Genomic DNA, 72089 nt, shown 5'->3' on the forward strand with positions numbered 1-72089 from the left:
GAATAAAGCATGCGAATTTGGGTCAATCTGTTAATCACAACCCAAATCGCATTACAACTCCAGGAGGATCTCAGAAATTTCATTACAATTCTATGGAAATGTGATCTCATTTCCTTTCAGGAATAGACAAACTCTATACTAGTCCTCCGGGTTTCTTCCTCTCAGCCTTCACCTGTTGGCAATTCAGACATTCGGCTACAAATTCAGCAATATCAGCTTTCATTTGTTTCCACCAACACTGTCTTCTATCTGATTCAACCCCGAATTCAGAATAATAGCGATATTCAGTCGGATTCCCAAAACATCACTCATCGATACTGATCTGTTAACCTCATACAACCGTAAATATCTGACACTGATATTCACCTTGGCCACTAATTACGGTTTATTTCTGCTAAAATCAGCAGAAACATCATCCTTGGATATAACAAATCCTGAATGCCATCTGTCTCAATCAGGATTCACCATTTCAACTGTTTTTTATATCCAATCAAGACTAAAATCAATCTCCCTGCTTGAAATCAAATCTGAAATCTTATCTGGGGAAAACAATCAATAACTTTCATATCATTGGTAAATCAGCCAATGATAGACTCAACTTCAGTAAATCAACTGAATACATAAGGAGTCCATCTGCTCCTTTCTGTACTAATCGAGTCATAGCTAGTACGAATATCAAAGGAATTCTCAGTCTAGAATTCTTATCGTACAATATTCATCTCTTGATCATCTCAGGTCTGATCCTTACCATCTTCTGGAACTAATCTAGGGTAGCTCTGTACTTGATCAGCATATCAATATCAGTCATACAGTCCCAAAATCAGACAACACTGGTACAATACCAGCTACCACATGCTCTAACTCAGTTTCCTTCTCATTCTACTGTAGTATACGTCATGTTACAGAATTCACTGTTATACAAACTCTCCCCAACGGAGCAAGTGTAGTAAATAAAGACTCAACAGGCAATGCATAACTTAATGCAAATCATTCAACAATAAATATAGATGAAGCACCCGTATCTATCAGTACAAAAGCAGGATAACTATATCAAGAATCGTTACCTGCAACATCACTCATCTGGTGCTTCCTCAGCCTGCTCCTCGGTCAAAGAAAATAATCTGGCCTGTTGTCTAGGAGGCTGGCCGACTGTCTGGCTTCCTCCGGGCCTCTGCTGTGACTGAGATGGTGCTGGCTGAAATGAAGGAACAGTAGCTGATTGTTTACTCCACTGTGCTACTGATCCAGATGATTCGGTTCCCTGAAATCTTTGAGAACCTTTCTGTGGACACACTCTGGAAAAATGTCCCTGTTGTTTGCAGAAGTGGCAGCTACCAAGTACTCCTTGGCACTGTTCAGTGGAATGTCTCCCTCCACAATTTCCACAGTAAGCCCCGGTATAACTCTGTTGGGGACCACTGGAACTAGAAGAACTGCCGCCAGGTTTCTTAAACTGCTTTCCTCTAGCCTTCAGAAAATCTTTCCTTCCACCATTACTACTGCCGCTCTCGAATCGGGGAGGTGGTTGCTGTGGTCTCAACACTGGAGGAACAAATGCAGCTCCTCTCTGCCTTATCAGGCCCGCCTCAGCGCCCTTTGCTCTATTCATGGCATCAGCAAAGTTATTGGGTCGCCCGGTGTTCACCAATGTAAATATGTCGGGATTCAGGCCATTGATGAACTGATAGGCAACGGCTTCGTCATTTTCAGACACATGTGGAGCAAACTTCAACAAGGTAGAGAACTTGGTCACGTATTCTTCAATGTTCAGCTGACCCTGTCTCAAATTGGCAAACTCCGCCCCCTTGTCTTTTCTGTACGATATTGGGAAGAATCTCTGATAAAACTCAGTTTTAAATACATCCCAAGTAATAATCGTACCTCGTTGCTCCAAGGCCCTCTTCATCGTACTCCACCAGCTCTTTGCAACATCATGCAACTGGTTCCCAATCAACTTAATTCGGCGCTCATCGCTATACTCCAGCAATTCAAACAGCTTTCCGATATCATTCAGCCAACTCTCACACTCGACTGACGTCTCAGTACCTTTCAGAGTGGGTGGTTTAAATGATTGAAACCTCTTCAGCAAGGTTTCCATTGGAGTCGGTGTTACATCCATTGGAGGATTCGATGTACTACCCTGTTCTGGAATTCGTCTAGGAGGCATATCTGAAACTCAAAAGGATTAGTGACCCAATCCAACACATCTGTTTCAATTCAATCTCCCTCACGATCATCTTACTGCTGATCGAGAATCAATTCAGATTCGTGCCCAATAATACATATTACAAAATCAATCAGATAAATCAAGTAACATGTATTATATAAAGCAGTAAGCATGCTAGCATTCACAAGCAAGGAAAGAAAACCTCAATCTACCCCGCTCACTATCCTCTTCTATCTCAATCTCAAGAATCTACAGTTCTAGTACCTATAGCTCTGATACCACCTGTTGTGGGGACCCGGACGCTAATCATGTTCTTAATCAGTTTCTGGGACTATTTAATCAATTATAAAACAGGGTCTAAATTTTTTTTTTAAAATACAAAGCGGAAACGTAATGTAATTTACTCAAATTACATATTATACATGAACATACAATTCTTGTGTTATCTACACAATTAAACTAGGTTCAACTATATATCAAAGCTGAATCCTAAGTTGCTGCAAAGCCCGGATCTCCACGCTATCTAATCATCTCTCATCCTCTTCTTGACCCTGATCCAGTCCCACCTATTGTCATGCACACATACAAAACAAGACAACAGCCGGATAACTCCGGTGAGATATGAATATCCCAGTATAAATAATGTAAACATGCAGTCATATAAAAGCATATACGAAAGCATATTAGAATTAATCATAACATGTCCCAAATCAGAAACATAAATCCATATCAAACATTCAATAATCATGAATGATATAAACACTGTAAATCAACATGTAAGATCAGACTCAACTCAACCGACACGTCGTCTCAGACTCGACTCAACTGACGCGTCGTCTCAGACTCGACTCAACTCTATCCTAGGGATCCCGATGTCTGAATAATGATAAATATACCGAATCTCAGTCGTTAGGAATGAATCAATCCCTAAACGACATCGATATAATTCATATATTCAGTGTCTGGGCGAATCAACCGCAGAATTGACGAATCAGTCAAGAATTAGGCGAATCAGCCAATAACCAGACGAATCAGCCTGTAATTAAGCGAATCAGCTATAATTAGGCGAATCAGCCAATAAATAGACGAATCAGTCTATAACCCGACGAATCAGCCGGTGACTAGGCGAATCAGCCCATGACTCAACGACTCAGTAATCAATACATGCATTCAGTATCTAAGCAAATCAGTCGATGACTAGCGAAACAGCAGTCCTTACATGCAGTGGCTATAAATCAATAGACTACAAATATAAATCTCATCAATTGCAAATATCCATGCAATAAATGAAAGTATGTGATTTAGGGAGACTCGAGTCAAACCTCACTCGAGTTGTGCAATCCCAACTCAACATTAATTTATACCTTTCTTTCGTCGGTTTCTGGCTCAGTCGAAGTCCTGAATTCAAAGCCTGTCTGGTACGAAGTCGGATTACGATTTGGACAGACGGATTGATCGCACGATTGAATTTGAATCACAAAGCTAAATTCTCCCGAAGCTTTTGTTTCCTTCTTCCATTTCCTTTCTGAAGAAATAATTTTGCATGTATATATATATATATATACACGAACATGCATAAGGCCGAGTGGCACACCCAACGTGCAACACGTCTCGCGCATATGCGCGACTACCTTCGCGCATATGCGCGAGACATTCTGCCTCGGCCCTTCACTTCTCGGCACCCTCGCGCATGTGCGCGAACTCTACTGGACCCGTCGCGCATGTGCGCGCGCATCTTCGCGCATATGCGCCGAGTGTTCTGTTTTGCACCATTGCTCCTGCCCTGCTCGCGCATATGCGCGCCAATCTTCGCGCATATGCGCGAGACCTTCGGCTCTCGCACTCACGATTTCACCAACAGACTTCTAATTCGTGTCCTGGTTAGCCCTTTAATAATCGTCTTGATTAAAAATCAATAATCGTAATTGACACGATATTAAATCTCGGGCATTACACAAACTGTGGACCACCCACCAGGAATAAAAACTATTTTTCTTCATATATATATATATATATATATATATATATATATATATATGTATATATGTAAGTGATTTTTGATATGATAAATCATTTTCTTGCTATTTAAACTTTAATTATGTTTATATTTAAATATATCGAATTTGTAAAACCATTCGCAATAAATTAAAATTCTCAAATATAAATCCGAAGCAATGCGTTGCTTTCAAGTCCTCCCATGAGGAAAATTTATGTTAACCGACGTATTGATGTCAATATATACTATTCTTAGTCTTTTTCTATATATAATAATTATATTCCATGTTCAAATTATCTTACATGTTATATGAACAAAATTAATATTATATCGTTGATGTAACGTCCAAAATATACAAAGAGGGACGGGGCTAGGGGAGGTGGTTTGCGCGTGCGGGTTTTCATCTATGAAAAATATGATAAATTAATTTTAAGCTTATACGATGGTTTGGGATAGGCTTGAGTCGATAAAAGTACAAGAACGTCAAAATCGGGAATTTTAGATCCCAAGGACAAAATGATCATTTTACGTCTCGGGTAGTACGAAAAATTTGGCAATGTCCCGAAGAATCATAATACATGCTAAATGATATTTTAAAACGTTTATGATGAAAATATGAGAATTTTATGATTTAAGATAAAGTTGTGCAATTTTTATTGTTAAAATACTATTTTACGAATATGGAAAGGACGCGATATTTTATGAAAATAAAGGAAAAAAAATATTTTGAAGGATGTGAATTGACTATGACAAATATGATATGATATATGATGATTGGTAATATCGTGAGAGAGAAGGCCCCAGAGGGAGCCCGTTTACGGGAGAAGACCCCAGAGAGAGCCTGTCGATCGTATTTCCATTTACGGTATTGCCTAATGCACGTCCCCATGCGCAATGGTGAGCTAAGACTGATCAGTCGACCACATGATACAGCTAGTTACTTTCAAGAATCAAATTTCACCTAAAATGATATATGATGATGGAAAGTTTTACGATTAAATGATTTATGATTTATTTATGATTACAAGCTTATTTTAAATAAAAGTATGATTTTAATGCTTGTGCCTGCATATGTATTATTTGTTACATATGGTTAGAACGTGCTGAGTCATTAGACTCACTAGGTTTGGATGGCTGCAGATGAGGTTGATATTGAAGGAAATGCTGACGCTTGAGTGGATCCGAGTCCGACAGTACACTCCCGAGGGACATTTATTTTCCGCATTAGCTTGCTAGTTGAAGTTTTGAAATAAAGATTTTGAGAATGATTTATTTAGATATTTTTATGCTTTATTTTGAAGTTAGTTTCGATAATGTTAAAGGTTGACGTATGATTTTTGTTAATTGACGGCTTAGGGATTTTTATGCACTTAAGAATTTGATATGAATCTTGACACGAATAAATAGCAAACACGATTAAAAATAAATCACACCCTCTATTCAATTACGATATTAAGATTCGTGTGTTTTTCCCGATCTTTTGAATCAAGTATTATGTGATATTCACCTCTAAACTAGCAAGAGTTTAGCAACAAATAAACACGAGGATAAACAATCGAAAAACTATACGAACCTTCGAAGAACTTTGCCTATGACAATCCGCACAAGCAACGATCGACAAACGCCACAAAGTTAAAAACTTTGATAAGTTTGATTTGATTTGACAAAGCTTGGCTTTGAAAAGTTGAGAGAAAATTCTCAAAAGTTTTGATAAACTCAAAATAAAATATGTATTGTGTGTAATTTTTCGTCCAACATAGTCAATATATCAAAAGATACCATGCAATCTAGTGTCCCAAAATAATAAAACTCTATAAAAGGAAACAAATCCGCGCAGAAAACGCTAGGCACGGACCCCGTGCAGACCTCCGTGTCTGGGTCCGTGTACATACTGTACTAATCTTCAATCTGGATCAAAGGACACGGACCCCGTGCTCACCTCCGTGTACGGGTCCGTGTAGGCACTGTACTTGCCAACTTCAAAGGGCACGGACCCCGTGCCTGGGTCCGTCTCCAGGTCCGTGTAGGCACTGGATTTGCTCATCCCAGCTTGGAAAGGACACGGACCCCGTGTGCAGGTCCGTGTACGCGTCCGTGTGGCCTCGGGTTTCTCCAACAATGCTTGAATGACATTCCGTTGGCCTCCAAACGTGCTCCCATGCATCACGACCTCTTCCGGCTTGCTCATGACTCCTTGTAGCGCCTCCTTGAATCTCTTTAGTCGACCCCTCGTGATTGGTCCCTCCGGCAACTGCAAAGGATCCCATGCTTTCCTTGGAACGTCCACGTTCGCATCATCCTCCCCTTCTTGAGAAGGATTTGTCCTCAAATCTTGCTCGTCACCTACATCAAACAACGACAAGTCACTAACATTAAAAGTTGAGCTAACATTATACTCACCCGGCAAGTCGAGTTTGTAGGCATTGTCATTGATCCTCTCAAGGACTTGGAATGGCCCATCGCCCCTAGGTAATAGCTTTGAGCGTCGCTTCTCCGGAATCCTCTCCTTCCTCAAGTGTAGCCACACCCAATCACCCTTCTCGAATACCACCTTCTTTTTCCCCTTGTTAGCTTGCTTGGCATATTGCTCATTCTTCTTCTCAATGTTGGCTTTGGCCTTTTCATGCAACCCCCTAACAAATTCAGCCTTCTTTTTGCCATCCATGTTTAACCTTTCACTCACAGGTAAAGGCATCAAATCCAACGGAGTCAAAGGATTAAAACCGTATACAATTTCAAATGGTGAATAGTTAGTAGTAGAATGCACACAACGATTATAAGCAAACTCAACAAATGGCAAGCAATTCTCCCAATTCTTTAAGTTCTTCTTGAGAATAGCACGTAATAAAGTTCCTAACGTCCTATTAACTACCTCAGTTTGACCATCAGTCTGAGGATGACAGGTCGTAGAAAACAGTAATTTAGTGCCATGTGGGGACCCGGGCTCTAACTCTATTCTTTTGGGATTTAATTGGATCTTTGTTCGAAAATGTGGGTCAAATTTTTGCTTTTAACATTAATTTAAATGTATAACTAAAGCATATCATGTCTTGATATTAAATAAACAACATAATATACATACATGTCTGTTTGATAAAATCATACGCTAGTGTTCAAATCTCAACTACAACATAAGTAGTACAAGTCAAAAGGAAAACACTAGAAATCTGCAACGCCCGTGATCTCCACGCTATCGTCAATCTCTCATCTAGCTCGAGACCCAGATCCTGCCCCACCTGTTGCCATACACACATACAGACACGACAACAGCCGGATAACTCCGGTGAGAACATATCCCAGTATAAAACATGGATGCATGCAATGTCATAATCATGTACAAATGCATAGCATAAATCAAGTAACATGAATATAAATCTAAACATGTAGTAGAATACAAATCTGTATTCAACATTCAAATCTTGACTCGACTCTTTTCTAATCTAGGGATCCCGGTGTGAATAAGACGGTCTGTTACCTACCCAACCACTCGGGGCAACGGTACGTCTTATTCCTAGACTTCGGTCAACTCTGTATCGAGGGTCTACACATATAGCAAATCTGCTCCTATGCGTCGATACACCGAAACGTCTAGTTTTGGCAAGTCTGCCAATCTCTCCTATCTCAGGACTCGAATATAAATCAATAAACAAGACATTACATAATCAAATGTAATAACAATCTAGTATGTGATTTAGGGAAACTCGTATCAAATCTGAATCGAGTTGTGCAATCCCGTGACCACATGAATTATACCTTTCTTGTCGCACTGTCTGTCGAGATCTCGAATCAAATGTCAAACCTGTCACTTCAAATCTGAAATGGCAATGTAGATATACCTTCTATCAATATAAAGCACCACCAACTCAAACAACTCATATACAAACAATACTTGATTTCGATATAGTTGAACGGCATAACGGCGTAGTCTCGTGATACCGATAACTCAATCTCACATACAACAATATCATAATCTCATCAACATCACAATATCAATGACAAAATCCCCTCTAACTCTGAAAATCGATATACTCTTCAATAATACTTGCTGAAAATCGAAACAATAGCATACGGTGTCTCAAAATCGATCCGGTAGCGAATATATCAAGTTCAACATATCAAGAACATAATCTAAAGCTCAAATCTGAATTCTTCCAACATATAACTACCGAAACATGCTGGAAATAACTGAAACTTACATCCTTGAATAGCAAATGATGAGAGGAATTCAAAACCGAAGTCGTATCCAAAATCGGATGGCTAAATTCTTCAAAACCACAAGTTCAAATCAAAAAGGACATGAAGCTTTCTCCTAAGCATCCTCTCGGCTCTCAGTTTCTGAAATGGAAGGAATGAAAGACACATAATCTATATTGCATGGTAAGGAACAAGTGTCTTTATTTTTCATTTGACACGCACAACCGCGAGTGCGGCAGCGTAAGAGCGCGGGTGCGCTGAGCTCTCGGCAGCCATAATATTTTCTGAATCTCGATCACCGCGGGTGCGGCGCTTGCATCACCGCGGGTGCGGTCTTGCGCGCACCGCGGGTGCGGTGTTGCTTCGCGCATTTCACCAATTTTCTGTCATATACACCGCGGGTGCGGTAGTCTTAGCACCGCGGGTGCGGTGTGGCTTCGGCCCTGCTGCTCAAAATCTCATAATTCATGCATTCTTATCTCTACAATTCCAACATCAATAGTATCGATAATTCTCGAGCCTTACATTTCTCCCCCTCTTAGACAGGAGTTCGTCCTCGAACTCGCAAACAACTTAATCAATCATAGTAACGGAAGAAATGACATTAGAACTGAAAGAAAACTCACATCATACAAATAGCTCGGGATGCCTCTGTCTCATCTCAGACTCTGTCTCCCAAGTTGCTTCCTCGATGCCATAACGACTCCATTGGACCTTCACAAGCGGAATGGTCTTGGTTCTAAGCTTCTTTTCCTTCCGATCCAAAATCTGTATCGGTTGCTCGACGTAGCTCAAAGTCTGATCTAACTCGGCTTCTTCAGGTTGAATGACATGAGAATCATCCGGCATGTATCTGCGCAACATCGATACATGAAAAATATCATGTATACCGGATAATGAAGGAGGAAGAGCAAGTCTGTAAGCTCGATCGCCAATCTTTTCAAGGATCTCATACGGACCGATGTATCTTGGAGACAACTTTCCACGCTTGCCAAATCTGACAACGCTTCTGAAAGGTGAAATCTTCAAAAATACTCTGTCTCCCTGTTCGAATACTAACGGTCTGCGTCTAATATTGGCGTACTTCGCTTGCCTATCCTGTGCCGTCTTCATTCGTTTCTGAATGATCTTCACTTTCTCGGTCATCTCACGAATCATATCAGGCCCTAACTCAGGTACCTGAGAAATATCATCCCAGTACAGCGGAGATCTGCAATTCTTTCCGTATAAAGCTTCGAACGGTGCCATCTCTATACTCGTCTGATAGCTGTTGTTGTATGAAAACTCACACAACGGCAATGAGTCTTGCCAACTAGTACCAAAATCTAGTACTACAGCTCTCAGCATATCCTCTAAAGTCTGGATAGTCCGCTCTGACTGTCCGTCCGTCTGGGGATGATAAGCAGTGCTCAGGTGTAAAGTCGTACCCAAAGCCTGCTGCAAGCTGTGCCAAAAATGAGAAGTGAATCGTGGATCACGATCTGATACGATCGACTTCGGCACACCGTGCAATCTGACGACATCTTTGACATACAACTCTGCCATCTGATCATGTCGATAGGTCATTCTGTACGGAATGAAGCAAGCTGATTTGGTCAGTCTGTCTATCACAACCCAAATCGCGTCACAGCCCCGCGAAGATCGAGGTAACTTCGTCACGAAGTCCATGGAAATGTGGTCCCATTTCCATTCAGGAACAGACAAACTCTGAAGTAAACCTCCGGGCTTCTTTCTTTCTGCCTTCACCTGTTGGCAATTCAGGCATTTAGACACAAATTCTGCAATATCTGTCTTCATCTGCTTCCACCAGAATTGTGTCTTCAAGTCGTTGTACATCTTCCTGCCACCAGGATGAATGCTAAACCGACTACAGTGTGCCTCTGACATGATCTGTCGTCTCAAATCTGAAACATCTGGCACTACTAAACGGTTATTCACATACAGAATGGAATCTCTAACCTGATACTCTGAGATATGTCCAGCTCTGACCATATCAATCGATTTCTGCACACTCGGATCAGTTCTCTGTGCTTCTTTGATCCTCGAAATCAAGTCTGGCTCAATCTGAATCGCAGCAAGTCGCAACGGTCTACTCTCTGTATTAAATGTTAATCCAGACAAGCAACAATCTTCTACTAAACTCGATACACCTACAGTCGACAAGGAAAGAGCACATACCTTTCGACTCAAGGCGTCTGCCGCTGCATTCGACTTCCCTGGATGGTACTTGATCTCGCAATCAAAATCTTTCAGCAGATCAAGCCATCGTCGCTGCCTCATATTCAACTCTGACTGAGAAAAGAGATATTTCAGGCTCTTATGATCGGAATAGATCTCAAATTTCTCGCCATATAGATAATGACGCCAGATCTTGAGTGCAAACACAATCGCCGCCAATTCAAGATCATGAATCGGATAACGAGTCTCGTGCGGCTTCAGCTGTCTAGAGGCGTATGCTATTACGTGCCCTCGCTGCATAAGAACACATCCTAACCCTCTGTGAGATGCGTCACAGTATACAACGAACTCACCTGTACCTGCAGGAATCGTCAAGACAGGTGCACTAGTCAGCCTCTTCTTCAGCTCAATAAAACTGGCTTCACAATCTTCGGACCACACAAATGGCATATTCTTCTGGGTCAACTGAGTGATAGGCTTCGCTATACTGGAGAAATCTTGGATGAAACGTCGATAATACCCGGCTAGACCCATGAAACTGCGTATCTCTGGCACAGAAGTCGGTCTCGGCCAACTGATAACAGCCTCAACTTTACTCGGATCTACCGCAATACCATCTCCAGATATAATATGCCCCAAAGAGACAACCTGTCGCAACCAGAATTCACACTTGGACAGTTTGGCATACAACCGCTCATTCCTCAAAGTCTTCAATACAATTCTCAGATGATCTGCATGCTCAGTCAAACTCTTCGAATACACCAAAATGTCGTCAATAAACACAATCACAAAATCATCTAAATATCTCTGAAAAATGCGGTTCATCAAACTCATAAACACCGCTGGTGCATTCGTCAAACCGAAAGGCATAACAACAAACTCGTAATGTCCATACCTAGTTCGGAATGCAGTCTTCGGTATATCAACATCTCTAACTCGGAGCTGATGATACCCTGATCTCAAATCAATCTTCGAATATACCGAAGATCCCTGTAACTGGTCAAATAAATCGTCGATGCGCGGCAACGGATATTTGTTCTTCACTGTTGCCTTGTTCAACTGCCTATAATCAATACACAGTCGCATCGAACCATCTTTCTTTCTAACGAAAAGCACCGGAGCACCCCAAGGTGATACACTGGGTCTGATATATCCCCTGGACAGAAGATCCTCCAACTGTGCTTTCAACTCTTTCAGCTCTATCGGTGCCATCCTATACGGAGCTCTCGAAATAGGAACAGAACCGGGCATAAGATCTATGCTGAAATCAACCTCTCGAACTGGAGGCAACCCTGGAATCTCATCAGGAAAAACATCTGCAAACTCGCAAACCACTGGCAAATCTGCCAATGCTGGGCTCGACTTCAGTAGATCTACTGAATATACGAGAAAGCCCTCTGCTCCTCTCTGAAGTAATCTACTCATAGTCAGAGCAGATACTAAGGGAATCCGAGATCTGGAACCCTTGCCGTAGAATTTCCACTCATCTGTCATTTCAGGTCTGAATCTGACAATCTTGTGGAAACAATCTACCGTGGCCCTGTACCTGGTTAACATGTCTATGCCAACTATACAGTCAAAATCAGCTAAACCAAGTACTACACAATCAAGATCGATCTCATGCCCTTCAAACTGAAGCATACAATGTCTAACAGTAGTCACAGATATCAAGCCACTTCCCAACGGAGAAGCTATAGACACTACTGTCGACATCGACTCAACAGGCAATGAATGTCTCAATGCAAAATGTTCAGATATGAATGTATGAGATGCCCCTGTGTCTATCAACACATATGCAGGATAACCGCAAAGAAAACAGTTACCTGCAATGACGTCATCTGGCGCCTCCTGCGCCTGCTCCTCTGTCAGGGCAAAAACACGTGCCTGCTGTCTGGAAGGCTGACTCACAGTATGACTACCTCCTGGCCTTTGCTGTGTCTGTGTGGAGGGTGGCTGAAAGGAGTGTACAGAGGATGCCTGTTTCTCCATCTGTGGCGCTGGTGCTGATGATCCTGTGCTCTGGAATCGTTGTGCACCTCTCTGGGGACAAACTCTGGCGAAGTGTCCCTGTTGCCTACAGATGTTGCAGCGTCCCAGAACTCCTTGACACTGCTCCGTCGCATGTCGCCCTCCGCATGAACCACAGTATGCACCACTATACTCTGACCCCTGACCTCTTTGTCGAGATCCACTCGAACTCGATGAACTGCTCCCAGATTTCTTAAACTGTTTGCCCTTAGCCTTTAGAAAATCATTCTTGCCACTACCACTAGCTCCACTGTCAAAACGAGGAGGAGGTGGTGGAAACTGTACGGTAGTAGGCTGTGGCGGTCTCTGCCCCTGAACACCGTAGGAAGCCTCTCGCTGCCTGATCAAGCCAGCCTCTGCTCCCTTTGCTCGGTTCAGTGCCTCTGAAAAAGTATTAGGCCGTCCCGTGTTCACCAGAGTGAAGACATCCGGATTCAATCCGTTGATGAACTGATCGGCCACTGCCTCGTCGTTTCCGGCCACATTCGGTGCAAATCGTAGCAATGCAGAAAACTTCGCAACATACTCCTCGATGTTCCACTGTCCCTGCCTCAGATTCGCGAATTCAGCTCCCTTGTCTTTCCGGTACGAAACGGGAAAGAAGCGCTGATAGAACTCATCTTTGAAGACTTTCCACGTGATATCAATGCCTCGGTGCTCCAAGGCTCTCTTCGTCGTCAACCACCAGCTCTTGGCAACCTCCTGCATCTGATGCCCTATCAGTTTCACACGTCGTTCGTCAGTGTAAGCCAAAGACTCAAACAACATCTCGATATCATCGAGCCAGCTCTCGCACTCTACTGCACTCTCTGTGCCCTTCAGGGTAGGCGGATGGAAAGACTGAAATCTCTTCAATAAAGTCTCCATCGGCGTCGCGGTGACGTCCATCTGTGCACCTGATGTGCTACCCTGCTCTGGCTATGGCACTCGTCTAGGCGGCATAAATCTGATTATCAAACTGATTAGTACCCAATCAATACCATCTATCTCAGCCCTCCTCTGATCATAGACTCTGATCGAGAATCGGTTCTGATTCGGGCTTGAAATGCTGTAAATCAATTCAGATAATACAACACAACATATAATAGGGAAAGCAATAAAGCATGCTAGCATCTCAAAAGCAAGGAAGATGACTCGATCTACCCCGCTCATTCTATTCTATCTCAGTCTACAGAACCTACTGCTCTGATACCACCTGTTGTGGGGACCCGGGCTCTAACTCTATTCTTTTGGGATTTAATTGGATCTTTGTTCGAAAATGTGGGTCAAAATTTTGCTTTTAACATTAATTTAAATGTATAACTAAAGCATATCATGTCTTGATATTAAATAAACAACATAATATACATACATGTCTGTTTGATAAAATCATACGCTAGTGTTCAAATCTCAACTACAACATAAGTAGTACAAGTCAAAAGGAAAACACTAGAAATCTGCAACGCCCGTGATCTCCACGCTATCGTCAATCTCTCATCTAGCTCGAGACCCAGATCCTGTCCCACCTGTTGCCATGCACACATACAGACACGACAACAGCCGGATAACTCCGGTGAGAACATATCCCAGTATAAAACATGGATGCATGCAATGTCATAATCATGTACAAATGCATAGCATAAATCAAGTAACATGAATATAAATCTAAACATGTAGTAGAATACAAATCTGTATTCAACATTCAAATCTTGACTCGACTCTTTTCTAATCTAGGGATCCCGGTGTGAATAAGACGGTCTGTTACCTACCCAACCACTCGGGGCAACGGTACGTCTTATTCCTAGACTTCGGTCAACTCTGTATCGAGGGTCTACACATATAGCAAATCTGCTCCTATGCGTCGATACACCGAAACGTCTAGTTTTGGCAAGTCTGCCAATCTCTCCTATCTCAGGACTCGAATATAAATCAATAAACAAGACATTACATAATCAAATGTAATAACAATCTAGTATGTGATTTAGGGAAACTCGTATCAAATATGAATCGAGTTGTGCAATCCCGTGACCACATGAATTATACCTTTCTTGTCGCACTGTCTGTCGAGATCTCGAATCAAATGTCAAACCTGTTACTTCAAATCTGAAATGGCAATGTAGATATACCTTCTATCAATATAAAGCACCACCAACTCAAACAACTCATATACAAACAATACTTGATTTCGATATAGTTGAACGGCATAACGGCGTAGTCTCGTGATACCGATAACTCAATCTCACATACAACAATATCATAATCTCATCAACATCACAATATCAATGACAAAATCCCCTCTAACTCTGAAAATCGATATACTCTTCAATAATACTTGCTGAAAATCGAAACAATAGCATACGGTGTCTCAAAATCGATCCGGTAGCGAATATATCAAGTTCAACATATCAAGAACATAATCTAAAGCTCAAATCTGAATTCTTCCAACATATAACTACCGAAACATGCTGGAAATAACTGAAACTTACATCCTTGAATAGCAAATGATGAGAGGAATTCAAAACCGAAGTCGTATCCAAAATCGGATGGCTAAATTCTTCAAAACCACAAGTTCAAATCAAAAAGGACATGAAGCTTTCTCCTAAGCATCCTCTCGGCTCTCAGTTTCTGAAATGGAAGGAATGAAAGACACATAATCTATATTGCATGGTAAGGAACAAGTGTCTTTATTTTTCATTTGACACGCACAACCGCGAGTGCGGCAGCGTAAGAGCACGGGTGCGCTGAGCTCTCGGCAGCCATAATATTTTCTGAATCTCGATCACCGCGGGTGCGGCGCTTGCATCACCGCGGGTGCGGTCTCACCACCGCGGGTGCGGTCTTGCGCGCACCGCGGGTGCGGTGTTGCTTCGCGCATTTCACCAATTTTCTGTCATATACACCGCGGGTGCGGTAGTCTTAGCACCGCGGGTGCGGTGTGGCTTCGGTCCTGCTGCTCAAAATCTCATAATTCATGCATTCTTATCTCTACAATTCCAACATCAATAGTATCGATAATTCTCGAGCCTTACATGCCAAGTTTAGCCCACAGTGTTTTCCAGAAATAACTTAGGAATTTAACATCACGGTCCGACACAATTGTCCTAGGCATGCCATGCAGCCTAACGACTTCTCTAAAGAATAGGTCCGCAATGTTAGATGCATCATCCGTCTTGTGACAAGCAATAAAGTGTGCCATTTTTGAAAACCTATCCACAACAACAAATATAGAGTCCCTCCCCTTCTTTGTCCTAGGTAACCCCAAAACAAAGTCCATAGAGATATCAACCCAAGGTTCACTAGGGACGGGAAGTGGTGTATATAATCCATGTGGTAGTGTTCTAGACTTAGCTTGTCTACAAGTTACGCACCTCTCACAAATACGCTCAACATCACGTTTCATGTGTGGCCAAAAAAAATGTTCATGCAATGCACTTAAAGTTTTAGCCACCCCAAAGTGTCCCATTAGACCACCCCCATGTGCCTCCCTAACAAGTAATTCACGAATTGATGACTTGGGAATGCACAACCTATCCTCTCTAAACAAGAAACCTTTATGCAAGTAGAATTTATCATGTGGACCATGCATACAAGTTTCAAACACTTCCTTAAAATCATCATCTAGCACATACAACTCTTTAACAAGTTCAAACCCCAATATTTTAGATTCCAAAGTAGAGAAAAGTACATACCTCAGGGATAGTGCGTCGGCCACTACATTTTCCTTACCTTGCTTATACTTGATCATGTAGGGGAATGTCTCTATGAAGGCCACCCACTTAGCATGCCTCTTGTTCAGCTTTTGTTGCCCCTTAAGGTGCTTAAGAGACTCATGATCCGTGTGAATCACAAACTCTTTAGGCCTCAAGTAGTGCTGCCACGTCTCTAGGGTCCTCACAAGTGCGTAGAACTCCTTATCATACGTGGGATAGTTCAATGCCGCTCCATTGAGCTTCTCACTAAAGTATGCCACCGGCCGCCCTCCTTGCATCAACACTCCACCAATACCTACACCTGATGCATCACATTCAATTTCAAAAGTATTAGCAAAATCAGGTAAGACAAGTAAAGGAGCATTAATCAACTTTTGCTTAATGATATTAAAGGACTTCTCTTGCTCCTCGCCCCAATAGAATGGAACGTTCTTCTTGATCACCGCCGTCATTGGTGCCGCCAATGTGCTAAAATCCTTGACAAACCTCCTATAGAAGCTTGCAAGACCATGAAAGCTTCGGACTTGACCAACAGTAGTAGGCGATGGCCAATCTCGAATAGCACTTACCTTGTCTTCATCCACTTGTATCCCTTGTGAACTCACAACGAAACCAAGAAACACAAGTTTGTTTGTACAAAAATCACACTTCTTTAAGTTAGCATACAAATTTTCAGCCCTTAATGTGATTAGCACAAGTTTCAAGTGTTTAACATGCTCTTCAAGATTCTTGCTATACACTAGGATATCATCAAAGTAAACCACAACAAATTTACCTATATGTGCACGCAAGACATGATTCATTAACCTCATAAAGGTGCTAGGTGCATTAGTTAAACCAAAAAGCATAACCATCCACTCATACAACCCATACTTAGTTTTAAAAGCAGTTTTCCACTCATCACCTTCCCTCATCCTAATTTGATGGTAGCCACTTCTTAAGTCAATTTTGCTAAAGATGCAAGATCCATGCAATTCATCTAACATATCATCTAGTCTAGGTATGGGATGCCTATACTTAATGGTTATGTTATTGATTGCCCTACAGTCGACACACATACGCCATGAGCCATCTTTCTTAGGGACTAGCAAAACAGGCACCGCACAAGGTGACATGGACTCACGCACATAACCTTTATCTAATAACTCACTTACCTGCCTTTGCAGCTCCTTAGTCTCCTCCGGATTGCTCCTATAAGCTGGACGGTTCGGCAAGGCACTCCCGGGCACCAAGTCAATTTGGTGCTCAATTCCCCTCAATGGTGGTAAGCCTTGAGGTAGCTCCTCCGGAAATACATCGTCAAATTCCTGCAATAGTGAAACAACAATGCTCGGAAGGGATCCGGCTATATCACTTGTGTTAAGGAGGATCTCCTTGTAAAGAATTAACACTAGTGGCTCATGTGTGTGCAACAAGTGTTTTACCTCACCTTTTTGGGCCATATAAGAATTCTTTTTGGCCTCTTTCCTCTCTTTTTCTTTTCCCTCATTTTCTTTCCTCTCTTTTTTTATTTTTGTGGCTATCTCACTCTTTTGTTCAATCTTTTTTTCAGCCACTTCATGTTTGTTTTCAAAGGCCATCTCACTTTTTAGTTCACTCTTTTTTTTGGCCTCAGCTCTCTTTTTCTTTTTCAAGTGGTCCTCCAATACTTGCTTTGGGGACAATGGAAGTAGGACAACAGTTTCTTTTTTCAAGACAAACGAGTACTTATTTTTGAACCCATCGTGAGTCACTCGCCTATCAAATTGCCATGGCCTACCCAACAAAATATGACAAGCATGCATAGGTACCATGTCACACAAAACCTCATCCACATACTTCCCAATTGAACGACTTATCCAACCTCTCATTCAACGACTCCATTTGGGTCGTCATCATTCTACCAAAATCCCCAAACATCGCATCTAGTTGGGCCTTAGACACCCCGAATTCGAACTATCTCCTACCCCCCTCTCCATTTAATTTCAAATTTGTACCTGCAAGAAAAGGTTAGTAGAAAAAAATAATCCTCACCCAAATGCTCACGGTCACTCCAAAGAAATTCACTCGTCTTTTCTCACAATTTTTTTTTTTGCTCACAACAAATACTCACTAGTCACTCCAAAGAAATATCACTCACACTCAAGTAATGTCACTCAAATTTGAGAGTTTCCTCAAGAGCTTCAAGCTTTGTATTTTGAGTAAATCAAACAATCAAGTTTCAACTTGTGAACAATTGCAACCGACTCACTTGGACTGTGTAAACACGAAATTCGAATATGATATATATATATAATTTTTTTTTTGACTGTGAGAGACAATTAAATATGACTCTCTAAAGAAAATAGAACAAGATATCAAAATGAAATAATGGTAATTTTCGGAATTTTTGTATTCTTTTTTTTTTTTTTTTTTTGGCTTGAGTACTACTCGAAAATCCCAAAAAAAATCACCAACAAATTTTCGAGAATCACAGATTCACGAAAAAAAAATTTACGAATAACGAAAGAACAAAAACAGATCTGAAATACGTGAAGAAGTAATACAGATCTGCAATTTAAAAACAAGATATGTACTTGAATTCAATAAACCTTGAGCTCTGATACCAAATGATATGAATCTTGACACGAATAAATAGCAAACACGATTAAAAATAAATCGCACCCTCTATTCAATTACGATATTAAGATTCGTGTGTTTTTCCCGATCTTTTGAATCAAGTATTATGTGATATTCACCTCTAAACTAGCAAGAGTTTAGCAACAAATAAACACGAGGATAAACAATCGAAAAACTATACGAACCTTCGAAGAACTTTGCCTACGACAATCCGCACAAGCAACGATCGACAAACGCCACAAAGTTAAAAACTTTGATAAGTTTGATTTGATTTGACAAAGCTTGGCTTTGAAAAGTTGAGAGAAAATTCTCAAAAGTTTTGATAAACTCAAAATAAAATATGTATTGTGTGTAATTTTTCGTCCAACATAGTCAATATATCAAAAGATACCATGCAATCTAGTGTCCCAAAATAATAAAACTCTAGAAAAGGAAACAAATCCGCGCAGAAAACACTAGGCACGGACCCCGTGCAGACCTCCGTGCCTGGGTCCGTGTACATACTGTACTAATCTTCAATCTGGATCAAAGGATACGGACCCCGTGCTCACCTCCGTGTACGGGTCCGTGTAGGCACTGTACTTGCCAACTTCAAAGGGCACGGACCCCGTGCCTGGGTCCGTCTCCAGGTCCGTGTAGGCACTGGATTTGCTCATCCCAGCTTGGAAAGGACACGGACCCCGTGTGCAGGTCCGTGTACGCGTCCGTGTGGCCTCGGGTTTCTCCAACAATGCTTGAATGACATTCCGTTGGCCTCCAAACGTGCTCCCATGCATCACGACCTCTTCCGGCTTGCTCATGACTCCTTGTAGCGCCTCCTTGAATCTCTTTAGTCGACCCCTCGTGATTGGTCCCTCCGGCAACTGCAAAGGATCCCATGCTTTCCTTGGAACGTCCACGTTCGCATCAGAATTTTAAATTTAAATGTTAAATTAAATAAATTTTTGGATGTTGGAAATGTTGAGTTATTTAGTATGCAAGTTTCGAATTTTACAAAAAATAAAAAATAAAATTAGTAGAATTTTTAAGTTAAAAAGTATTAGACGTTTCAGTTGATGAGTTGTAATTCATTTAATACTAATTTTTTTAATTAAAGACAAACTCCAACTCAAAAAATAAAATAAAATAAAAAATAGCAATTTTCCATAATAATTAAATGTTTAGAAAGGGTTTGGAACATGTTATTTTTTATTTTTGAAAATGTTTGGAACATATTATTAGGGGATAATACACATTTTCGTCCTTATTGTTTACCGCTTTTTCTATTTCAGTCCCTTTTCATTTTTGACTGCTTAATTAATCATTCAAGTTTTCAAAACCTTCCTGAGTTGATCCCTGTCGTTATCTTGACGTTAATATTAACGTTGACCAGGTCATGTGCCCCTCACATTATCATTTCTTTGTAAACAATAATATAATGGATTTGCACCACATATGAAAGAAATTGCTTTTAAATGAATCGATACAGAATCAGCGTTCAATAATAATGGGATAGGTATGGAAACTACATCTCCAGGAACATATTCCCAGTTCCATCCAAGATAGAAACAGAATGACTTCAGGAAAGCAATTTCGTGCTCAACGCCAAATTCAGGCGTTTGAGAGAGAATGAAAGAGATAGAAATTCACTTAATGCGGTGCTGTGGCATTCACAAATTAGCTATGGTGAACTCTAACCGATGATATACAGGAAATGAAGATCAGAGGATAAAATTTCATAAAATAAACTCATTTGTCTTGGACCAGTGCTATGCAAGCGGTAGAAAAACAAGGAACAATTATACCTAATAAACAAGAAGGTTCTAATTCATAATGAGATGCCTTTTTTTTCTTCTCAAAACCACCAATGATTCGGTCTATCGCTGAATCAAAGTGTTCCATTTTCACCAGTGTTTCCTCGCATCTGGCAGCTATCAAAGCAGCTTCGTTGCAAACATTTTCAATATCTGCACCAGCAAATCCAGGAGTGAGGGCAGCTAATCTCTGAGAATAGTAAGGAGGTTCGTGATCTAGTTTAAGCTTCTTCAAGTAGATCTGAAATATTTGTTCACGGCCTTTGATATCCGGTTTATCTATGCTAATTTGACGATCAAATCGACCAGGCCTCAACAAGGACTTGTCTAAAATATCAGGTCTGTTGGTGCCAGCAAGGGTGCTTTCACGCTCGTCATTAGAACCAGCAGAACCCCCACGTCCTCTTGCTCTGCCAATTGCATCAATCTCATCAATACATATGATACTAGGTGCACATTGCCTTGCCTCTTGAAACATGTTTCTAACTCTTGACGGCCCAACACCAACAAACATCCATGAAATCAGAACCAGATGTGGACAAAAAAGAGACAGCAGAATCACCAGCAGTCGCTTTTGTTAGAACCGTTTTACCCGTTCCTGGATGTCCAACCAGTAGAGCACCTTTAGGAATTTTGGCTCCCAGCTCCTCATACTTCTTAGGGTTCTTTAGGAAGTGAACAAACTCCATAATCTCCTGCTTTGTCATCACAGCCGGCAACATCTTTAAAATAAACCTGAAAAAAAAAGGAAAAAAGAGAAGACTTTACCTTTGGTATTGAGATTCATTTCCGTGGAATGGAAAATGGCTCAAAAAAATTTTGGATCAAACTGGTAGGATTTGATGACAAACCTTATTTTTTGCATTTTTGTCCACCTTCGTGGTGCGCTTTTCCGATGTTGAAAATCTCACGTCCGCCATTTCCGACAGTACCTCCAACGCCAATTCCCCCTTGCATTTTCCGACCCATGTAAAAGAGGAATCCCAATAACAAAATTGTAGGAGCAAATCTCATTAATTTCTTTGTGAAGGCAGTCGATTAACACGTCTTTATTGTGGGTTCCGATTAATCCACTGCCATCACAAAGAAATGATCATGTGAGAGGCACATGATGTGGCAATGTCAATATTAACGTCAAGATAACGACAGGGATCAATTCGAGAAGGTTTTAAAAACTTGAAGGATTAATTAAGCAGTCAAAAATGAAGAAGGACTTAAATGAAAAAAGCGGTAAACAATAAGGACGAAAATGAGAATTATCCCAATTATTAGATACGAGTACATTGTCAGATGATTAATAAAAAAAGATATCGTTGAGTAGACAAATATTTCATGAAATAATTGTTTAGCTGGATATCTTAGAGATATATCCAATATTAGATCGTATTGAACCTACAATATCAAAATAGAGTAGGTCTCTTGTGAGACGGTCTCACGAATCTTTATCTGTTAGACGAGTCAATCCTACCGATATTCACAATAAAAAGTAATACTCTTAGCATAAAAAGTAATACTTTTTCATGGATGACCCAAATAAGAGATCCGTCTCACAAAATACGAACCGTGAGACCGTCTCACACAAGTTTTTCCCACCAAAATATTGATTTTTTTTATTTTTAAAAACTATTCAAATGATGATGGATGGCTTAACGAAGTAGTGTTTTATCAAATATTTTTTAGACAAATTATTAACATTGAGATGGGCCGACCCGAGCATACAATAAGGCTTTTTGGATTTGTGTTTCTTCCCCATTTTGTGCTAGTTCAAGCTACAGCTGAACCATAGAAATGGACGGTCAAGATCCCAATGCGAGCACTTTGTACTTTCTCAGGTCTGTGTTTGTTCAGATTGCATTCGAACCGTTGAAATGAATGATTATGATTTGATCTGTGTGTTTCTTTATATAACGTTGAGAAACACATAATGCGTTATATACTTGAACAGTTTCACGAATTTTACATATTAATCAACACGCAATCACCACTTTTTCGTTCTCTAGAATTTGATAAATATGATAACTGTGAATCAATTTTCAAAGTTTAAGGACTAAAAGTGGTGCGTTGAAATATTTAAGGATAAAAAATATTTAAGTATGAGAATAAGAGGACTAAAATATATTTTTCCCGGAGGTAAGAATGTGACATTTGTACTTATTACTGTTATTGATAACCATGTTCAGTATTCAAACAATTAGACAAGGAAAATTCAAGTTGAAAAGGACAAATATGTATTATTTAATTGAGATCCGAATAAAATGAACACGAAGATTGAATATTGATGCAATGTTTGTTACTTAGCTTTCTGATGTTATTTTTAAAACAATATTCCTCGATTAATTAAAGAAATATATACATTTTAATATTATTTATAAATAAATAAAAAGTTTTTTTAAAAAAAAAAAACTAAAAACGTGGTGGTTTCCTCTATATAAGATGAAGCTAATTTGACAGATTTCATTCTACGATCGAGAAGCATGGTGATGGTATGTTCTTTTTTCTCTCAAATAATAAATAATTATGTATCTTTTAATAGTTGATATTTAATCGTTGTAGGAGAGAATCCCCGTTGTTCCCCAAGGTCCCACTGCCGCCGATAAAGATCTTTTGGATGCTGCACTCGCTAAAGAAGAAGAGATAAGAAACCTGGAAGCTGAAATTGAAGGCAAGCGAATGGAGTTGGAAAACCATGCTGCAATTGTTGCGCAAGGGCACGATTTTGAAGTGAGGCAGAAGAAGGACCATGTCAATTGTGTGCGCATTTTACTTTGATATGCTGTTTGCAAATGAGCCTCGAAAATAAAAGCTTCTCACGCATGCATAATATTATCATTAAGTCATTTATTCAAAGTGCGGTCCAGAACTAATTTTTGTTGCGTGCCTAACTAATTCCAACAAACTTCAGACAATGGAAATATTTTCGGCCCCACAGCCTCATACAGACGTGACAGTTTCAGACAAAAACTTTACCAGATCGTGGATGAGGCTGTGAGGGCCGAAAATATTACCATTGTCTGAAGTTTGTTGGAATTAGTTAGGCACGCAACAAAAATTAGTTCTGGACCGCACTTTGAATAAATGACTTAATGATAATATTATGCATGCGTGAGAAGCTTTTATTTTCGAGGCTCATTTGCAAACAGCATATCAAAGTAAAATACGCACACAATTGACATGTTCTTTCTTCTGCCTCACTTCAAAATCGTGCCCTTGCGCAGCAATTGCAGCATGGTTTTCCAACTCTCTTCGCTTGCCTTCAATTTCAGCTTCCAGGTTTCTTATCTCTTCTTCTTTAGCGAGTGCAGCATCCAAAAGATCTTTATCGGCCGCAGTAGGACCTCGGGGAACAATGGAGATTCTCTCCTACAACGATTAAATATCAATTATTAAAAGATACATAATTATTCATTATTTGAGAGAAAAAGGAACATACATGCTTCTCAATCGTGGAATGAAAATCTGCCGAGCTAGCCTCACCTTATATAGTGGAAACCATCACGTTTTTAGTTTTTTTTTTAAATTTATTTGATATATAAATAAAAATATTAAAATGTATAGTATTTCTTTAATTATATCGTGGAATATTGCTTTTAAAATAAGAAAATTTGCATCAAAACTTCAACATCTTGTCAAAATCAATCCAAAATCTCCGTGTTCATTTTACTCGGATCCTAATTAAATAATACATATTAGTCGGCTTTTCAACCTGAATTTTTCTTTGTTTAATTGTTTGAACTAAAATATATTTTTCCCGGAGGTAAGAATGTGACATTTGTACTTTTTACTGTTATTGGTAACCATGTTCAGCATTCAAACAATTAGACAAGGATAATTCAAGTTGAAAAGGACTAATATGTATTATTTAATTGAGATCCGAGTAAAATGAACACGAAGATTGAAGATTGATTTTGATGCAATGTTTGTTACTTAGCTTTCTGATGTTATTTTTAAAACAATATTCCTCGATGTAATTAAAGAAATATATACATTTTAATATTATTTATAAATAAATAAAAAGGTTTTTTTATTTTAAAAAAAACTAAAAACGTGGTGGTTTCCTCTATATAAGATGAAGCTAACTTGACAGATTTTCATTCTACGATCGAGAAGCATGGTGATGGTATGTTCTTTTTCTCTCAAATAATAAATAATTATGTATCTTTTAATAGTTGATATTTAATCGTTGTAGGAGAGAATCCCCGTTGTTCCCCAAGGTCCCACTGCCGCCGATAAAAATCTTTTGGATGCTGCACTCGCTAAAGAAGAAGAGATAAGAAACCTGGAAGCTGAAATTGAAGGCAAGCGAATGGAGTTGGAAAACCATGCTGCAATTGTTGCGCAAGGGCACGATTTTGAAGTGAGGCAGAAGAAGGACCATGTCAATTGTGTGCGTGTTTTGCTTTGATATGCTGTTTGCAAATGAGCCTCGAAAATAAAAGCTTCTCACGCATGCATAATATTATCATTAAGTCATTTATTCAATGTGCGGTCCAGAACTGATTTTTGTTGCGTGCCTAACTAATTCCGACAAACTTCAGACAATGGTAATATTTTCGGCTCTCACAGCCTCATACAGACGTGACAGTTTCAGACAAAAACTTTACCAGATCGTGGATGAGGCTGTGAGGGCCGAAAAAATTACCATTGTCTGAAGTTTGTTGGAATTAGTTAGGCACGCAACAAAAATCAGTTCTGGACCGCACTTTGAATAAATGACTTAATGATAATATTATGCATGCGTGAGAAGCTTTTATTTTCGAGGCTCATTTGCAAACAGCATATCAAAGTAAAATACGCACACAATTGACATGTTCTTTCTTCTGCCTCACTTCAAAATCGTGCCCTTGCGCAGCAATTGCAGCATGGTTTTCCAACTCTCTTCGCTTGTCTTCAATTCCAGCTTCCAGGTTTCTTATCTCTTCTTCTTTAGCGAGTGTAGCATCCAAAAGATCTTTATTGGCCGCAGTAGGACCTCGGGGAACAACGGAGATTCTCTCCTACAACGATTAAATATCAATTATTAAAAGATACATAATTATTCATTATTTGAGAGAAAAAGGAACATACATGCTTCTCAATCGTGGAATGAAAATCCGCCGAGCTAGCCTCACCTTATATAGCGGAAACCATCACGTTTTTAGTTTTTTTTTTTAATTTATTTGATATATAAATAAAAATATTAAAATGTATAGTATTTCTTTAATTATATCGTGGAATATTGCTTTTAAAATAAGAAAATTTGCATCAAAACTTCAACATCTTGTCAAAATCAATCTTCAATCTCCGTGTTCATTTTACTCGGATCTCAATTAAATAATACATATTAGTCCTTTTCAACTTGAATTTTCCTTGTCTAATTGTTTGAATGCTGAACATGGTTACCAATAACAGTAAAAAGTACAAATTTCACATTCTTACCTCCGGGAAAAATATATTTTAGTTCAAACAATTAAACAAAGAAAAATTCAGGTTGAAAAGCCGACTAATATGTATTATTTAACTAGGATCCGAGTAAAATGAACACGGAGATTGAAGATTGATTTTGATGCAATGTTTGTTACTTAGCTTTCTGATGTTATTTTTAAAACAATATTCCTCGATGTAATTAAAGAAATATATACATTTTAATATTATTTATAAATAAATAAAAAGGTTTTTTTATTTTAAAAAAAACTAAAAACGTGGTGGTTTCCTCTATATAAGATGAAGCTAACTTGACAGATTTTCATTCTACGATCGAGAAGCATGGTGATGGTATGTTCTTTTTTCTCTCAAATAATAAATAATTATGTATCTTTTAATAGTTGATATTTAATCGTTGTAGGAGAGAATCCCCGTTGTTCCCCAAGGTCCCACTGCCGCCGATAAAGATCTTTTGGATGCTGCACTCGCTAAAGAAGAAGAGATAAGAAACCTGGAAGCTGAAATTGAAGGCAAGCGAATGGAGTTGGAAAACCATGCTGCAATTGTTGCGCAAGGGCACGATTTTGAAGTGAGGCAGAAGAAGGACCATGTCAATTGTGTGCGCGTTTTACTTTGATATGCTGTTTGCAAATGAGCCTCGAAAATAAAAGCTTCTCACGCATGCATAATATTATCATTAAGTCATTTATTCAAAGTGCGGTCCAGAACTGATTTTTGTTGCGTGCCTAACTAATTCCGACAAACTTCAGACAATGGTAATATTTTCGGCTCTCACAGCCTCATACAGACGTGACAGTTTCAGACAAAAACTTTACCAGATCGTGGATGAGGCTGTGAGGGCCGAAAAAATTACCATTGTCTGAAGTTTGTTGGAATTAGTTAGGCACGCAACAAAAATCAGTTCTGGACCGCACTTTGAATAAATGACTTAATGATAATATTATGCATGCGTGAGAAGCTTTTATTTTCGAGGCTCATTTGCAAACAGCATATCAAAGTAAAATACGCACACAATTGACATGTTCTTTCTTCTGCCTCACTTCAAAATCGTGCCCTTGCGCAGCAATGGCAGCATGGTTTTCCAACTCTCTTCGCTTGCCTTCAATTTCAGCTTCCAGGTTTCTTATCTCTTCTTCTTTAGCGAGTGCAGCATCCAAAAGATCTTTATTGGCCGCAGTAGGACCTCGGGGAACAACGGAGATTCTCTCCTACAACGATTAAATATCAATTATTAAAAGATACATAATTATTCATTATTTGAGAGAAAAAAGAACATACATGCTTCTCAATCGTGGAATGAAAATCCGCCGAGCTAGCCTCACCTTATATAGCGGAAACCATCACGTTTTTAGTTTTTTTTTTTAATTTATTTGATATATAAATAAAAATATTAAAATGTATAGTATTTCTTTAATTATATCGTGGAATATTGCTTTTAAAATAAGAAAATTTGCATCAAAACTTCAACATCTTGTCAAAATCAATCCAAAATCTCCGTGTTCATTTACTCGGATCCTAATTAAATAATACATATTAGTCGGCTTTTCCACCTGAATTTTTCTTTGTTTAATTGTTTGAACTAAAATATATTTTTCACGGAGGTAAGAATGTGAAATTTGTACTTTTTACTGTTATTGGTAACCATGTTCAGCATTCAAACAATTAGACAAGGAAAATTCAAGTTGAAAAGGACTAATATGTATTATTTAATTGAGATCCGAGTAAAATGAACACGGAGATTGAAGATTGATTTTGATGCAATGTTTGTTACTTAGCTTTCTGATGTTATTTTTAAAACAATATTCCTCGATGTAATTAAAGAAATATATATATTTTAATATTATTTATAAATAAATAAAAAGGTTTTTTTATTTAAAAAAAAAACTAAAAACGTGGTGGTTTCCTCTATATAAGGTGAAGCTAGCTTGACAGATTTCCATTCTACGATCGAGAAGCATGGTGATGGTATGTTCTTTTTTCTCTCAAATAATAAATAATTATGTATCTTTTAATAGTTGATATTTAATCGTTGTAGGAGAGAATCCCCGTTGTTCCCCAAGGTCCCACTGCCGCCGATAAAGATCTTTTGGATGCTGCACTCGCTAAAGAAGAAGAGATAAGAAACCTGGAAGCTGAAATTGAAGGCAAGCGAATAGAGTTGGAAAACCATGCTGCAATTGCTGCGCAAGGGCACGATTTTGAAGTGAGGCAGAAGAAGGACCATGTCAATTGTGTGCGCGTTTTACTTTGATATGCTGTTTGCAAATGAGCCTCGAAAATAAAAGCTTCTCACGCATGCATAATATTATCATTAAGTCATTTATTCAAAGTGCGGTCCAGAACTGAATTTTGTTGCGTGCCTAACTAATTCCGACAAACTTCAGACAATGGTAATATTTTCGGCCCCACAGCCTCATACAGACGTGACAGTTTCAGACAAAAACTTTACCAGATCGTGGATGAGGCTGTGAGGGCCGAAAAAATTACCATTGTCTGAAGTTTGTCGGAATTAGTTAGGCACGCAACAAAAATCAGTTCTGGACCGCACTTTGAATAAATGACTTAATGATAATATTATGCATGCGTGAGAAGCTTTTATTTTCGAGGCTCATTTGCAAACAGCATATCAAAGTAAAATACGCACACAATTGACATGTTCTTTCTTCTGCCTCACTTCAAAATCGTGCCCTTGCGCAGCAATTGCAGCATGGTTTTCCAACTCTCTTCGCTTGTCTTCAATTTCAGCTTCCAGGTTTCTTATCTCTTCTTCTTTAGCGAGTGCAGCATCCAAAAGATCTTTATTGGCCGCAGTAGGACCTCGGGGAACAACGGAGATTCTCTCCTACAACGATTAAATATCAATTATTCATTATTTGAGAGAAAAAGGAACATACATGCTTCTCAATCGTGGAATGAAAATCCGCCGAGCTAGCCTCACCTTATATAGCGGAAACCATCACGTTTTTAGTTTTTTTTTAATTTATTTGATATATAAATAAAAATATTAAAATGTATAGTATTTCTTTAATTATATCGTGGAATATTGTTTTTAAAATAAGAAAATTTGCATCAAAACTTCAACATCTTGTCAAAATCAATCTTCAATCTCCGTGTTCATTTTACTCGGATCTCAATTAAATAATACATATTAGTCCTTTTCAACTTGAATTTTCCTTGTCTAATTGTTTGAATGCTGAACATGGTTACCAATAACAGTAAAAAGTACAAATTTCACATTCTTACCTCCGGGAAAAATATATTTTAGTTCAAACAATTAAACAAAGAAAAATTCAGGTTGAAAAGCCGACTAATATGTATTATTTAACTAGGATCCGAGTAAAATGAACACGGAGATTGAAGATTGATTTTGATGCAATGTTTGTTACTTAGCTTTCTGATGTTATTTTTAAAACAATATTCCTCGATGTAATTAAAGAAATATATACATTTTAATATTATTTATAAATAAATAAAAAGGTTTTTTTATTTTAAAAAAAACTAAAAACGTGGTGGTTTCCTCTATATAAGATGAAGCTAACTTGACAGATTTCCATTCTACGATCGAGAAGCATGGTGATGGTATGTTCTTTTTTCTCTCAAATAATAAATAATTATGTATCTTTTAATAGTTGATATTTAATCGTTGTAGGAGAGAATCCCCGTTGTTCCCCAAGGTCCCACTGCCGCCGATAAAGATCTTTTGGATGCTGCACTCGCTAAAGAAGAAGAGATAAGAAACCTGGAAGCTGAAATTGAAGACAAGCGAATAGAGTTGGAAAACCATGCTGCAATTGCTGCGCAAGGCACGATTTTGAAGTGAGGCAGAAGAAGGACCTTGTCAATTGGGTGCGCATTTTACTTTGATATGCTGTTTGCAAATGAGCCTCGAAAATAAAAGCTTCTCACGCATGCATAATATTATCATTAAGTCATTTATTCAAAGTGCGGTCCAGAACTGATTTTTGTTGCGTGCCTAACTAATTCCAACAAAATTCAGACAATGGTAATATTTTCGGCTCTCACAGCCTCATACAGACGTGACAGTTTCAGACAAAAACTTTACCAGATCGTGGATGAGGCTTTGAGGGCCGAAAAAATTACCATTGTCTGAAGTTTGTTGGAATTAGTTAGGCACGCAACAAAAATTAGTTCTGGACCGCACTTTGAATAAATGACTTAATGATAATATTATGCATGCGTGAGAAGCTTTTATTTTCGAGGCTCATTTGCAAACAACATATCAAAGTAAAATACGCACACAATTGACATGTTCTTTCTTCTGCCTCACTTCAAAATCATGCCCTTGCGCAGCAATTGCAGCATGGTTTTCCAACTCTCTTCGCTTGCCTTCAATTTCAGCTTCCAGGTTTCTTATCTCTTCTTCTTTAGCGAGTGCAGCATCCAAAAGATCTTTATCGGCCGCAGTAGGACCTCGGGGAACAACGGAGATTCTCTCCTACAACGATTAAATATCAATTATTAAAAGATACATAATTATTCATTATTTGAGAGAAAAAGGAACATACATGCTTCTCAATCGTGGAATGAAAATCCGCCGAGCTAGCCTCACCTTATATAGTAGAAACCATCACGTTTTTAGTTTTTTTTTTTAAATTTATTTGATATATAAATAAAAATATTAAAATGTATAGTATTTCTTTAATTATATCGTGGAATATTGCTTTTAAAATAAGAAAATTTGCATCAAAACTTCAACATCTTGTCAAAATCAATCCAAAATCTCCGTGTTCATTTTACTCGGATCCTAATTAAATAATACATATTAGTCGGCTTTTCAACCTGAATTTTTCTTTGTTTAATTGTTTGAACTAAAATATATTTTTCCCGGAGGTAAGAATGTGAAATTTGTACTTTTTACTGTTATTGGTAACCATGTTCAGCATTCAAACAATTAGACAAGGAAAATTCAAGTTGAAAAGGACTAATATGTATTATTTAATTGAGATCCGAATAAAATGAACACGAAGATTGAATATTGATGCAATGTTTGTTACTTAGCTTTCTGATGTTATTTTTAAAACAATATTCCTCGATGTAATTAAAGAAATATATACATTTTAATATTATTTATAAGTAAATAAAAAGGTTTTTTTATTTAAAAAAAAAACTAAAAACGTGGTGGTTTCCTCTATATAAGGTGAAGCTAGTTTGACAGATTTCCATTCTACGATCGAGAAGCATGGTGATGGTATGTTCTTTTTTCTCTCAAATAATAAATAATTATGTATCTTTTAATAGTTGATATTTAATCGTTGTAGGAGAGAATCCCCGTTGTTCCCCAAGGTCCCACTGCCGCCGATAAAGATCTTTTGGATGCTGCACTCGCTAAAGAAGAAGAGATAAGAAACCTGGAAGCTGAAATTGAAGGCAAGCGAATAGAGTTGGAAAACCATGCTGCAATTGCTGCGCAAGGGCACGATTTTGAAGTGAGGCAGAAGAAGGACCATGTCAATTGTGTGCGCATTTTATTTTGATATGCTGTTTGCAAATTAGCATCGAAAATAAAAGATTCTCACGCATGCATAATATTATCATTAAGTCATTTATTCAAAGTGCGGTCCAGAACTGATTTTTGTTGCGTGCCTAACTAATTCCAACAAAATTCAGACAATGGTAATATTTTCGGCTCTCACAGCCTCATACAGACGTGACAGTTTAAGACAAAAACTTTACCAGATCGTGGATGAGGCTTTGAGGGCCGAAAAAATTACCATTGTCTGAAGTTTGTTGGAATTAGTTAGGCACGCAACAAAAATTAGTTCTGGACCGCACTTTGAATAAATGACTTAATGATAATATTATGCATGCGTGAGAAGCTTTTATTTTCGAGGCTCATTTGCAAACAACATATCAAAGTAAAATACGCACACAATTGACATGTTCTTTCTTCTGCCTCACTTCAAAATCGTGCCCTTGCGCAGCAATTGCAGCATGGTTTTCCAACTCTCTTCGCTTGCCTTCAATTTCAGCTTCCAGGTTTCTTATCTCTTCTTCTTTAGCGAGTGCAGTATCCAAAAGATCTTTATCGGCCGCAGTAGGACCTCGGGGAACAACGGAGATTCTCTCCTACAACGATTAAATATCAATTATTAAAAGATACATAATTATTCATTATTTGAGAGAAAAAGGAACATCATTCTTCTCAATCGTGGAATGAAAATCCGCCGAGCTAGCCTCACCTTCTATAGTAGAAACCATCACGTTTTTAGATTTTTTTTTTTTTATTTATTTGATATATAAATAAAAATATTAAAATGTATAGTATTTCTTTAATTATATCGTGGAATATTGCTTTTAAAATAAGAAAATTTGCATCAAAACTTCAACATCTTGTCAAAATCAATCCAAAATCTCCGTGTTCATTTTACTCGGATCCTAATTAAATAATACATATTAGTCGGCTTTTCAACCTGAATTTTTCTTTGTTTAATTGTTTGAACTAAAATATATTTTTCCCGGAGGTAAGAATGTGACATTTGTACTTTTTACTGTTATTTGTAACCATGTTCAGCATTCAAACAATTAGACAAGGAAAATTCAAGTTGAAAAGGACTAATATGTATTATTTAATTGAGATCCGAGTAAAATGAACACGAAGATTGAAGATTGATTTTGATGCAATGTTTAAAACAATATTCCTCGATGTAATTAAAGAAATATATACATTTTAATATTATTTATAAATAAATAAAAAGGTTTTTTTATTTAAAAAAAAAACTAAAAACGTGGTGGTTTCCTCTATATAAGGTGAAGCTATAGCTTTCTGATGTTATTTTTAAAACAATATTCCTCGATGTAATTAAAGAAATATATACATTTTAATATTATTTATAAATAAATAAAAAGGTTTTTTTATTTAAAAAAAAAACTAAAAACGTGGTGGTTTCCTCTATATAAGGTGAAGCTAGTTTGACAGATTTTCATTCTACGATCGAGAAGCATGGTGATGGTATGTTCTTTTTTCTCTCAAATAATAAATAATTATGTATCTTTTAATAGTTGATATTTAATCGTTGTAGGAGAGAATCCCCGTTGTTCCCCAAGGTCCCACTGCCGCCGATAAAGATCTTTTGGATGCTGCACTCGCTAAAGAAGAAGAGATAAGAAACCTGGAAGCTGAAATTGAAGGCAAGCGAATAGAGTTGGAAAACCATGCTGCAATTGCTGCGCAAGGGCACGATTTTGAAGTGAGGCAGAAGAAGGACCATGTCAATTGTGTGCGCATTTTACTTTGATATGCTGTTTGCAAATGAGCCTCGAAAATAAAAGCTTCTCACGCATGCATAATATTATCATTAAGTCATTTATTCAAAGTGCGGTCCAGAACTGATTTTTGTTGCGTGCCTAACTAATTCCAACAAAATTCAGACAATGGTAATATTTTCGGCTCTCACAGCCTCATACAGACGTGACAGTTTCAGACAAAAACTTTACCAGATCGTGGATGAGGCTTTGAGGGCCGAAAAAATTACCATTGTCTGAAGTTTGTTGGAATTAGTTAGGCACGCAACAAAAATTAGTTCTGGACCGCACTTGAATAAATGACTTAATGATAATATTATGCATGCGTGAGAAGCTTTTATTTTCGAGGCTCATTTGCAAACAGCATATCAAAGTAAAATACGCACACAATTGACATGTTCTTTCTTCTGCCTCACTTCAAAATCGTGCCCTTGCGCAGCAATTGCAGCATGGTTTTCCAACTCTCTTCGCTTGCCTTCAATTTCAGCTTCCAGGTTTCTTATCTCTTCTTCTTTAGCGAGTGCAGCATCCAAAAGATCTTTATCGGCCGCAGTAGGACCTCGGGGAACAACGGAGATTCTCTCCTACAACGATTAAATATCAATTATTAAAAGATACATAATTATTCATTATCTGAGAGAAAAAGGAACATACATGCTTCTCAATCGTGGAATGAAAATCCGCCGAGCTAGCCTCACCTTATATATTGGAAACCATCACGTTTTTAGTTTTTTTTTTAATTTATTTGATATATAAATAAAAATATTAAAATGTATAATATTTCTTTAATTATATCGTGGAATATTGCTTTTAAAATAAGAAAATTTGCATCAAAACTTCAACATCTTGTCAAAATCAATCCAAAATCTCCGTGTTTATTTTACTCGGATCCTAATTAAATAATACATATTAGTCGGCTTTTCAACCTGAATTTTTCTTTGTTTAATTGTTTGAACTAAAATATATTTTTCCCGGAGGTAAGAATGTGACATTTGTACTTTTTACTGTTATTGGTAACCATGTTCAGCATTCAAACAATTAGACAAGGAAAATTCAAGTTGAAAAGGACTAATATGTATTATTTAATTGAGATCCGAGTAAAATGAACACGAAGATTGAAGATTGATTTTGATGCAATGTTTGTTACTTAGCTTTCTGATGTTATTTTTAAAACAATATTACTCGATTTAATTAAAGAAATATATACATTTTAATATTATTTATAAATAAATAAAAAGGTTTTTTATTTTAAAAAAAACTAAAAACGTGGTGGTTTCCTCTATATAAGATGAAGCTAACTTGACAGATTTCCATTCTACGATCGAGAAGCATGGTGATAGTATGTTCTTTTTTCTCTCAAATAATAAATAATTATGTATCTTTTAATAGTTGATATTTAATCGTTGTAGGAGAGAATCCTCGTTGTTCCCCAAGGTCCCACTGCCCCCGATAAAGATCTTTTGGATGCTGCACTCGCTAAAGAAGAAGAGATAAGAAACCTGGAAGCTGAAATTGAAGGCAAGCGAATAGAGTTGGAAAACCATGCTGCAATTGCTGCGCAAGGGCACGATTTTGAAGTGAGGCAGAAGAAGGACCATGTCAATTGTGTGCGCATTTTACTTTGATATGCTGTTTGCAAATGAGCCTCGAAAATAAAAGCTTCTCACGCATGCATAATATTATCATTAAGTCATTTATTCAAAGTGCGGTCCAGAACTGATTTTTGTTGCGTGCCTAACTAATTCCAACAAAATTCAGACAATGGTAATATTTTCGGCTCTCACAGCCTCATACAGACGTGACAGTTTCAGACAAAAACTTTACCAGATCATGGATGAGGCTGTGAAGGCCGAAAATATTACCATTGTCTGAAGTTTGTTGGAATTAGTTAGGCACGCAACAAAAATTAGTTCTGGACCGCACTTTGAATAAATGACTTAATGATAATATTATGCATGCGTGAGAAGCTTTTATTTTCGAGGCTCATTTGCAAACAGCATATCAAAGTAAAATACGCACACAATTGACATGTTCTTTCTTCTGCCTCACTTCAAAATCGTGCCCTTGCGCAGCAATTGCAGCATGGTTTTCCAACTCTCTTCGCTTGCCTTTAATTTCAGCTTCCAGGTTTCTTATCTCTTCTTCTTTAGCGAGTGCAGCATCCAAAAGATCTTTATCGGCCGCAGTAGGACCTCGGGGAACAACGGAGATTCTCTCCTACAACGATTAAATATCAATTATTAAAAGATACATAATTATTCATTATTTGAGAGAAAAAAGAACATACATGCTTCTCAATCGTGGAATGAAAATCCGCCGAGCTAGCCTCACCTTATATAGTGGAAACCATCACGTTTTTAGTTTTTTTTTAATTTATTTGATATATAAATAAAAATATTAAAATGTATAGTATTTCTTTAATTATATCGTGGAATATTGTTTTTAAAATAAGAAAATTTGCATCAAAACTTCAACATCTTGTCAAAATCAATCCTAAATCTCCGTGTTCATTTTACTCGGATCCTAATTAAATAATACATATTAGTCGGCTTTTCAACCTGAATTTTTCTTTGTTTAATTGTTTGAATACTGGACATGGTTACCAATAACAGTAATAAGCACAAATGTCACATTCTTGCCTCCGGGAAAAATACATTTTTAGTCATCTTATTGTCATACTTAAATATTTTGTATCTCTAAATATTTCAACGCAACACTTTTAGTCCTTAAACTTTGAAAATTGGTACACAATTAACATATTTATCAAATTCTAGAGAACAAAAATGAATAAAAATTAATAACTAAAAATATTATGTCATGACAAGAAATTTGGGGATTTTTAAATTAGTGGGAAATAATCATATTATAATGCTACATAAAATTCCACGAAATCAAACCGAAATTATAAAATATTCTATTAAAACAAGAGAAAACTCACGACAAACACAAAAAAAAAAAGAGAAAATCTATAGCTTTATTGTCATATGATCGGATTCTATATCCCTTGAAATTGGACACTTGGGTTAAAATCGGACAAAAACTTACAAGTTAAAGTATCAATATCTAAGTTTGACTAATTACAAAACTAATACAGAGAACAGTTAAAGTCACCGGATTTAAATGACTTTTTTTCTAGCAAGAATATACGAAAGTAAAAGTTTGTTGGATAAATTTTTCCACGTGAATTTCTTTTTTCACGTGACTTGCTAGTGTTTCGGATTGAATTAAGTATTCCCCATTACAGTTTTTCTTTTTTTTTTTTCTTTTTTTATGGTTAGGAGATTGCGTTTTCACCATAAAAAAAGGGGAACCGTCGCTAAAACGGTGAAGCGATGATTGTAACGTAACCGGAGGTCGCGTCGCTTTCATATAGCGACGGTTTCTCAATAACCGTTACACAACACTGTCGCTAAATAGCGACGATTTAGACAAAAAGAATGTCTCTAATTTAAACGACGATTATATACAGACCGTCACTAATCTAAGCGATTGTTTAACTTAATCGTCGCTATTCTATCAAAAAACCGTAGCTTAATGTAGCGACGTTTTTAATCTACCTAGTAAAAAAGAACCGATGCATGATTTACAAAATTCATAATCTACTACGCTAAAATTCATAAATAAACTACTATGCAATAATTAATTATTAAAGTTTCTGTAAAGAAAACGCTTTAAAAACTTTACGTGGGCGAAGATATGCAAATCAACGAACACTTGAAGATCACACCGACGAGCAAATCTACGAAATTAATATGAAAAAATGTTAGTACAAAATTAAAAAAACCGAAATTATGAAAAAAATTGATAGAGTTTCACTATTACCAGAGAAGAAAGGCGAAAATCGCGTATAGAAAATGCTCGCAAACCACGGTATATATAGAAATATAGCGACAGTTTTTTCATAAACCGTCGCCCGTAGCGACGGTTATTACCTAAGCCGTCGCAAATAGCGTCTGTTTATAATAAACAGTCGCCGAAAACAATCGCTATTCGCGACGGGTTTAGTTAAAAGCGACAGTAAACATAATCTGTCGCTTTTTGCGACGGTTTTAGTTAAACCGTCGCAAGCTTACTTTAGTAGGTATATCTCTACTATTTTATTAAAAATCACCCACTCATAAAAACTGCTTTGCGGACACCAAATTTTTATTGACACTTTTGCCCTTTTGCTTCACCCAAAAAATTTTTCTTTCAAAATCAGTGCCTATCTCCAACAAAGTGTTCCACACACCTGAAAATCTTCTCTCTCGAAAATCAAATCCCTGAAAAATACACAATCGATTTGTTGGTTCCGACCTATATTCTTCATGCGAACAGTCGGATCTTTCCTTGCATTTCTTAAACCACCATCACTATAATTTTCTGAGTTCTCAACAGAAGATTCCTTTCCATCTTCCTCAATAGAAGTTCTGCCTGTCCCCCAGCACGAGATAATGAAAAGATAAAAACCATGTTCGTTATATTCTTGGAATTTGATGCTCAAGCGATAATGTTGTTGTTTAAAGTTTTTTTTTTGTATGGTAAAATTGATATATCGTGGATTGTATTGCTTAAAGTTCAAAGATTGCCAATTTTTAGGTGACAGAGAGCAATTCTTTAATCTCCACATCATTTCGATTTTTGTTTGCTCCTCGGGTAAATAGACAGAGGGAATTTAGCGAGAGAGATCTGTACAAGTGAGATGTATGTTAATCTTTCTTCTCTTTGTTACCGTCAAATTCCTTTGATTTTATGTATTTATGTTTCGCATATTTTCGGTGAATTCCCTGTGTGCGTGTTTTTTTAAAATTTTGCCCACGCTCACGCTGTGATTGGAACCTTTTGCATTTTTCCTTTTGATGCATATGTCTTGAAGTTTTATTTAAAGCTATGGCTGGGGGAATGACATTCAGAATTAAACTACATAAAATTATATGTATGTATATATGATTTACTTATAAACAGTAGAATCATCGTTAAATTAAAGGGTGTAAGATAGTCCTTTAAAAAGGGTGTGGTGTTGGGAAATAATGGAGCTGGCGTGTTGTTCTTGGTTCATCATTACAATGGGAAGTAATGGATCTGGAGTGTTGTTCTTGGTTCTTCATTACAATTGTCTCAATCTTTGTTTCTTTGCTCTCTTTTCGTTCAATTTTCCTTCTTCTTTACTTCTTTTCCTGCAACTTTTGACTCTTGAAAACTAGACAACAAAGCAGTGATACTCTTGCTGTCAAGATATATATCATCATGTATGTTTCGAGCTGTTCTTCTAATTACCCTTCGTTTTCCTCTACACTTGTTGATTCCATTTAACGCTCCTTTGATTTTGGAGAAGAGGGAATGGGGATTTACAGGGAACCCATCAACAAGAGCACCACTGCTGATATGTTTCCAAGTGATCAGGAAGAAATGGCAAACTTTCAGCGGGTTACCATGATCGAGAAATTGAACTTGGATTTGTGTTTTTTAGTTCGACTTTGTTTTTTCAAGCCAAAGGTTCCTTCTTACAAAGATTTTGAATCTAATGATCATCCTGATGACTACAATTTCAGGATATTTGCGACTTATCTAACACCAATTATATTCTTCTGTTCATAACCGATATACGTGTGCAACTAGGTTCTGTCACCTATATGTTTTTCTGATACAACTTTGTCTCACTCTATATGAGTACAAATGCAAGGACATTGTGGTCTGGTGTTATTTATTATCATAATCATTATATTATCGATAAAATTTATTGATTTACTTGCGAGTGAGCTGTCTATGCACTAATGTTATATTGGGTCTTTTTGTGTTTGTGTGTGTGTTGAGTTCGTTGGAATTATTGCACTAAGGGACTATAATTTTTTTTTTTTTTTACAGCCGTGATGCAACCAATCTAGATAAAAATGATTACTATTACTTCAGTTGAAGTTCAAGGAAATGCCAATGAGTGGAGCAGTATTGGATTTGACCGGAGTTCCCTTACCGTAGAAGACCCTTTCTGCTGCAAATGAATCTTATGATTTTCTTCTTGGAGTCATTGGAGGGTTAGTATGTTTATATGAAGGTCAATTGCATTGTACTTTTGTTTTGTATTTTTCGTATTGACTATTTTGTTACCTTTTGAATTTGATGCGAAGATATAAATTTGTTCATAATAAGACACCTAAAGCCTGAGATCGGGTTGCTTCAGCTTCGGGAGGGTTTTAAAATGTTTGCAAACTTTAGGCCCACTACTGTTTTACCTTAGGTGAAAATATGTGAGCTTAGGATGATCTGATTTCTTTTTCATTTAAAAATTTTCTACTGATTTAAAGTGGAATCTATTACTTGAATTATTTGGAGTAAATATTTTGCGAAAAATTTAAACTCAAGCAATATACTTATAAGTTCAAGCTTTAATAGATTTTTCATAAAATGCTTGATAAAATGTACAATAAAAGTCTATTTGACTTTTCAGTTGTTTATTGATAAATTCCATTCCAAAAAGTGTCTAATTATACTTTTTGGTTCTATTTGTGTTGCGTTAAGTTGGGTTTTTTTTATAGTTTTTTTAGGTGTCAAAAATTGAATTTTTATTTGAAGCTTTTGTCCATTGATTAATATTATATTTATTTTCTCATTTTCAAACCTATTTTTATAACTTTATTATTATCAAACTCATTGTATAATGTTGCTTTGTTTTCGAGGCTATGAACTTGGATTTGTTCTTCTGAGTTCAGCTTTGTTTTTTAAAGCCAAAGGTTCCTTTTTACGAAGAGGTATTGTATCTGTATGTTTATCTTCTTTTGCTCCATTTTGGTGTTATACTTTGTGTCTATTGTTTGGAATGTGTAGCACACATCATGCGTGTATCAATGCTTTGCTTTCAACTTTCCGTATGATTTTTCCATACCCCCTCATTAATTGATTTTAGATTGATTGCAAACATATTATACTAGCAACCAAAACCTACTGACTTTGCTCTCAACTCCTTTATCGAGATAACAAAAGGCTCAGTCTCGGATTCACCATCGACCCAATTACTTATCTAGAAGGCCAACAATCGAGGTAAGAATCGGTTATACATGTGTGATTTTGTGTGTGATGGCTTCTATGTGAGTGATTTTTGGTTTCTTTGTTGTCCTTGGAGTATTTACTTAAATTCACCGGTTGGTTTCCTTTATTTCAATATAACTGTTTCTTTGCAGTGAATTTAATTTTGGATTTTCTCCATTTCAATATTATTGTTCTTAGAATTTTTCGAATCTATCTAAACCAAAAATAAATATGATCAAGATACATGAATCTAAGACTTAAGCAATAATTCTTGTTCACCCATCTCTTTTGGAACTTCAGTAGGATGTTTTGAATCCAAAAATAATTCTCTATAAAACCTTTGAGTATTTTACATTTTCTAATATAGCCATACCAATATTTAAGTATATAATCCGTGTCATTTTTTGTCGTTTTATTTTGGTTTTTTAATGACTTGAAGGCTTTAAAGTTATTGAGGGGTTTTGCAAACAAGTTTAATAAAATTATTATTTCAACCATCTCTCAATTGTCTCAACTCATCTACTTTTATTGAATTGTTCTCCTACATTGCAACACCAGGTAAGAAAATCCACATTTTTTACTTTTATTAGCTCATTCATGCATTCAAAATTTTAAATTTTTAAATTTTTTGAAAAAATAAAATATTTTCTTTATGTTATTTTAGGTCTTTCAATCAAATAAAACTAACTAAATTAGCTATTTTATTTTATGATTTTAGTTTATTATATAAATTCAAATTTAAATTGAGATCTCTATTTTTCTGATGCGAAAGGAAATAATACTCACATAAATTTACTATTTAAACTTTTTTAGAATATATCACCAAATATTATATAATTAGTGGTATTTTTATCATGATACATTACATTTGTAATTTGTGCCATTAAAGCATATATTTAATTGCATAACAGTATGTATTTGCATAATCTTAAATAATCAACTATTTTGGTTTGTGTTCTGTTGATGTTTTTTGCTTATTTCAATGATATAATTACCGTTTTTCCAGCTTCATTGTAAACAAAATAATATTTCTTACACTCACTAATACATTACTAAGTTTATAATTAATAGAATATATTGTGAACAATGCAAAGCAAAAACAAGTTACATATAAATTTTAACCCATTATGGTAAAGATAAGAAGTATTACACTAACATTTATAGTTGTAATATCACAACTATTTTGAATGTTATTTTAATTAAATTGTAATAACTTGGTTGTGTATCCTACATGATAATTTTTTCAGTCATTCTTTTTTCATAATTAATGTATATTGATTGTTTTTCGTATATTGTTGCATTTCTTAAATGTTTCGTGAGTGCTACTTCTCATTTTGATACCTTCTACATCATTAAGGCTCTTGAATTGGTGTAGACTTCATTAGTAGCAAATGTGGGGTTTTACCATATTATGTTTTTTATTTTATTTTATGTACACATGAAATTATATGCCAATCATTTTTCAGGTCCAAAATAGGAGCCAACAGATCAATGATAAGGCATTAGTAATTTACCTTTGCATACGCTATTTGTACTTACAATTTATCTTTCTGGCCCATTGATCTTATTTTTATATCATGCAAACAATACGTGGATGGAAGGTGGATTACCATAAGGCTAAAAAAAATCTAAACTTTTATATATCACATTTCTTTACTTATTTAATACATTTGAATCTTTGCTGCATATGTATTTAAATCTGAAGATTCATACATAAAGAACGCGTATGATGCAGGCAGGACTCCGACAAATAATGTCCATAAATAGCCAAAGCCGCGGGTTTTTTAAATTATTTGTATTACATTAATAAACTCTACCTTAGCATGGAAAAACAAATTTATACTTTGATTGTTCTATCTACTTAATTTGTTTATTTCTATTTCCACTTAAACAAAGCATATTATGTGTATTTGACCATGATTTAATTGTAACGAAGTTAATTTTATAATTGTTTGCCTTAACTTTACATTCTGTCACTATTACTACAATTTGTATTCTTCATCTTTGTCTGTTCATATACTTACAATATTTCGGTTTTTTGGCAATTAAACAGAGTTTGCCAATTTCTACTTTATTTGCCATGTATTTTGCGAAATCATTGCAGTAGTTTACATTTTGTTATGTCATATCAATTTTTTATATCATGCTTTAATAGATTGTTATATTTATTTTGTACGTTTAGGTTGAACTATGGTATGAATCGATAAAATGAATTTTTTCTTATTACGCTTGACCAAAGATGATTTAACTTATGCACAAAATGCTTAAAGATATCTACAACTTGAATTTTTTTTCCATTTATTAGTTGACTGTAGAAGAAAAATTTTAGCTTGATAATATTCTCATATTCATGACACACGCAACGCGTGTGCCTCGGTGACTAGTAATTTATTATTTTAGGACCGTGTTTTTACACTTTTTTTCAAAATTATATTTAATGGATCACTGTTCAACTCAAGTATTTTAAATCATATGATAGCCCAAACACTATGTATCAATCTCTTTCATATATATATATATATATATATATATATAGCATTAGCATTACTAGATGTGCGTGATAGACATATTCAAGTAGAAAAACGACTATGAAAATGATCATAACTGCTGAATCCTTAAAATTTATATATATTGAGCTACAATATATACCAAAAAACATGCATGATTATGTGAATATAAAGTCATGAATTGTAAATATCAATAATTAACTCATAATTCTGATATCAATATCTCAAATTCAGAACGAAATCTCAGGTTTAATACCCAACGGTAACAAACTTTTTTCCTAACATCCCCACCCACAAACAAATTAAAAGGATTATTGTAATCAATATGAAAAATCTCAAAACATTAAATATTCACTTATACCATGGTTCGCCGGAACGATTGTGCTGCTTGGATTGGCAACTAACCGTTCATAATTTAACAGGGTGGAGAGGTCTTCGGCCACGTTCACCGACTTCCAAATCCATTCATAATTTGGTCACAAGACATTTAGCATACCTCAAAACTTAAAATATTTTCTTGCACGTCGAACATACTTACTTGACGTTGAGAGATTCGTTGGACTTCGATCGGGGCCGTCACTGCACATACTAATCAGGAATTTACATGCTTAACTTGCATAACTTAGACGTAGGTAATCATGCTTACTTACAAGTTCATTCCCTTCCTTAAGACGTTCTTAAATTCCAATGACTCGACCTTGTAAATCATTGCACTAGACTATGACATCAAACCCCAAACATGATATAAAATTTTCCCCAAATATGAAGGGCACGGACCCCGTGCTTAGGTCCGAGTAGGGGTCCGGGTCCGTGCGCTAAAATGTGTCGTGCAGAAAAAGGAAGGCACGGACCCCGTGTCTAGGTCCGTGTGGGGGTCCGTGTGTGTGCGCAAAAGAAGAACTCGGGAAGAAGGAGGGACACGGACCCCGTACTAGGGTCCGTGTATGCTCGGGAATTTGAAACTTCGAAGAGAGCAAAGGCACGCACCCCGTGTAAGGGTCCGTGTACCTGCGGTAATTGGAAACTCTCGAAAATTCTGAACACGCAATGTTTTTCATTCTAGACTCGATTGTACGGACCATGAACCGACACCCCGAGACCCATCCTAGCATGCCTTAACACCAAACCAAATTCGTACAAACTCCCAAAGCAACAATGTTCACCCTACGACGCATATCATTCAAAAATGTGGCAATTGACATCGAAACGTTTCCTACGACTTTAAGGTATTCGAGTGCCTATCGACACTAAACGACATAACAAATAAAAACCCAACATCATACTAAGCATACCTAGACGCAGAAACGAACACCCGTCAATTCCCAACAAAGTCTGCAACAATAAAATCTCAAGAACACATCAATACATATTTTCTGAAAAATGCAGTTTGAGCAGCCCCACGAAAAACACCATAACTTGCTTAATTTTTATCTAAATATTTCGAATTTACTGTCAAATCGAAGGTATCGAAAAGTTCTACAATTGTTACGTTGAAAGTTTTCTCAGAATCACGACCAAAAAGTCGCAGTGTTTAAAAATACAGTAAAAACGTGATTTTAGATCTAAAAATCATTTCAAAATTTATTCAAACGTCAAGGCTCAAACTTCTACACATCACACATGTATTTTTAAGCATAAATAATAACACAACACATAATATGACGAGATCGATGCAGAAATAACAGATTATACGTGCCTTTTGATATTCAAAAATACCGGGACGACGATACTGAAGGGGGGAGAGATGCGAGGTTGATCCGAGATGATCGTGGCGCTAAAATCTTGCAACGAAATTGAAGAAAAGTTGCTAGAAGGTTTGAAGGAGAAGGACGGCCGCTTCTTAGATGAAAACCCTAGGTTTTGCACTCTCAAAATAATAAAAATCTGAATTGTGATAGTGTGTGTGTGTTTTACGGTTTAGTGTGTGTAAAAATGTGTAAGTGTGTGTGTAGAACCCATAAATCAGTCTACGTATAAGCCATGCATAATTCTAGATTTTTAAAATTTAATTGACTTCATTGCATGATTACTTTAAAGGCATTTCTTTGAAGTTAATTATTTTATTATTTCATGCAGTAGTTTGATTTTTAGCATTTCAGTTATTTCAGTGAGGCCGGACTGGAGTTGGAGTTTTGAGATAGAATTTAAGATTCGAGAAATATTTCCAGACTTTATTTTAGCTAGCAAGTAAGTTCATTTAAGTTAAAAAGAGAGTTTAAAGAATTATTTAAGTTACTTGAGGTGAATAAGAAATAAGCTCATTTAAGTTACTTAATTAAGGAATTAATTCACTAAATTAATTAAGAGATTAGTGAGGCTTTTAAGAGTTATTAATTTAGTAAATAATCAACACTTCCCATTCATTTTTAATGTGTAAATTTCGGCCACCCACTTGCCTAGACAACACCTTGCCAACTCATCAAACTTTGACCCCTTCTTGATATTTAATTAGTAGGATTATCCCTCCAAGTTATTTAGCACCATTTAATTAATTAAGAGCTTATCCTAGCCTAGACTAGCAAGTGGATCTGCCACCTCATTCTAGATCACCCAACAAATATTTGATAGCAACCATAATTCAAATTTCAAAGAGAGAAGATTTGGTCATGCCATCTTAATCCCTTTATTAGTGGATCTCCACTCACTCTCCTATCTATTATTCTCCCCCTCCCTACCACCGAAATCAACACCATTCAGCAGCCTTTTCAGATTTAAAAATCGAGGGAATTCAGTAGAAAGCTAGGCAAGAAAATCGAGAGTAGCGCTCCACCTCCTCCGTGCCGCGTCGTCGTCTCTTCATTTCGTTTTTCATTCAAACGAAACCAGGCATGTCTAGATCTCTTTCAAACCTCAATCAAGTCATATTAGCAATTATTTTTTCTGTACATGATCATGTTTTATCAAGCAAAAACCGAAATGCATGTCAAATTATTTTCGAAACCATGATGCAGAATTTCGATTTTTCCTTGGCAAGCTTCACGATTCCTTTGTGTTTTGTGGTTTCAGATTATGGATCGACTCCAGGCTCACAAGGCGACATCTAGACACGTAATAGGATGCATTAGGACAATGTTGGTCCATTCAAACCAGCCCCATTCATGATGAAACCCGAAAATGACAGCAGCTTTCCACCACTGTCATTTGGTGCTTTGAAATTCAGTTTCTGTCCAAGGAGAAAGGATATGATCTTGGCTGCCCCAAGGGCCTATGGCCATGGTTAGATCCCTTCCCTAGCATGTCTAAGACGTGACTAAGTCACCCTTTTGGTGGCTTGGTCCATGGTTGCTCGGTTTTCAATTAAAACATCAAGAACAGCCCCTCACCCTTCGGCCCCTTTCATTATACAACATGTATTGATATCGCTTATGGTGGAATGGTGTGGATCTGGTTCGGCCTACGGCCCTTAGCCACGGTTCATACCATTCCCAAAGATGTCTAGATCGTGCCATGGTCAATCAAATGGCCACTGGAAGGACACGAGACAACAAGCAAGCAAAACACACCACACGCGCATCAAATGTGCTCTCGGTGGATCTTCTCGGGTGGTTTCTGGAAATATTCAAACTGTGGCTGGCCTAGGGCCCTTAGCCATGGTTCGAATCATTCCTTGGGACGTTGTGGAGAGGCTTTGGTCAGTGGTTCAAGCCCCAATGGCCAAAAGTCTCGCAAACGACGCGATGCAAGCAAGGTTGCAGCTGCTGGAAAATTACAGCAAGTTGCTGTGTCCGTTCGGAGGCTCGTTCGGGTTCTTGGTTGGCTTTTAGCCTATGGCCTTGGACTGGACAGTGCCCCATCGAGTTAGGAAGGTCATGTTTTTGACCGTTTGTGATTCGGATAATTTTTGAGGTCGTACGAGAATTTACGGTGCGATGTGCCAAATTGACTATCGAAAGAGCGTTTCTTGTTTTGGCCTCCATTTCACCTAGATTTCGACTCCCATCATTTTAGGAGCATAAGTTCATAATTTTAAGTGTATTTTAATCATGACTATACTTCGGTTCAGTGTTGGTTCGGGTTGGTTCGGAGTCATGATTAAATACGAAGTCGGTAGACGTAATTGTCGCATTTTCAAACTTGATTGCATAGTTTGGTCAAAAAAAATATATTGCATATTTTCATGGCATATTTAGGTTGCAGCGAGCCTGGGGACGATCCAATCCAATCCAGTTGGTAAAATATACAGGAATTTTCATTATGCCAGTTAATTATTTTACATGCATTAAATAGAAAATGATTATTTTTTAGATTTATGCGATATGGCTTGTGGTTCATTCACTATGTGGGAGTATTGTTTTATACGGTCGCCAGTGACCGATCAGTTCAGTTTGGTACCACCCGGTCGCCAGTGACCGGCCGGCTCAGTTCAGTTTCAGACTCCCCGGTAGCCAGTTACCGATCAGTTCAGCTTAGTGCAGGGGCCACAGGCGTAGACCATAATCTCAACAGAAAATTTTACCAGTTATTTAAGTACAGGGCTCCAAGGAGCAAATATTTTTACTGTGATTTTCAGTTCAGTTATGCACGTATTATAATTGCTCAGTACAGATTATTTTCAGCATGCCTCATGACATGATATTTTATCCCATGCATATTTTACTTCAGATTTTAGTCTTTACCTGCGATATATGCATGCTGAGTCTTTAGGCTCACTAGACTTGATTGTTGTAGGTACTGATGAGGCCAGGGCCGAGGGCGGGGACCAGTGAGCCAGCTTGGGTCGGCAGTAGTGGCACCCGAGGACCTCAGTGCAGCAGTTGTTATTTTATTCCGCAAACATTTTATCAGTCGTTGGATATTTTTAAATTATGATTTTTTGCAAACTTTATTTTCTTCCGCTGCGATATTTTAAACTTTGAACTGGATTTATCAGTTGATTTTATGAATGAGGCCATTTAAGTTCTTTTAAAAAGAAAATTTTTAATTTTCCGCAAATTTTCAAGCGAGGATTTTCGGGCCTTCACAGTGTGTGGGTGTGTGTAACGTGTGTGTGGGTTTTTAATTAGGAGAAATTAGTGCTAAATTAAATACTAATTAAAAGTTAACACACACTAATTTAATCAAACTCCTCATTTAAAATGATTACACACTAATTTTAAAAGTTCCAAACTCTTAAATTACTAAATACATAAATAAGGCTTTAAAATGCTAAAACTAAATAAATTATTTAAAACGCCCCATCCTTAACTTAAAATAAAATACCATCTTTTGAAATTGCCAAAAATTTTCACCGGGTCTTTTTCTCAATCCCGCCTCGAATAATCGCCTGAAACATGAAACTCGAAAAACATTTTAACGTGCATCACATAAACATGAATAATTTAAAATAATGTATTTAAATAAATCATGCACTACCAGGACTCGCTTTAAAATCAAATAAATGCTTTAATAATTAAATAAATGCATGAGTTATACGTGCACTGAATTTTTGGGCACTACAGTTCCTCTCCCACTTATAAAAATTTCGTCCTCGAAATTAAGTCTTACCGAACAACTCTGGGTAGCGAACCCTCATATCTGCCTCTGACTCCCAAGTGGCCTCTTCCACTGATTGGTTTAGCAATCGGACTTTGACCAACTTGGTCACATTGTGTACCCCAAAAAGATTCGACGGAAGGGCAACACGATAGGATAATGTCTCAACTTTGTCAAGAATCTCAAACGATCCAATAAACCTCGGACTCAGCTTGCCTCTCTTCCCGAATCTCATAACACCCTTCATGGGTGCTATCTTGACAAAAACGTTGTCACCTATAGCAACTCGAGATCTCTCCTTCTCTTATCGGCATAACTCTTTTGGCGACTCTTGGCGGTCTTCATTCTGTCTCGAATCTTGACCACCACATCTGCAGTCTGCTGAACAATCTCTGGACCAAGTTCTGCTCTTTCACCAACCTCATCCCAATGAATTGGTGATCTGCACTTCCTTCCGTACAACGTCTCGTAGGGGGCCATACCTATAGATGCTTGGAAATTGTTGTTATAGGTAAACTCCACTAGAGGTAAATTTGATTCCCAAGTCCCCTGGAAATCGATCATACAGGCCCGCAAAAAATCCTCCAAAATCTGAATCACTCGCTCAGACTGGCCATCTGTCTGCGGGTGAAAAGCTGTGCTGAAAAGCAACTTCATCCCCATGGCTGCATGTAAGCTCTTCCAAAAGGAAGATGTGAACCTCGGGTCCCTGTCGGACACAATAGTAACTGGGATCCCGTGCAATCGAACAATCTCCCTGATGTAAAGCTCCGCATACTGCGTCATGGAGAAAGTCGTCTTTACTGGCAAGAAGTGTGCCGATATCTGGTTCTGAAGGCTGTTTTTTGCACATCTGCATCTTTCACCTTCAGCTGGTAATAACCTGATCGAAGATCTTTTTAGAGAACACTGTAGCTCCCTGCAACTGATCAAACAAGTCTTCGATCCTAGGAAGTGGGTACTTGTTCTTTATCGTTACCTTGTTCAACTCTCGGTAATCGATGCACAGCCTCATATTCCCATCATTCTTCTTCACAAAGAGCACTGGCGCGCCCCACGGTGAGAAAATATGGCGGATAAACTTCTTGTCGAGAAGCTCCTGAATCTGTTGCTTGAGTTCTAACATTTCAGTTGGAGCTAAAATATACGGTGCCTTAGAGATTGGCATAGTGCCTGGCATAAGATCGATTGCAAACTCCACCTCTCTCTCTAGTGGAAGGCCTGTGACGTCATCAGGAAAGACGTCTGGGAAGTCTCTGACTACTGGCACCTCTGATAGAGACGGAGTGGGTATGTCAGGTGCAGAAATAATGCTGGCCAAGAAGGCCTGACACCCCTTAGAAATAATTCTCCTAGCCTGCATGCAAGAGATCATGCGAGGGAAACTTCTCCATCTGGCTGGTTCAAAAAGAAACTGCTCCATTCCCGACGGTCTAACCAATACTGACCTCTTCTGAAAATCAATCAGAACTCTGTTCCTCGTCAGCCAGTCCATTCCTAAAATAATGTCGAATTATGGCATCAGCAAGACGATCAAATCAGCATACACCAGGTGGCTGTGCAATTCTAGATCAATGTCTCTGACGACACTAGTAGCTGACAGCTCTTCCCCTGATGGGACTGTCACAGAATAATTCACGTCGAGTCCATGATCTTGATATCCAAGTGACTAGCAAATGTTTCCAAAATGAAAGAATGGGTGGCTCCTGAATCTATCAAGGCCTGAGTGGCTAATCTCTTAATGAAAATATTTCCTGAGAGACGTTAGCACAACACAAACTTATATCCCAAAAATTCTAACATTAACCTCAAACATAGCAGAAAATTATTATCCCAAATTACTCAAAGTATTACTAGCACCTTAATAATCCCAAATAAAATTTCACATGCAAGGCAAAATTAATACTGAGCTTAGGTAGAAAAATTTACCTGTTCGTAAAGTCGTGTCTGGGTTCGCCTCTTGTGCATGCATGGCGGATACTCTGCCCTGAGTAGGCTGCTTCCACTGTGGACACTCCTTCAGCATGTGGTCGGTAGCTCCACATTTAAAACACTTGCCTGATCAATATAAGCACTGTCCCGAATGCTGGCGGTTGCACTTAGGGCACACCGAGAAATACCGGGCTTTTGAGACGTCCCTTGCTGCTGAATCGGACCTTTGCCTCTTGGCGGTCCCTAGTAAGGCTTCTTCTCTGGCGGCCCCTGATACTGTTTCTTAAATTGGGGCCTCTGGTGCTGGTGCTGGTGTTGCGGTGGTGCCTGATAGGGCCTCTTACCCTGCCTGTCGGCCTCAATGTCCCTCTGGTCTTGTTCTGCCGCAAAAGCTCTTGACACGGCAACCGTGCAGGTAGTAGGACCAGCAACTCGGACGTCACGGCGCAAGACCGGCCGTAACCCATCCATAAAATGTCTCAGCTTACTCTGGCATCATTAGCCATCAGGGGTACAAAGTGACACACCCTCTTGAACTTCCTGACAAACTCTGCGACGCTGCTGTCTCCCTGTCTCAGCGTCATGAACTCTCTAGTCAATCTGGCTCGTACTTGCTCAGTGAAGTACTTGGAGTAAAAGACTTCTTTGAAACCATTTCAAGGCAACACCTGCAAATTGACTGTCACGGACGCACTCTCCCACCATAATCTGGCGTCCCCTGACAGAAGGAACGTGGCACACCTGACCCTATCTGCATCGGTCAGTTCCATAAAGTCGAAAATTACCTCGATGGACTTAATCCATCCCTCAGCTATCATCGGGTCGGTGGTACCCGAAAACTCCTTAGGATTCATCCTCCTAAACCTTTCATACACTGCTTCAGGCCGGGGCCTCGCCCTTGCATCAACTGTAGCCTGGTTCCCGCAAACTGTGCGAAGAACTGAGTCATGCCTGCAAGCATCTGTGCCTGCATGTCTGGAGGTGGGGGTGGAGGTGGAGGAGCGTGTCTCCTCTCCTCTCGAGGCTCTCTGTCCTCATCCCTTGCTTAACGGTCGATCACACGTCTAGGAAACATACTGTTCCAATAATTTACCCAGCACGTAAAACCCACATGCATGAACATGATATAGACAACATAAGATGCACGTACTTGAACTTAAAAATATGCATATACTGAATTCAGAACTTCATGCTTACTACATAAAATAAATTTGAAACCTTAAATCTTACAGACTCGAGGTATGACTTCGCGAGCTTCTTGCGACTGACGGTAGGCATAACCCTTTACAAAAACACGGCTCTGATACCAACTGTAACGTACCGTACTTTTGCTACTTAAAATTTGCGGAAAAAGTTAAAAATTTTCTTAAATAAAAGATGAACGTTCAAAATTTGATAAAATTACTGTACGTCTCCATCATTTGTTGCAAACAAAGGTCTAAAAATAGAGTTTGACAAAAGTGTTTGAATATTTTCATAAAAACTTCAAAACATGGGCGGTCCTCGGGTTTAGCCTCCCGCTCAGTCCAAGCCAGCTCCTCGGTCAACACCTTCAGCCTCCTTATAAACGTCCTCACCTGCATCGATCAAGTCTAGTGAGTCTAAAGACTCAACACGTATAAACTGGTAGTAACGAGTAGTACATAATAAAATCACATGCAACTTCAAAATAGGACATACATACTTAAAACTTGAACTTGCGTATTAAAACTTGAACATACGTACATACATACTTAGACGTGCCATCAACATAAACTTTCTTAAACGTGCTTGCATACTTCAACATACTTGATCATACATACTTCATAATTTTGCATAGAGGATGTTTCAAAGCAAGTGACCCATAAAATATTTCGCCTGATCAGACTAAACCACAATACTGGGATGACAGGGACGTATCCACTGCCGCATACATGAGATCCCCATTCATAATTTAACGTGCTGATTGGTCCACGTTCATGATTTAACGCTTTCCAATCACGATCTAAACCCGTTCATAATTTAACGGGGTGGAGAGGTTCTCGGCCACTTTCACCAACTTCCAAACCCATTCATAATTTGGTCAAAATACATTTAGCATACCTCAAAACTTAAAATATTTTCTTGCACGTCGAACATACTTACTTGGCGTTGAGGGATTCGTTGGACTTCGATCGAGGCCGTCACTGCACATACTAATCAGGAATTTACATGCTTAACTTGCATAACTTAGACGTAGGTAATCATGCTTACTTACAAGTTCATTCCCTTCCTTAGGACGTTCTTAAATTCCCATGACTCGACCTTGTAAATAATTGCACTAGACCATGACATCAAACCCCAAACATGCTATAAAATTTTCCCCAAATATGAAGGGCACGGACCCCGTGCTTAGGTCCGGGTCCGGGTCCGTGCGCTAAAATGTGTCGTGCAGAAAAAGGAAGGCACGGACCCCGTGTCTAGGTCCGTGTGGGGGTCCGTGTGTTTGCGCAAAAGAAGAACTCGGGAAGAAGGATGGACACGGACCCCGTACTAGAGTACGTCTAAGGGTCCGTGTAGGCTCGGGAATTTGACAATTCGAAGAGAGCAAAGGCACGGACCCCGTGTAAGGGTCCGTGTACCTGCGGTAATTGGAAACTCTCGAAAATTCTGAACACGCAATGTTTGTCATTCTAGGCTCGATTGTACGGACCATGAACCGACACCCCGGGACCCATCCTAGCATGCCTTAACACCAAACCAAATTCATACAAACTCCCAAAGCAACGATGTTCACCCTATGACGCATATGATTCAAAAACTTGGCAATTGACATCGAAACGTTTCCTACGACTTTAAGGTACTCGAGTGCCTATCGACATATCAAATAACAACCCAACATCATACTAAGAATACCTAGATGCAACAACGATCACCTTTTGATTCGCAACGAAGCCTGCAACAATAAAATCTCAAGAACACATCAATACATATTTTCTGAAAAATGTAGTTTGAGCACCCCCACAAAAAACACCATAACTCGCTCAATGTTTATCCAAATATTTCTAGTTTACTATCAAATCGAAGGTATCAAAAAGTTCTACAATTTTCACGTTGAAAGTTTTCTCAGAATCATGACCTAAAAGTCGCAGTTTTTTAAAAAAAACATTAAAAACTGATTTTAGATCTAAAAATCGTTTCAGAATTTATTCAAACGTCAAGGCTCAAACTTTTACAAATCACACATGTATTTTTAAGCATAAATAATAACACAACGCATAATATTACGAGATCGATGCAGAAATAACAGATTATACGTGTTTTTTGATATTCAAAAATACCGTGACGACGATACCGAAGCGGGGAGAGATGCGAGGTTGATCCGGGATGATCGTGGCGCTAAAATCTTGCAACGAAATTAAAGAAAATATGCTGGAAGGTTTGAAGGAGAGGGGCGGCCGCTTCTTAGATGAAAACCCTAGGTTTTGCACTCTCAAAATAATAAAAATCTGAATTGTGATAGTGTGTGTGTGTGTTTTACGGTTTAGTGTGTGTAAAAATATGTAAGTGTGTGTGGGTGTGTGTAACGTGTGTGTGGGTTTTTAATTAGGAGAAATTAGTGCTAAATTAACTAAATTAAATACAAATTAAAAATTAACGCACACTAATTTAATCAAACTCCTCATTTAAAATGATTACACACTAATTTTAAAAGTTCCATACTCTTAAATTACTAAATACATAAATAAGGCTTTAAAATGCTAAAACTAAATAAATTATTTAAAACGCCCCATCCTTAACTTAAAATAAAATACCATCTTTTGAAATTGCCAAAAATCGTCACCAGCTCTTTTCTTCAATCCCGCCTCGAATAATCGCCTGAAACATGAAACTCGAAAAACATTTTAACGTGCATCACATAAACAGGAATAATTTAAAATAATGTATTTAAATAAATCATGCACTACTAGGACTCGCTTTAAAATTAAATAAATACTTTAATAATTAAATAAATGCATGGGTTATACATGCACTGAATTTTTGGGCACTATAGCTTGACTCATTGACCATTTAAAGAGAATCAACAGTAAGGGGTTCTATAGGAGGTGTTGCCACACGGGGTGAAACACCGACGCTTGCATCCATTTTCCTTCAAATATCAAGAGGATGGTACCCAGTTCCAGCTATCTATAAAATGTAAATGAAGATTACATATGAAAATCGAGATAATTTGAAAAAGAATTCGTTCAGAGAACACAAAGAATGAGAGCAAGAAAAAAGCAAGCAAATAGAGTTCGAGTAGAGAGAAAAGTTAATTAGTAGTAACAAAATTGTGCAAGAATTTAAACAGTAAAGCTTCCAATGGTAACAAAGATTCTCCTACTGAAAAATATACCCAAAATTAATCCAGTTTTACTCCCTCACACAACGGTAAAAAAATACGAACCGACATATTTCAAGAAAATCATACATATTTCACGCCTCATCAGCTCAACCCACTAATCCACGAGAAATCACAGATATTCAAAATCAGGAAGATTAAAGTTTCATGCAAATGTCCCAAGTTCAAATATGATAACACAGTGATCAAGAAAAAAATCACATAACCATTAACATGCACGTCTTAATTATATCTAGAATATGATATATTCAAAAAATGTCAGGCATGTGATCAAATTGTGAGGTATTTATATGTGGTGGGGGTGACATCTCACAGCAGCACTTTCAAATTCAAAAAGAATTTTGATTTTCTTGCACACACACGTAGATCATTTATAATTTTTTTAATTATTTAAATAGAAGTAGTAGCTCTTACACTAGAATAACGGTCTTCATTGGAATCTTTTAGATAGTTTTTTCCATTTTTTCTGTTATGGTTTCCGTTTTTGATTCAAAAGAGGTAGCTCTCACACTAAAAGAACAGTTTACACTGGACTTTCTTAAGTAGTTTTTTACATTCTTTTTCTTATGATACAGAACAAAATCCTTCTTTTTTTATTTTATTTTATTTTTATTTATTTTTTGCTCAATTTTCGCATGTCATTTTTCACATGAGACAAGATCATGAAGTATATGAACATCCCTCAACTACTTCATGACTTAGTCAGAGCAAATCTCGTGGTCAAGTGTGTTGATTGAAATAAAATTGAAAACGGAAAAAATGGGATGACTGATTTAATGCAATGTCTATCATCCTATAAAATCTTATGCATGTTGGGTGTTGTGCTAGATGTTATAGCATCCGAGACAACATTAGTGAGTGATTATTATGCACCCAAACTGAAAGACTTTCTAAAGTTGGAAAATCTCTCAAAATCTAATGGTTTAGTGAAAATATATGCCAGTTGGTTATAAGTTCCAACAAATTCCATTTGTATTATTCCATTTTCAACAAAATCTCGAATAAAGTAATGTGTGATGTCAATGTGTTTTGTGCGAGAGTCTTTTATTGGATTTTTTGAAATTTCAGTAGCACTCGAGTTGTTGCAGTAAACAATCAAGGTCTCTGTGGAAACCATAATCCTTTACCATTTGGTTCATACACAAGAGTTGTGAAGAGAAGCTACCAGCTGCCACATATTTAGATTCAGCAGTTGAAAGAGATAAACAATTTTGCTTTCTTCTCTACCATGACACCAAATTATTGCCTAGGAAAAATACCACCGGGGAAAAGAGTTGAAAGAGAGAAACAATTTTGCTTTCTTCTCTACCATGAAACCAAATTATTGCCTAGGAAAAATACCACTGGGGAAAAGATTTTCCCAGTGGTATTTTTCATATCATCCCAATCAGCATCACTAAACCCAATTAAATTGGTGTTAGTTTTCTTTGTGTACGATAATTCTAGATCTACAATCATTGCAATGTATCTCAAAATTTGTTTTACAGCCTTTTGGGTGTGTAACTTCATATCTAGCACATAAACAGACGTTGAACATTATATCTAGATGACTCACAATTAAATAAAGAATACTTCTAATGATGTTGTGGTACATGGTGTTTTCAACACCTTCGGCAATATCATCCTTACCCAGTTTTTCACTCGATCCCATAGGAGTTTTCATATGTTTTATAGCATGTTCATTTGAGAATTTCTTCACATGAGTTTTAGCATACTTTCTTTGACACAAAAAAATTTCATAACGTAATTGATTTATTTGAAGACCAAGAAAAAACTTAACTACTTACCATGCTCATTCCAAATATCGAAGATATACATTCAAAAAAGTTATCAACATGCTTCTTAGAAGAACCACAAAAATTTATGTCATCAACATAAATTTGACATATGAGTATATCATCCTTCGACCTTTCAATAAAAATATTTTTATCGACCTCACCTTGTTTGAAGCCAATCTTAAGTAGATAATCAGTCAACCTACACTGCACGCATGTGGAGCATGTTTTTGTCCATACAATGCTTCATCTTGTAAACATGGTATAAATGATGTGGATACTCAAATCCTTTCGGTTGACTCACATAAGCTTCCCTATTCAAAATTCTATTAAAAAGCACTTTTCACATCAATTTCTTAAAGTTTAATTCTGCAATGGCAAGCAACAGTCGAACTGACTCAATGCGGGCTATAAGAGCAAATGTTTCATCAAAATCAACCCCTCAACCTGCGTATACACTTAAGCAACCAACCGAGCTTTATTTATAACAACATTCCCTAATTCATCAGTTATGTTCTTAAAAATCCATTTTGTTCTAATCACATTAACATGTTCAGGCCTTGTAACTAGATCTCACACATCATTTCCGACAACCTGTTCAAGTTCTTCATGCATAGCATTAACCAAAATTCATCATTTAAGGCTTCATTATGAAAGGGATCGTTTAAGGTGCCCGAAAAACGCAACGAAAGTTTCAAAAATTTCTAGCAAAAGCCGAGCACCCTAAACGCTAAGATGTGTAGCAAATACAATAAAACACAAAATGACATTCATAGGGTGTTTTAAAAAAATTACCTATTAATCTTAAAAGATTGACGATGGCTCCAACTAAGATGTAAACACTTTAGCTCTTGAGTGGTAGATTGATCTATAACCCTCCCTTGAGCACTCCTTGCTAAAAATCAAGCACACCACCAACAAGGAAGATCCCCTCTAATTTTGCACTAGAAAAATTAGAGGATTTTTCTTTTGAGAAGAGAGTGCTATCCTCAACAATTGAAGAAGCAAAATGAAGGAGATAATGCAACAAAAATTTCGGCCAGTGTTTGTTTTCGAGAAAAGGGAAGACCTTTTCTTGGTTGTGGAAAAAATTGAAGTAAAAAATTGCATGTGCATGCCATGCCATTAACTCAAAAGTTGCCTCCAACCCTTCACCTCCAAAACATGCAATTCTATTTGGGCTTGTAACAATTACAAAGCCCATGGACTTTTATTTAAATGTTTCAAACATATTTGATACCTTTTAAACTTTATTTGATTTTACTCAAGCCCACTGGTTGAATAATTATTTCCTATTGGGCTGTACAAGGCCCAATATTGTTTAATTAATTCAACACTTGAATTAATTTAATTATTTAGACTCTACTAGGTCCACTAGTATTTAATTAATTCAACAATTGAATTAATTTAATTTAGTCCATAATATTCTTTATGAAAATCACAATTTTTCAAACACATTATTCACTTGGCCAACTTTTAATTTTGGAACACTTCCACAAGTTAAAAGTTACATTTTCCTTATAGAAGTCATGCTTCCAATTTTTCTTTGTGCTTATAAACTCCTTTATAAGCCGTTCAACACAATGAACTATTTTACTTCTCAACGGGATCTAGAAAGTTAGCACTTGTGTGGCCCTCAATGGTTCCTTGATACAACTAGCCGTGGGTTCATATTTTAATGTGATTCGGGACTAAACATGTCCTTATATGAGCATGCCCCAATTGCTTCATTCTTAATTATCAGCACCTTGATAATAAGAACGTCATAACTCAAGTCAATAGTACCCAACCAATCATGTCAAACGCCTAGCAGCATTGCTTACATGATTCTCTATGTATAAAATGATAGTGCCTGCAAGAAACATTCTATTATGGTTAACGTACAGTAAGATCCCTTCATCTCAAATATCACGATCGATTCGATAACTATTGGTATATCGAGTGCTGTCAAAGAATCGATAGTATGCGTCATGTCATAATTGCATCGATGATGTAATCTATGACACCCCTTTCATAATTACCACAATACTCTGATAAGAGAATTCATACTACATATACATGAGATCACGTAGGATATCCATACCCGAAGGTAAACGGTGAATCCCTGACTACAATGCATCGAGTCCTATATGTTTCGACAAAACACCCAACCTTGCCACCTGATGACCCCATGAGAGTCGATAAACAAGTCAAAGTGCAATGCTAGCATATAAAGTGTTGGAAACTAAATTCTGGAGTTTGACAAAACATAAATCTATCGATTAAATCAACTAATACATGAAAGCAAATTCGGCAGCTGGACATTCAACTGAAATCAGTTGACACAAACTGATCAGTTGAGAACTGACCAGTTAAAACATTCGGCCGAAAACATTAAATCTTCTCAACTGAAGATACCTCGGGAAAGATCATTCAATAGACAGATAGACATATCAGACAGAAACTGAATATGGAAAGCCGCACTGCATAGAACAACGTATTTCGGCTATTGAGATTAATACGCCGTCTTACAATCAATGATGAAGCGGCAATCAAGAACATTGTCTAAGAAATGATGAGGTGGCAATCAACGGATACGAAAATTCAAAATTACCGTTGAAAGATAAGTCTATAAATATGACTAAAGAGCAGTTGACAGAACACACGATCGATAAATCTCAAACTTGCTATTACTCTGTCAAAATCTCAGCTCACACTTATTAGATCTATTCGTAGCAATCGAGGCTACACGTTGAGCAAACTAGCACTCTGTAATATTGATAAATCAATAAGTGCTAAGTTCAGTTACTTACAGAGATCATTGTATTATACTAAGAGTTTCAGTTCAGGCAATAGATAAGTCCTAACTGAAGAGGGTCTGTACAAGTGTTGTACTCGATCAAAGTCTTTTAGTGAATATCCTATCCTTGAGATAGAAGGGGTGACGTAGGAGTTATTCAATTCTCCGAACATCCAGAAACATATTGTGTTGTCTTTACCTCAGCTTTTCATTTTCAGTTAGATATTCTATCTTTCAATCAGTTTATTTTCCGTAACTGCTTATTCAGTTTAACTGATTGATATTGACCGACGGGATACTTAGTTCAGTTTGTAACAAAGCTGAACTATCTTTTTCGAAGAACATTTAAATTCCTAGAAGTGTTTATTCAACCCCCCCTTCTAAACACTCCTTAGTCAATAACCGATCCTAACAAGTGGTATCAGAGCAAGGCATATCCTATCAAAGACTATCTATACTCAATCTAATCACTATGTCCTCATTCAATAAGATTCCAATGTTCTCCAGAGAAGATTTTGATGATTGGAAAATCAGAATGCATGCTCATCTAGCTGCACAAGACGATGGCATGTGGTACGTTATAACTGACGGACCCATGAAAATTTTGAAAGCAAACACAGCTGTTGCTATTACTGAAGGGGCACCTCACCGAATTGAAAAGCCTAGAGATGAGTGGACTACAGAGGACAAGAGAAAGGCAAATCTAGACAACATTGCAAAAGACATATTGTATAAGACACTGGACAAAGTAACGTTCAGTAAGATCAAAATGTGCAAAACCGCCAAAGAAATTTGGGAGAAGTTAATTCAACTTTGCGAAGGCAATGAACAAACCAAAGAAAACAAACTTTCAGTTGCTGTGCAGAAATTCGACAACATCAGAATGAATATGGGAGAAACAATGCATGAATATGATGAAAGAACCAGCTGTATCATCAACGAACTGAATGCACTTGGAAAAGTGTATACAAATAAAGAAGTAGCGTTGAAAGTAATCAGAGGACTTCCCAAAGAATGGGATGTCAAAACTATGGCAATGAGGGAATCCAAAGATCTTAACAAAGTTGAACTTCATGACTTATTTGCTGATCTAAAAGCATATGAGTTTGAACTTCAAACTCGAGAAGGAGAACCATCTACCCCAGCAGCAACTACTGCCTTGACTGGTGTTAGAAATGAATCAACTGGTTCAGTTGAGAAAACTGCTGATCAGCTGAGCAATGATGCCATGTCACTATTCATTAAGAAATTTGGAAGATTCATGAGGAAAAATCAAGGAAATTTTCAGAAGAATTATCAAAGAAACAACTCCAGAGAAGAGTCTAATGTATGCTACAACTGTGGCAAATCTGGTCACTTTATTGCTAACTGTACCAAGCCTAAAAAGGACAATCAAACCTCAACTGAAAGAAAGAAGAAAGTGTATGAGTATAAGAGGAGACCTAAGGACGACAAGAAGCCTTACAAAAAGAAACATGAAGTGCTCCTAGCTGAAGATAGCAAAGCCAAATGGGCAGAAACTGACAGCGAATAGTCAGATCCAGAAAGTTCTTGCAGTTCAAGTGAGGATGAGGAAGAAGTAACATGTCTAATGGCAGATAACATAGAAGATCAATCAAGCTATGAGCAGGTATTTGATTTTAGCTCAATTGATTTTACACGAGAAGAACTCATCTCAATTCTTCATGACATGGTCAGTGAGTATCAAAAGCTTGCTTTATCATTTGAAAAATTCAGGGCAAAGCAAGATGATCCCAAAGACGATAAAACAAAAACTGATGAATCAGTTGAAATGTTGAGTCTGAGAAGGGAGATTGCTGAACTCAGTAATGAAAGAAGCAGGAATCAATGAATGATTCAAAAATTGTCGCTTGAAAATACAAAGCTCAATGAGCTTATTCAGGTTTGGAACAAATCATCTAAAGCTTTAACTAATATACAGAATTCTCAGAAATCAGTTGATGATAAAACTGGTTTAGGATTCTGTAGTAAAGATGATTCGTCTTCCCAAGATACTCAACCAAAACTGAATATGAACAAAGGGAAATATATTCACTTTGTAAAATCAGTTATGGTACAAGAACAAGAAGAGTCGAGTAAACTGATTGAACAGCCATCTCTGAATATGAATAAAGACAAGAGATGTGGGATTGGGTATAATCCAAAGGGTAAGACTGACTCATGGAATCAGCAACCAAAAACTCTCAGCAGAAAATATTCATATGGCTACTCAAACTACTACAACAGTAAGCCAGTTCAGAAAAGATATCGGCTGAACAATCAGTTGAAAAAGGACAAAACACATGTCGTATCATCCACACACCATACACCAAGCACACACAGTGTAGTAGCCCGAATTCCAAATTGGGTAATTAACGGAGTAATGGTGATTAAGAAGGTTTAAGGTGTAATTTTGACCGAGTCATGATCGGACGGACCGAAGATGGTTCGGAAGCACCGAAGAGTTCGTAAGGTCCGAAGTGGGTTCGGTGGATCCGACCATTAGGTGTCAAGAGTTGATCGACACGTGGGAGTTCGGACGTTCCGAAGTGTAGGTTCGGTGGATCCGATCATGAGGTGTCAAGAGCAGCTGGACACGTGCATGTTCGGACGGTCCGAAGTGTATGATCGGAGGATCCGATCATGAGCTGTCAAGAGCCAATGGACACGTAGAGTTCGGACGTTCCGAAGAGGGTTCGGACGATCCGAACATGGCCTATAAATAGTGCTCGGATTTCTCATTTGTGACTTGCCATTCCTTGAGTTAAGTCTCCTCTTTGAGAGTTTTGGAAGGATTCTAGGGCTAGTTGTTGTTCGAGCGATAGCCAAGAGCTGCCGGGATTGGTAGCATAGCAGCGCAGGAGTTTCGAGGCAATCGACATCAAAGGGCTGTCGACGGACGAAGGTAAACCCTAAACCTTTGGTAGTACTAGGGAGTACTGGTTTTGCTAGCCGAGCATGGTAGTATTGTTCATTGGGTATGCTTTTGATGCGTAGGCTTGTTCTAGACCTGATTAGCGGTGTTGCGTAAGGCTAGGCTTGCTGTGATAGAGGTACGAAAGTACTATCCGAGATATCTTGGTTGAGTATACATTCATATATGTGTTGCATGATTATGTGGTGCATTGATATATGTCATATGATGCATGCTATTATGTTACGTTTATTACTGCACGTTGCATTTCATGTTGAGCCGTATCTTCTTCGAGATAGCCTTTGCTGTTGAGCTGTATCTCTTTCGAGATAAGCTATATCTTGGGGCCGCTCAGCCCTGTCTTGTGGACGCATGGACACCGAGAGTACACAGTGGCCGACGGGTCGGGAGGGCTTCGGTGGTCCGGGACATTTTAGGTCCACGTCTGTCTTGTAGTGGATGCAGTGACCCAGAGGTGTACCGCGCGGCACTATCCACTTGGCGCCTCTAGACTGAGCATTGTTGAGATCCTTTTGTGACTCCTGTTTCTTGACTACCCCGGTATCATGATCATAGCATGTGCATTTCATATAGGTCTGTATACTCATACTTTTGTACTGGGCGTTCTTATCGCTCACGTCCTCGGTTTTGTTTATTCTTGGACACCCCATTCCCTCGGGGCAGGCCTCAGGTTGGACAGCTCAGGAGGAGCAGGAGGAGGACGTGAGTATCTGGTTGGTTTAGTTTATCGGTATTGTTTTGATTTCGATATGGTTGTTTTGGATATTTTATTTTTGAGTTATTCTAGACTTCGATTGGGTTGTATAATTATAGTTGTCGACTTTTTCCGCTGTTATCTCTGATTATTGTTGATTAGGTTAATTGCATGCTTAGTTTTTGATTAGTAGGTGATTCTGGAACGGGTCACTACATTTATGGTATCAGAGCATGCGTACGATTTTGGGATATAGATTTTTGTTTTGGGATTTCCGTTGACCAATTTACTAGTTTCTCTATTCTATGTTGTAGCAATGGTTGACCACTTTGGTGATGAGAGTAGTCAGGGAAGTGTAGGTCGTTGGGGTGACCAGGACGATTTGTTAAGCGTCATAAGTTACCGCATGTTTCTCTAGACGTCATTCTTTCTGTTTCAATGTAGTAGCCCGAATTCCAAATTGGGTAATTAACGGAGTAATGGTGATTAAGAAGGTTTAAGGTGTAATTTTGACCGAGTCATGATCGGACGGACCGAAGATGGTTCGGAAGCACCGAAGAGTTCGTAAGGTCCGAAGTGGGTTCGGTGGATCCGACCATTAGGTGTCAAGAGTTGATCGACACGTGGGAGTTCGGACGTTCCGAAGTGTAGGTTCGGTGGATCCGATCATGAGGTGTCAAGAGCAGCTGGACACGTGCATGTTCGGACGGTCCGAAGTGTATGATCGGAGGATCCGATCATGAGCTGTCAAGAGCCAATGGACACGTAGAGTTCGGACGTTCCGAAGAGGGTTCGGACGATCCGAACATGGCCTATAAATAGTGCTCGGATTTCTCATTTGTGACTTGCCATTCCTTGAGTTAAGTCTCCTCTTTGAGAGTTTTGGAAGGATTCTAGGGCTAGTTGTTGTTCGAGCGATAGCCAAGAGCTGCCGGGATTGGTAGCATAGCAGCGCCGGAGTTTCGAGGCAATCGACATCAAAGGGCTGTCGACGGACGAAGGTAAACCCTAAACCTTTGGTAGTACTAGGGAGTACTGGTTTTGCTAGCCGAGCATGGTAGTATTGTTCATTGGGTATGCTTTTGATGCGTAGGCTTGTTCTAGACCTGATTAGCGGTGTTGCGTAAGGCTAGGCTTGCTGTGATAGAGGTACGAAAGTACTATCCGAGATATCTTGGTTGAGTATACATTCATATATGTGTTGCATGATTATGTGGTGCATTGATATATGTCATATGATGCATGCTATTATGTTACGTTTATTACTGCACGTTGCATTTCATGTTGAGCCGTATCTTCTTCGAGATAGCCTTTGCTGTTGAGCTGTATCTCTTTCGAGATAAGCTATATCTTGGGGCCGCTCAGCCCTGTCTTGTGGACGCATGGACACCGAGAGTACACAGTGGCCGACGGGTCGGGAGGGCTTCGGTGGTCCGGGACATTTTAGGTCCACGTCTGTCTTGTAGTGGATGCAGTGACCCAGAGGTGTACCGCGCGGCACTATCCACTTGGCGCCTCTAGACTGAGCATTGTTGAGATCCTTTTGTGACTCCTGTTTCTTGACTACCCCGGTATCATGATCATAGCATGTGCATTTCATATAGGTCTGTATACTCATACTTTTGTACTGGGCGTTCTTATCGCTCACGTCCTCGGTTTTGTTTATTCTTGGACACCCCATTCCCTCGGGGCAGGCCTCAGGTTGGACAGCTCAGGAGGAGCAGGAGGAGGACGTGAGTATCTGGTTGGTTTAGTTTATCGGTATTGTTTTGATTTCGATATGGTTGTTTTGGATATTTTATTTTTGAGTTATTCTAGACTTCGATTGGGTTGTATAATTATAGTTGTCGACTTTTTCCGCTGTTATCTCTGATTATTGTTGATTAGGTTAATTGCATGCTTAGTTTTTGATTAGTAGGTGATTCTGGAACGGGTCACTACATTTATGGTATCAGAGCATGCGTACGATTTTGGGATATAGATTTTTGTTTTGGGATTTCCGTTGACCAATTTACTAGTTTCCCTATTCTATGTTGTAGCAATGGTTGACCACTTTGGTGATGAGAGTAGTCAGGGAAGTGTAGGTCGTTGGGGTGACCAGGACGATTTGTTAAGCGTCATAAGTTACCGCATGTTTCTCTAGACGTCATTCTTTCTGTTTCAATGTAGTAGCCCGAATTCCAAATTGGGTAATTAACGGAGTAATGGTGATTAAGAAGGTTTAAGGTGTAATTTTGACCGAGTCATGATCGGACGGACCGAAGATGGTTCGGAAGCACCGAAGAGTTCGTAAGGTCCGAAGTGGGTTCGGTGGATCCGACCATTAGGTGTCAAGAGTTGATCGACACGTGGGAGTTCGGACGTTCCGAAGTGTAGGTTCGGTGGATCCGATCATGAGGTGTCAAGAGCAGCTGGACACGTGCATGTTCGGACGGTCCGAAGTGTATGATCGGAGGATCCGATCATGAGCTGTCAAGAGCCAATGGACACGTAGAGTTCGGACGTTCCGAAGAGGGTTCGGACGATCCGAACATGGCCTATAAATAGTGCTCGGATTTCTCATTTGTGACTTGCCATTCCTTGAGTTAAGTCTCCTCTTTGAGAGTTTTGGAAGGATTCTAGGGCTAGTTGTTGTTCGAGCGATAGCCAAGAGCTGCCGGGATTGGTAGCATAGCAGCGCCGGAGTTTCGAGGCAATCGACATCAAAGGGCTGTCGACGGACGAAGGTAAACCCTAAACCTTTGGTAGTACTAGGGAGTACTGGTTTTGCTAGCCGAGCATGGTAGTATTGTTCATTGGGTATGCTTTTGATGCGTAGGCTTGTTCTAGACCTGATTAGCGGTGTTGCGTAAGGCTAGGCTTGCTGTGATAGAGGTACGAAAGTACTATCCGAGATATCTTGGTTGAGTATACATTCATATATGTGTTGCATGATTATGTGGTGCATTGATATATGTCATATGATGCATGCTATTATGTTACGTTTATTACTGCACGTTGCATTTCATGTTGAGCCGTATCTTCTTCGAGATAGCCTTTGCTGTTGAGCTGTATCTCTTTCGAGATAAGCTATATCTTGGGGCCGCTCAGCCCTGTCTTGTGGACGCATGGACACCGAGAGTACACAGTGGCCGACGGGTCGGGAGGGCTTCGGTGGTCCGGGACATTTTAGGTCCACGTCTGTCTTGTAGTGGATGCAGTGACCCAGAGGTGTACCGCGCGGCACTATCCACTTGGCGCCTCTAGACTGAGCATTGTTGAGATCCTTTTGTGACTCCTGTTTCTTGACTACCCCGGTATCATGATCATAGCATGTGCATTTCATATAGGTCTGTATACTCATACTTTTGTACTGGGCGTTCTTATCGCTCACGTCCTCGGTTTTGTTTATTCTTGGACACCCCATTCCCTCGGGGCAGGCCTCAGGTTGGACAGCTCAGGAGGAGCAGGAGGAGGACGTGAGTATCTGGTTGGTTTAGTTTATCGGTATTGTTTTGATTTCGATATGGTTGTTTTGGATATTTTATTTTTGAGTTATTCTAGACTTCGATTGGGTTGTATAATTATAGTTGTCGACTTTTTCCGCTGTTATCTCTGATTATTGTTGATTAGGTTAATTGCATGCTTAGTTTTTGATTAGTAGGTGATTCTGGAACGGGTCACTACACACAGACAGGGAAGGACCATATGGAATACAACAATAGGACGGTCAGTTAGACTGATTCAAGTCTGGATTCCTAAAGGACTAATCAACTTTGGACACAAATAGAAAAGGGTACCAAAATCTTATTTTGTGTTTAATTGCAGACAATAGGAACAAGCATTGGATCAATATAGTATCTGGACAGTGGATGTTCACGACACATGACAGGAGATTCAAATTTATTGTCTCAACTGGTCAAATACATTGGTCCAAACATCAGTTTTGGGGATAATTCCAAAGGTAAAACTGTGGGTAAGGGTAAGCTTATCCATGGTAACTTCACCATTAATGATATTTTATTAGTCGAGAATCTCAAGTATAATCTGATAAGCATTAGTCAGTTATGCGATAATGGATTCTCAGTTCAGTTTGACAAACACTCTTGTTCAGTCAAAAACTCAACTGAAGAGATTATTCTAACTGGCAAAAGGTGTGGAAACACTTACAAAGTCAGCTGGAATGATCAACCTTGTACACCAGTATGCTTTATTGCCTCTAAATCATCTCAAAACTGGTTGTGGCATAAAAGATTAAATCATTTAAATTTTAGATCTCTTGCCTATCTGAGTAAGCATGAACTTGTAACTGGTTTGCCCAAAATAAATTTTTCAAAAGAAAAACTTTGTTCAGCATGTCAGTATGGAAAACAAGTTCGATCTTCTTTCAAAAACAAAGGCTGTAAATCTTCATCCCGATGCTTAGAATTATTGCACATGGATCTCTTTGGTCCAATACCAGTCATGAGCTTAGGGGGAATGAAATACACCTTGGTGGTCGTAGATGACTTTTCAAGATTTACTTGGGTTATATTTCTCAAATCCAAAGACCATACTGCTGCACAACTGATTAAACTCTTCAAAAGACTTTTAAATGAAAAATCAGTTGGGATTGATCGAATCAGATCTGATCGAGGAACTGAATTCATCAATCAAACACTTTCAAACTTTTTAGAAAATACTGGAATCAAGCATGAGCTCTCAGCAGCAAGAACACCTCAGCAAAACTGTGTAGCTGAGAGAAGGAATCGAACTCTTAAAGAAGCTGCTAGAACAATGCTTGCTGATTCAGGTATTTCTCAAAGATTTTGTGCAGAAGCAGTAAAAACTGCATGCTACACTCAGAACAGATCAATGATTAATAAAAATCACATGAAAATACCATATGAGATCTGGCATGGAAGAAAAAGCATAATCACTTACTTCAAAATATTTGGCTGTAGATGTTTTATTCATAACAATGGTAAAAATAATCTAAAAGCATTCGATGTCAAATCTGCAGAAGGAATATTCCTTGGATATTCATCAGTTAGCATAGCTTACAGAGTATTTAATAAGAAAACCTTGAATGTTGAAGAATCTGCACATGTTGATTTTGATGAAACTGCACTAATCGATAAGCCAACTGATCAAGTTGAGCTAGCTGATCGATTCACAAATATCAGTCTGGAAGATGATGACTCAGACGAAAGTCGTAATAATCAGAATATCTTTCATACACCTGAACCTGAGATATTGAATCAACCAGCTGAATTGGAAGCAAATCTTGACAATCAGTTAGTGGAGCAAACTAATGAAAATCAATCAGCTCCAACTGAAACTGAGAACATTCAGTTACCTAACGAAGAATTTGCTGACGGTGAAGCAACAAATGCTGAACTTAGATGGAAGAAATCACACCCTCCAGAACTGGTAATTGGTAACCCATCTGATCCTGTAAGAACAAGAAATCAGATGCTCAATTTATTTATTCATTCAGCTTTTGTATCTCAATTAGAACCAACAAAAATTGACGAAGCTCTTGCTGATCCTAATTGGATTAATGCAATGCAAGAAGAGCTAAATCAGTTCGTTCATAACAATGTCTGGAACTTAGTTCCAAGACCAGTTTCTAAAACTGTTATAGGTACAAAATGGGTGTACAGAAACAAACTGAACGAAGATGGTTCAGTTGTGCGCAACAAAGCAAGGCTAGTGGCACAAGGGTATAGACAAGAAGAAGGAATTGATTATGATGAAACATATGCACCAGTTGCAAGACTGGAGGCAATCAGAATATTTCTTGCCTATGCATCCTTCAAAAACTTTAAAGTCTATCAAATGGATGTGAAAAGTGCATTCCTAAATGGCCAATTGCAAGAAGAAGTCTACGTTGAACAACCTCCAGGTTTTGTCAATCATAATTTTCCTGATCACGTTTATTATTTGAACAAAGCATTATATGGTCTCAAACAAGCTCCACGAGCTTGGTATGAAACCCTCTCAAAATTCCTAACTGATCATGATTTTTATGTTGGATCAGTTGATAAGACTTTGTTTAAATTCTCGAAAAATGATCATATCTTACTTGTTCAAATTTACGTTGATGATATTATTTTTGGGTCAACTAACCCCAAATTATGCAAGAAATTTTCCAAGTTGATGCAGGATAAATTCGAGATGAGCATGGTGGGTGAGCTGACATTCTTTCTTGGTTTACAAGTGAAGCAACTGGATTCAGGAACATTTATCAGTCAAACCAAATATACCAAGGAATTGCTAAGAAAATTTGGCATGGAATCTTGTTCAGCAGCAAGCACTCCAATGAGCTCATCAGTTAAATTAGACACTGATCAAGGGGAATATCAGTTGAGACGACACTATACAGAGGTTTAATAGGTTCTTTATTGTACCTAACTGCTAGTCGCCCTGATATTATGTTTGATGTATGTATATGTGCAAGATTTCAAGCTAATCCTAAGCAATCACATTTTTCTGCGGCCAAACGTATCTTGAGATATCTTAAAGGCACGGAAAATGTTGGTTTATGGTACTCTAAAGACTCATCTTTCAATTTAGTTGGCTATTCAGATGCAGATTATGCAGGATGCAAGCTTGATCGAAAAAGTACAAGTGGATCATGTCAGTTTCTAGGAGACAGACTGATCTCTTGGTTCAGTAAGAAGCAAACATCCATAGCAACTTCCACAACTAAAGCAGAATATCTTGCTGCTCGAAGCTGCTGTGCCCAACTACTCTGGATTCAGCAACAACTGAAAGATTATGGTGTTGATGCAAAGGAATCACCAATATTCTGTGACAACACAAGTACAATTGCTATTACATACAATCCAGTTCTTCACGCCAGGACTAAGCATATAGATGTCAGACATCATTTCATCAGAGATCATGCACTGAAGAAGAACATCAGATTAGAATACTTCTCAACGGAACAACAAGCAGCAGACATCTTCACAAAACCATTACCAGAGGCTAAGTTTTCTTATTTCCGAAATATTCTTGGTTTAATTAATTTATCTTAAGATATTATTCGTAATATAACTTCACTAATAGAATTAAGTGTAGAAAATAAGAATACAACAAGTTGAGAATAATATTTCATTAAGAATACTAACGTTCCCAATTTACAGAAGAAATCATAGATCCAACTGTATCTAGCCATGCCCTAACCCAATCATTCAACTCATAAATTCGAACTCCAGCAAATGCCCTTGACTTTGAGATCTTATCAACAACATGCCACTCCTTCCATAGCATTGCTTCTAAAAGACATTTGTCTTCAACCAAATCATTAACGTGGCTAACCTCAAAACGAGCAAGGTATTTCAGTGCTCTTCTCTCCTGAGCACGAGTAGGAATGACACCACTGTCACTCACCATCTTCAACTCATAAATCTTTTCCCAGGTTGTCAATACCTTCTGAAAGACATATTTCTCCATTTTTCTTTTAATTTCAGCTAAACGAGGGGCAGACTGATCAGTCACATGAACGTGAGTGCTACTGCATGCATCAGAATCAGACATGTTGAAATAATTTTGAACTGATCACATTTTCACCACTATCATCTCATTTATAAGAAAAAGGTGTTGAAGAAGTTGAAGAATCACAAGTCAATTAAAGCGACTCTCACATTTACCAAGGACATTTAAGATATCAGTTAATAACAGTTTGAATTTTATTAGTTGTTTATCAATTTATAAAAATTAGTATTTCATCAGTTCATTTGTTTACTTATCAAAACTGATGACTGTTAGCATGTCATTAGATCATTGGTCGTAATTTGTTGTTAACCTTTATTGCTGTTTTACTGAATATTTAAGTAAGTTGCTTATTCTTATGAGTTCTTAACTGATGTCAGCAAGTGTTTGTGATTATATATCTTACAGATCATTACAGGCAGAAATAAAAGAACAAAGACGATAAAACATAATAAATATTTTATTAAGAAGAGGAGCCGGTTACAATTTCATATTCTTCCTCCACAACAATTATCCACAAACTCATCCATGCAGCTAGTGCTGAGGAAGAGGTTTTGCAGAAATTGTGGGAGGCAGCGATGCGGCGAAGGATCTCTAGCTCCTTCAGAAGAAAGAGCTTGTAGAGATAACCCTCTTTAAAAAGGTCCACCCCCGCAGGAACCTCTAGGAGCTCTCGCACCTCTCGAAGTTGGGCCTTTCGCCTGAAAGTAGAGACCCGCCCAGAGTAATACAGGAACTCCAGTTCCTGCATTTCTTCCTAGTAAGGAAGGCTAGCGTAGAAGACTTCATCCTCTATGAACTGCTTCCTGGCCTGCAGTGTAAACTGAGCGTCGCTTGAGCTTCCAGCTTCTGCCATTTTCCTTATCTTTGAAACTTACTTGCTGAGATAATTTTGGCTAACCCCTTCACTCTTATTTATAGGCCAAGAGGGAAACGAAAAGACACTTCGCTCTGTGACGTTTGCTATGCCGAGCACCATACTCATCTTTAATCATTACTGTCTATTGCCGTCATTTTGCGTTAATGCATTTATTAAGGGGGAATAATGGTTCAAGAAGTTAACTGAGAAGACAGTTGTTAGTGAACTCTCGACTGAAAGAACCCAGTCTTATCAACTGACCTACCAGTCGAATTTTCCACTAATCTTCTCATATAAGTTAACTAATTAAACCAATTATATTCCAAATCAAATGACGTGACTGACTGCTAAACTAATGATGAATTTTGATTTATGACGTGGATTCATTTTTAACCACTCAAATTGTACACCCGATTATAGCACACGTACACACTTTGCCTTTTTCAAAAATTTCTATGGATGGACACGTGTCCAAAATTTAAATGGTCACGTACATATGTACTATTACCTGCTTCATTTCAGTTTTACTTTTCGACTACTTCAAATTTTCTTTAGAGCAAGAACTACCTCATCCTTCGAATTTTCTTTCAGGAAATTTTTCAGTTATCAATGGCAACTCAAATTCCCGCTTTCATGCTAAATGCTATGGCCATCAATTTTGGATCTATCTTATCCTTCGGCGATGCCGAAGTCCAGAAAGTATTTCAGAAACTTGAAGCTGCTGGTCTAAGAACATTTTTGGGACAATCTTCTCAGGATATCTATCCCAAAGAACTTCAGGATTTCTACTCTACTGGCGTGATTGATTCTGAGGGAAATATCAATTCTACTATCAATGGTCAGTTACTGATCATCTCTGAAGATTATCTTGGTGATTTATTTCTCTTATCTTCTGAAGGTATGGCACAACTTTCGGATGTTAAAGCATCTGATATTGAGGAAATGCAAACCCTTCTCTCTGCTGATGGACAGAAGATTAAAGTTTCTGA

The 72089-nt window shown here is 37.9% G+C and overlaps 1 protein-coding gene and 1 long non-coding RNA gene across 3 annotated transcripts; one reads left to right on the forward strand and one right to left on the reverse strand.

The window, feature by feature from the left end:
• Positions 1–20452: 20452 nt before the first annotated feature.
• Positions 20453–37073, reverse strand: LOC140818778 (ATP-dependent zinc metalloprotease FTSH 8, mitochondrial-like). 2 transcript variants are annotated; one of them, XM_073178824.1, is made up of 3 exons: positions 37012–37073; positions 21495–21716; positions 20453–21378 (listed from the first exon to the last, which is right to left on the reverse strand). In XM_073178824.1, exon 3 carries the CDS (start codon positions 21155–21157, stop codon positions 20579–20581), a length of 579 nt encoding a protein of 192 aa, XP_073034925.1. In that variant the 5' UTR covers positions 21158–21378; positions 21495–21716; positions 37012–37073; the 3' UTR covers positions 20453–20578. The 2 variants fall into 2 exon arrangements, with proteins under 2 accessions (XP_073034925.1, XP_073034924.1); XM_073178823.1 differs by lacking the exon at positions 37012–37073 and having other exon boundaries at positions 21495–24766.
• Positions 37074–37551: 478 nt separating this feature from the next.
• LOC140818826 (uncharacterized) lies at positions 37552–40257 on the forward strand. Its single transcript, XR_012115070.1, has 3 exons — positions 37552–37779; positions 37906–38010; positions 39172–40257. It is a non-coding gene; the product is annotated as an uncharacterized lncRNA (long non-coding RNA).
• Positions 40258–72089: the final 31832 nt, after the last annotated feature.

The sequence above is a fragment of the Primulina eburnea genome, chromosome 17, assembly GCF_022965805.1.
Source record: "Primulina eburnea isolate SZY01 chromosome 17, ASM2296580v1, whole genome shotgun sequence".
Lineage (NCBI taxonomy): Eukaryota > Viridiplantae > Streptophyta > Magnoliopsida > Lamiales > Gesneriaceae > Primulina > Primulina eburnea.

Excerpts from the sequence above, each read along its gene's own strand:
- LOC140818778 (XM_073178824.1), bottom strand. The coding sequence starts at position 21,157 with ATGTTTGTTGGTGTTGGGCCGTCAAGAGTTAGAAACATGTTTCAAGAG.